Source organism: Podarcis vaucheri (assembly GCF_965113315.1).
Source record: "Podarcis vaucheri genome assembly, chromosome: 6".
NCBI lineage: Eukaryota > Metazoa > Chordata > Lepidosauria > Squamata > Lacertidae > Podarcis > Podarcis vaucheri.
In genome coordinates this window covers 83846264-83916727 of record NC_138764.1, presented here as the reverse complement: position 1 = coordinate 83916727, position 70464 = coordinate 83846264, and the positions used below count along the sequence as shown (strand labels likewise).

The window sequence follows — 70464 nt, the reverse complement described above, 5'->3', positions numbered from 1 at the left end:
GAAAAATTTTGCTTCCTATTGCCAATGTCATTTCAGAAATCTGTTTACTGGAAATGAGAACAAACTCACAGCTCAGGGAGACAGCTAGTGGATTTGTTGCCGGGGCTTGTGACCTAAACTTTCCTAAACCTGATTTATCAAGAGTAGCGGAGGAGAGGGGATTGTGAGCTGGTATTCTGCCCCCCCCCCGCACCCCCGCTTACTCCTGCTCTATCATCATCTGCCAGAGCACTCGGTTAATGGGCAGATTCGCCTTGCTCTGGCCACTGAATGAGGTGATGCTGAACCTTGCAAGTTTGTGACAGTTTAGCACAGTGAAAGTCAGAGGATGAGGGAAATTATGAAGCAAAGGCTAGATACTTATCTCCTTTTCTTTGATGAGATTTCTACTTCAGGCCAGCAGTTTAAACAGTAATGCTTCTTTGCAAGATTGTCTCGATATTTAATTAAAGGCTAAAAGTTGCATTTAAGCTGACTGAAGATACTTTGTTAAAGCTCACATAGGATAAGCCTGTGCAGTCAGAAGTAAGCTCCACTGAGCTCAATGGAGTTCCCAGGAAACTATGGACGGAACTGAAGCTTCTAACAATAATGGATAGCACAGCTACCTCCATGGCAATGAAGGCTTCTCCCACTCTTCAAAATTTACCACTACAGCACTGGCTAACTGCTGTTAATCAGCCTAAATTCTGTGTTGAATTAAACTCACTTGCCTAAACTTCTGCCTACAGTTTCTGGATCCATGCAGCAGATCTCTTCAGGCCAAAGCAGGACTAGATCTGGGTTTAGATCTGGTATTTAGGAGAGACCCGATTGCATACACTCAATCGACCCAGAGGCAAACCCCCACAAATTTCATCTCTGCCCACCTCCCTGGCAAAAACAATTGCAGTTTTGCTTGCTTACTGGGTGCCGCTTCTGACATTCTGAATAAGGGATGGTGACGACATGCTCCAGAGTCTCACTACATGATCGTGTGCAGCACGGCTTGACCCATCTCAAATTCGATGGTCTACAGAGCACTCTGCGCGCAGGCATGTGAATCCGGTGGGGCAGGCCTTTCAAGGAGAGCGCCTCATACAATTCTGAAGAAGCCGCCTCTGGGGATGTTGCCTCAGTTGACGATTTAGGCTCATCTACCTTGTCTATTATAGCAACTTCCTCAACTTCCATGGCAGGCTCATCAATCACGCTGACATTAGGTGCTGGAGGTTCCTCAGAGGGGGTGCACACCCTGTCACATGATCGGGGTAGAAGCATTGTTATGGATTTTCATTGTTTTAGTTTTTTCTTCCATATACAGTCATACCTTGGTTTTTGAACAGCTTAGTTCACAAACAACTTGGAACTGAAAAGCTGCAAACTCAGAAGTAGGTGTTATGGTTTGCAAACTTTGTCTCAGAAGCCGAACAGCCGATGCAGCTTCTGTGGCTTCCGATTGGCTGCAGGATGCTCCTGCTGCCAATCGGAAGCTGCGCATTGGTTTCCGAACATTTTGGAAGTCGAACGGACTTACAGAATGCATTCTGTTTGAAAACCAAGGTATGACTGTAATTTAGGGCTCACCCACATCTGAGCATTATGTAGCTCTTCATCCACTCCCCCTCCCTTTAGAATTAAATGAATAGTTTAATATTTAAACTATTTTAAATTTGTGCATGAGGAGCAATTTTGGCCTTTCCGATTCATACCAGGAGGCATTCCCCTTTGTGTTTGTCCCTGCCTTATAGTTTGTTGATTCTGTCATGCCAGTGAAATACTCACAGGGCCCATGTGCACCTTGTTCTGTTTGGTTTGGTTTTTTAAAAAAATCCCTGCCCAAGAAGAGTGGAAATGCATTCAGATAGGCAATGGTAAATTTGCTTGTGCTGTTTTCTAGTTTTGTACAAACCTGAGGGATGAAAAGAAAAGAAGAGTTTTTCCTTTCAGGGCACACTGGAAATAAAAAATAAATGAAAGCACTTGGGAAGTAGTGGGCAAGGAAGAGGGGAGCTGCAGAAAGTGGCAGTTGATCCAACTAACCAAAAACATCAAAACAAATAATCTGTGACCCTGAGAGGAATTTGGAACCCAATTTTCCCCAACATTGAATTATCCCCATATCCCAATATCAGGTAAATCAAGGGGATGATCATCAAATTTACAGATGACACCAAACTGAGAGGGGTAGCTAAGGCCACAGAAGATTACCTTGACAGATTGGAGAAGGGGGCCAAAACTAACAACATGAATTTCAACAGAGACAAATGTAAGGTTCTGCACTTAGGCAGGAATAACTAGCTGCACAAATATAAGATGGGGAACACCTGGCTTGTTTGTAGTACATGTGAAAATGATCTAGGGGTCTTAGTAGATCACAAGCCTAGCGTGAGTCAACAGTGTGATGCAGCAGCAAAAAAAGCTAATGTTATTCTAGGCTGCATCAACAGAAGTATAGTGTCCAGATCAAGGGAAGTAATGTTGTTGTTGTTTAGTCATTTAGTCATGTCCGACTCTTCGTGACCCCATGGACCAGAGCATGCCAGGCACTCCTGTCTTCCACTGCCTCCCACAGTTTGTTCAAACTCATGCTGGTAGCTTTGACAACACTGTCCAACCATCTCATCCTCTGTCGTCCCCTTCTTGTGAGGGAAGTAATAGTACTGCTCTGTTCTGCCTTGGTCAGACCACACCTTGAATACTTTGTCCAACTGGGGGACCACAATTTAAGATGGATGTTGACAAGCTGGAACGTGTGCAGAGAAGGGCAACCAAGATTATCAAGGTTCTGCAAACCAAGCCTTATGAGAAATGGCTGACGGAGCTGGAAAAGAGGAGACTGAGAGGAGATATCGTAGCCACCTTCCAATATAAAAATGGCTGTCACATGGAAGATGGAGCAACCTTGTTTTCTCCTGCTCCAGAGCCAATGGATTCAAGATAGAAGAAAAGAGATTCCAGCTCAACACCAGGAAAAACTTTCTGACCGTAAGAGCTGTTTGACAGTGGAATGAACTCCTTTTGGAGGTGATGGATTCTCCTTCCTTGGAGATTTTTAAGCAGAGGTTCGATGGCCATCTGTTATGGATGCCTTAGATGATATTCTTGCATTGCAGGGGATTGGACTGGATGACCCTTGGGATCCTGTCAGCAAAGCTCAGATGCTGACAGGAGAAGAAGAAGCAGGCATAGAGAGAGAACAGTTAAAAGCAGAAGGCAGAAAGGAGGGGGAGAGCAGCTGTAATCTGAGCTCTGAACAAAGGGGAGGTGAAAGACAGGGCCAGAGTGACAGGCTGCTGAGTGAGAGCTCCAATAGTGAGTCAGACATTGGAATGCAGAAAGCATTCTCTCCCAAATCTCGTAGGATCTCAAAAGTGCTCTAAAGATCTAAAGTGTTATGTACTGAAGTTCTCACCCTGGGCCAGCAGGGGGATACTGTAGATAGTTTCCACTCAGGTCCACATATGCAAATAGGGGATTGAAAGTGACGTTCAGTGATTGGCTGGTTACAGAAAGTTGCTATTGTAGCGTTGTAGGGGAGCTCTATATAAGCAGGCTGGCTGAACCCTTCAGTTCAGTTCTGTTCTGGCCAGTGAATAAACAAGAGCTGTTTTGAAGAATCGCTGTGTCGTCTGATATGTTCACCCACAACTTAACATAAAGAATCTAAAGAGCTCTAAAGAAGCTCTAAAGATACCGGAAGAGAAGGTGGGGGGCTTTCGTTCTGGGGAAGGGGGAGGAGCTCAGTCCGGGCAACTCCATCTTCTGGGGAGGACGGTGAGTAGAGGAGCTCCATCCTAGTTTGTTGTTTCAGCAATATATCTGAAATAATTAACAGGCAGAGTCATCTCACGTTTGTGGGAGAGACCAAGCCATAACAGATCCCTTCCAGTTCTATGATTCTATGATCATATAGTCACACGCACACTTTCAGAGGGCCCTGTTTGTTATATTCTAGCAAAATAAACACACTTATGCACACAGATCCCTATCTATGGTCACTTACCCAGAGCAGGAAGCACCTGAATCCAGAGCACTCCCAATCGCTAACATCTTCCTGTACTTGTGCGCTAATTCACAAAGCCACTCGATTCTGCGGTTTGGACTCTTGAGCATTTTGAGGAGAACCAGTTTCTTTATTATCTGTGCAGGTACAGAAAATATAGAGAGCACACAACATCTGAAGAAGTTGCCATAGAGTGAGCCCAACCTGCTTCATTATTAGTATTATCTTGAGACTAATGTAGTTAACTGTTTACTTGTGTGAGGTCAACAGGAAAAAGACAGAAATATTTTTAAAAATAAAAATTCATTTTTAAAATTTTGTTTCGATACGATATTATACACACATTCCAGCAGGCTCCAAAATGCCTAAGGTTTTTAGATTTAATTTTATGTTTGCTTTTGGCCTAGTTCCTTAAGGCTGGGTCCACTGTGGAGCTACATGTTGATATAATATGTTGGTTGCCTCAGATCATTTCTGTGTTGGGGTTGGGTGTGTGCTACTTTCTTCTTGGGTTAGCATTCCATCCCTGACAAAAAAAATATTGCACCAGTCTTTAAACTGGTAGACATGGTGGGGCTTTTGACAAGGAAGTTGCACCTCCCCAAATGATGCTAGCTAACTTTAGGCTTTAGACCTTGCAACAGGCAAACAGAATGGCATCTTACCCTCCTTAGGTGGCTCCTTACGTGTACCAAATTGCTTGTCTGAGATGCTCCACTCTCCACATCAATGATCTGAGAAAGACAGAGCAAAGTTATGGGGACAACAAAAGACGTCTTGTCCTCAACGCACTTCATTTGTGGCACTTTGTCTGCTTCATCAAGAGGAATTAAATGCAAGTGGCCATTGAACTATACCCTTAGGATAAAGTCCAATTGATCTAAAATTGGGCCGGGTGGCAGTTTTAAAAATAATGCTATAATGTGGTATCGACTACTGTGGTGGGTGAATAAGCTAGACAGTGTGTAACAGGCCTCTGCTTGCACCCTACTATTGTGGGATTTTATGGGGGGGGGAGAGGGGTACCACAAAAACTGGCCCCATGCCCTCTGCTGTGTACTCACTGCCATCCTTGTGCAATGCCTGAAGTGGGGAACTTGTGGAGGAGACTGCATGAATTGGACTGCTGAGTCAGCTACGTCAAAGCCACTAACAGAGCCTACCCTTTGAATTGCAGTGTTTTTATAACTTGGTTATAAAGAGCAAGAAGCAAATATTACACAGAATGCATGAGTCGCTCAGAAGGAGAAGCCTATTTATATAACTGTTAAATCATGTCTAGAGCCATTATTATTTAGGGATAGAGAGACTTCAAATAAAAATACATGTGAGAAAACAAAGTTGGCCAAAGGGCAAGATCATATACATGGGTCTGCTGAGTGCCTTAGAACTACGCATGAGTCTCCATCATGTGATTCAGATTACAGATCCCCCAAGTGCCCCTATATTCTAAGGACATCCCTGATTTAGAGAAGCCGTCCTGGTTTCTGATTTGATCCCGGAATGTCCCACTTTTCCTTAGGACGTCCCTATTTTCATTGGAGAAATGTTGGAGGGTATGGAGTTATCCAACCCTCAAGCTGTCTGAAGGCAATCCTTTATAGGGTAGGGGTTTTTTAATGTTTAATGTTTTATTATGTTTTTATATATGCTGGAAGCTGCCCAAAGTGGATGGGACAACCCATTAAAATGTGTGGGGTATAAATAGTAACATTATCATTATGGAATGAGACGTCCCTATTTTCATCTGAGAAATGTTGGAGGATATGAGATCATTGGCGGGGTGTGTGTCATGTGAGTTAGCCCCTCTCTGGCATGGAAGGCCTGAAGGGGGAAAGCCTGGTGAATGTGTGGTCTAATTAACAAATAATTAAATAATTAGGCTTGTAGGCTGAAGGTTCCCCACCACTGAGGGTGGCTGGATAGCATGGAAGTAGGCCCAGTGGGGGACATAAACAGCAGGGGTAGGGCTAGTGTTCATGTCCCACTGCCTCTCTCCATGCAATCTGAACTGCATAAAGACTGTGTAAATATTATCACCTTCTCAGCCTCTAGCGTGCTCCCAGCACTGGTGTTTAAAGCCATGTGGTCACAAAGAGTCAGACACGACTAGAACGACTAAACAACACATATGACATTAGTCATACGGCATCTAGCACAGAACATTAGAATTGCTGCAACAGGCCTGTCTAAATTATTAAGTGGTCCACCAAAGACCTTCAGCAGTTTTCAAGCTCTTTATGCAGCAGGGAAGTGTGTGGGAACCACTTCAATAATCTACTTTGCTTTCATTGTGATTGTATGTTTTTAACAGATCTCATTTATCTATCTGTCTGTCTGCCTATCTATTAACGTTTAATCATTCTTTTAATGATAGTTCCCCTGAAGAAGAAGAAGAATCCTACAACTTCTTGAGAAACAGTCCTGTTTAATGTGATTGTTATTCCAGTAACTGTTGTTTTTAATTGCTCTCTGTTCTCTGTGTGTGAGAGAGGAGAATGGCTGCTGAGAGAGCCTTCTCAGGATACTGCTGAGGAAAGTGTTGTGTCAGTGTGATCTGTCTGAAGTGAAACAGACAGAGGGACAACTCTAAATCTGCGCAGGAGCTCTCTGTAAGGAACAAAGAGGATACTGCTGAGGTGAAAGCAAAACCTTTCATAAGAAACTGTAAGCCCTGAGTGAGGTGCAAGTTTCAATGCAGTTTTGTTTATAGGTCTAAGGAAGAAGACTACAATTCAAGTGAGAACGTACCCATGTTTGAATAAGTGTGAGATTGTAAATATATTCATCTCAGTTATATGTTTATGAAAATAAAGCTTTTTGAATATAAATAGTCTGGACATTGTATAGTCTTTACAGAAAGGCTATCACTCACCTAGAAGAGTTATTTAGCTTCCTAGCTGTAAGCTACTCTGTTACTTTGCATATCATCAAAATTTAATTTATATACATAACACTGCAGGCAGGGGGTGTCTTGTTTTTATCGATTAGCATGTAAGCCACTGCAGGAGCCTCCGTGGCTCAAGAGTAGCATACGAATGCTTAAGTAAATGAATAAGTAAATAGGCATCTGGATAGCCACTGTAGGGAACAAGAGGCTGGGATAGATAGGTCTATGGTTTGATCCAGCCAGGCTCTTTTGATGTTCTTAATAAAAGCCACGGCTTTAGAAGCTTTTGAACTCACTGCTGCTTTATCCTCTGTGGGATCTATAGCTGCTTACAAATATGTAGCACTTGGATCAGTATGAAAGGCTGCCTGCCAGGGAAGGATAGATTCTCATAACATTTTTTGTAATGTACCAGAAAATTCCACTACTTTCTGGGTTTTTTTTAAACCCACAGGCCAATTTTCAGCATTTCTCTCGCCCCCACTTCACCCCTCACTTTGAGCCTTGAGTAAATGATGCCAGCGTCTGGTTTCTTAAGAAGATGAGATACCTTTGGACATTGTTTCTTCTTCTCCAAGGCTTTCATATTCACTCAGGTGGTTTTCTAAGAGCTTCAACAACAGGGTTTGTAGCAGACAGGCAAGATATATGAGAAATAGGTGGCTGCTTTCTCTGGCTCTGAGATGCTACTGCCCCTTTCAGGGCTTGGGGAGCCATGAATGATGTGAAAGCTTAAGTGCTGTGACATAATTTATTTGTGATGTCAGAAACCAGGTGTCAGCAATGACTGGGGTGGGGAGAGAGTCACAGTCTTGGAGGCTGGAAGAGGGTTAGAGGAGGAGGATTGTGGGAAACCTATGTCTAAACAAGGGCTTTTCTGAGGGACCACAGAAGGTGTGAAGGCAGCAGCAAAGGAAGCAGAAGTGATCCTGCTTACCTGTGCTTCACATTGCATCAGGGATGTAGTATCCCTCTGCCCTTTGTGTCCACAAATCCTTGTAAAGGATCAACCAGGGTGCAGTTGTGATTGTCAGAAGCTACTACTTCTCCCTGGTTTGAGATAATGGGAAATGCCTGCTGCATCAGACCAAAGGCCCATGGAGTCAAGTAATCTCTTTCCATCACCCATGGTCAAGTCAGGGGCCTCTAGAAAGCCCCCAAGCAGAGTATGAAGGCTACAGCCCCTCCAGCCTTGAATGTCTGCTCTTGCCCCCAAACCGTCTGTGGGACTTTGACAGGTGGTTGGGACAACCAACAGCATAATGATGAACAGGTAGGCTGTCCCACCCACCTGTCCCACTGGAGTAGGAAGAGACTGCTGGACCAAAGTTGGCCTGCTGGACCAAAAAATGTTCCCCACCCCTGTGCTAGACCATGATTTAGTGCTATGACCCTTGGGCTGGCACCCTCTCCCCCTCCTCCAGTGCAGCCATTATCAGAAGCTTCCATTTCCATTTTAGATTAATCACAGTTAACAATGGCTACTGTTCATGATGGCTCTGCTCTGCTTCCATGGACAGAGGCCATGATGGTTCTGAATACAAGTTGCTGGAAACCACAGGAGGTGAGAATGCTTTTCTGCTTGGGTCCTGTTACAGGTTTCCCATGGGTATATCCACTTGGCCACTGTGGATTCTGGACTCGATGTCTGTTGACCTGATCCAGCCAAACTCTTCTCATGTTCTTAATGTCCTCTGCAGCATAGTCTCATCCTCCACTCCTCCCACTCAGAGTCCTTGTCCTCAAGAGCTTCGTGCTCCTGATCTGAGTCAGGGGGCTCAAAGAGACAAATATTTTATTGCTTCTCATTTGATGCAAAACATTTTCTTATTTTGTACATAAGTTGGAAAAATAACGTCCATGGTGGTGGACTTGTTTTTGAGGCAAAGTGAGGCAGCTGCCTCAAGTGACAGATACTGGGGGAGGCAGTGGCATCCAGCCAGCTTTCCCCATTCTTGGATCTCCAGATGCTACTCCCATCATGCCTAGCCAGCATGGCCAATGGTTAGGGACCCAGTATTGAAAAAGCTGCCCTGAGCTAGTCTGCTATTCTCAGGTCCTGTGGCCATTAGTGCCTCATCATCTGTCCAATTGGACATGCCAGTCCAACCCAATTATGTACTTGCAATGGTGGGAGGGTGCTGTGTGGTCCATTTTTAGCCACCCAAATTCTGTTGTGACACAGCAGGGCTGTGGAATTACCTGCTTTGGAATATAAGTGCACCAGACCTTCTCAGCGACTTCAGGGGCATGTTTTCAGCTTCTTTGCTCATGCTCATCGTTGAACATTGTGGTGGCTCCGTCTTTGTACCTAAGCTGGAAAAAAAGCACTCACATTTATTATGGCTACGTTCACCCTATACATTTAAAGCACCTTATACTACTTCAAGCAGTTTGGGCTTTCCCCAGATAATTCTGGGAGCTGTAGTTTGTTACAAGTGCTGACACCTATTCCAGATCTCCAATTCCCAGAGTTTTCTTTGAAGAGGGATTGACTGTTAATTCTGAGAATTGTAGCTCTGGGAGGGGAAGAGGGAGTCTTCTAGTAACCTTGCAATGCAAGGTTAACAAACTGAAGCCTCAGGATTTTTTTGGGGTGGAAACCATGACTGTGGGATCATAATGCTTTAAATATGTGGTATGAATGTGGCCATATGTCCGTGGTGCAGTTCTGTTGCAAAGGTAGAAGTAGCATATGTAGCTCTTATTTGAAGCCCTCTGTTTGAAGGAGTCCTCTGTTTGGAAGACTGTCTGGTCCAAGTTTGGTTTAAAGATGAACAACTATAAGAAGAGAGAGAGTGGCAGGGGCAAGTCGTGAAGTTGCCCATCAACTGTTATCACCTGACTAAGGAGGCACCTGGCCATATTCTATGGCAAGTCAGGCTGTATATCTATTAAAATTATAGTAATTATTTCCAAATTTTGCATCTCTCTCTAATACATTAGCATGCACACATTTTTAATTTTTTAAATTCTTTGTAGCTGTGCAAGTGGCCACCCTAGAGTGGGTGCCTGGGATTGTGGGTGACATGCAGTGTGCATGGCCCTGGTACCCAAATTTGTGGGTACCTGGCCCCTTCATGGGAAATTATGAGCCTCAGGGAGTTGGCCCCTATGCATGGGGCTGATCCTTCTCGTCTCAAATGAAGGCCCAGCAGGGCATCCTCTATGAAGAATGGGATTTGGGTAGATGGGCAATCTCAGTTGCTGAGGTTTTAAGGATTCAGTGAATGGTTGAGTCTTATTTCCGTTTCACTTTGTGAGTCCCTGCTTTTAAGTCCCTCTTAGGGTGCTTCCTCCTTTCAGAAGAGGGGGAAAAGAAAGAAGGAAGCAGGCATGCAAGCAAATGGAATAGAAAATCCCAAAGAAACAAATGAGGGCACATATTGTTCTCAAGATCAGAGCAGTAAAAGGAGCAGCCACTCTACATCTATTTGTGGTTCCTACAGATGTGAAGCAAAATCACTAGTGTGTCATCTAGCCATATTCCCAATTAGGCATTATACCCCTGTTAAAAGGACAATTTGAAGAGAAGGGAAGAGTGGATCTCGGCATATTAGAATGGAAACGGATGAGCTCAAACAGGCAGTGCTTTGTTATGTAAATTGATTATGATTGAAAGTGGTATTTAGTAGACCACTGAGGCTCTCCGCTAAAACCGCAGAATGCTTCTTTATCTGTCATCAGCAGGGGGCAGTATTGCTCGGTTCTAAGTCTAGACCAAAATCACCATGGAAACTACAATGCTTGACTGGCAGATAAGGTAAAAAGAACTATGCATTTTTTAAAAAGAGCTGTCATCTAAGTAAAAAAAAAGAAAAAGTTCATTCAATCAGCTGTCTGGATTTCAACAGATTGGTTCATTATCAGTTCAAATTCGCACTACAGCTGATGCTTGAAAGACATTTAAGGACGTAAGGCGAGTCCTGCTGGGTAAGGCAAGGGTACCATCTAGTTACATCTGGGATGCGGGTGGCGCTGTGGTCTAAATCACAGAGCCTAGGTCTTGCCGATCAGAAGGTCAGCGGTTCGAATCCCCTCAACAGGGTGAGCTCCCGTTGCTCAGTCCCTGCTCCTGCCAACCTAGCAGTTTGAAAGCATATCAAAGTGCAAGTAGATAAATAGGTACTGCTCTGGTGGGAGGGTAAACGGTGTTTCCGTGTGCTACTCTGGTTCGCCAGAAGCGGCTTAGTCATGCTGGCCACATGACCCGGAAGCTGTACGCCGGCTCCCTCGGCCAATAAAGCGAGATGAGCGCCGCAACCCCAGAGTCGTCCGCAACTGGACCTAATGGTCAGGGGTCCCTTTACCTTTACCTTTACCATCTAGTTCAACATTTTATCAGGCAGATGTTGCCAGGAAGCCCACAAACTAGGCATGAAGTTTAACACTCTTGCCCTGTTGTTTGCCTGTCAGCAACAGGCATTTAGAGTTACTGCCCACTCCCCAAATGGGAGATTCCGTAACTGGAGGTTTAAAAACATTGATTGCTTTTCCCTCCATAAATTTGTCATAAGCAGCTACCTTATACTGAGTCAAATCAACAGTCCACCTACTTCAGTATCATCCACACTGACTAACAGCATCTCTCCAGAGTTTCAGGCAAGGGATGTTCTCAGGCCTACCTGGAGGTACCAGTAATTTCCATTTAGGTAACTGGATTCTAGTCCTACTGGGGAAGGGGAATCTGGATAATTTTGTAAACTTTGCCATGCCCCCGCCTTTGCTCTCTTTCTCTACTGTCAAAATCACCTAAAACAATAGCTTTGGGGTGTGTGTGTGTGCAGGGAACGTACTCTTCCCAACCTCTTAATAAGTTTATTTGCCTTTTTCTAACACCTTTTCCAACTTAATGGTATCATTTTGAGATGGAATATCCAGAACTATACACAGTATTCCAACTACGCTCACACGATAGCTTTATGTTATAAAGGGCATGCTGGTTGCTTTGTTTTCAATCCACTTCCTAATACTATTAGCATGGAATTTGCCTTTTGGGCTGTTGCTATGCACTGAACCGAGGCTTTCATTGCGTTATCCATGACAACCATATGAGGTTATCTGGATCCTCACACCCACTTGAGACTCCATCAGTGTACAGCATGTGTGGTTGAGACGGAACGAGGATAACATTGTGATGACATAGGCAACCTTGTATGTGTTTATACTCTGCCACTGGAGTGGTATGATGCTGAAGCATGACATCACATCATGCTTTACATAAACACCCTCCCTATGTTCTTATGGGACGCGGGTGGCGCTGTGGGTTAAACCACAGAGCCTAGGACTTGCTGATCAGAAGGTCGGCGGTTCAAATCCCCGCAATGGGGTGAGCTCCCATTGCTCGGTCCCTGCTCCTGCCAACCTAGCAGTTCGAAAGCACGGCAAAGTGCAAGTGGATAAATAGGTACCGCTCCAGCAGGAAGGTAAAAGGCGTTTCTGTGCGCTGCTCTGGTTCACCAGAAGCGGCTTAGTCATGCTGGCCACATGACCCGGAAGCTGTACGTCGGCTCCCTTGGCCAATAAAGCGAGATGAGCGCTGCAACTCAAGAGTCGGCCACGACTGGACCTAATGGTCAGGGGTCCCTTTACCTTTATCTATGTTCTTATACTATAGCACACAGGAAAAATAAGCCATGTCCTGAGCCCATGGAAAGTCAGGAAGGTGTACCAACACCAGGGCAGGCATCCTGTCTCAGGCATTGTTCCCTGATTTCCCCCCAGTGCTACCAATGACTGAATGGCAGCCTTGAAGCTTCACTGCTCCTGCCTTTTTGCAGCATTTTTCTGATATTGCATTGCACCGACGCAAACTTCTTTTTGCATAGGCAGTGACCCCGTGGGTTTCTCTAACCACAAGGCTGCTGATGATTATGAGGCCCCATCCAGCTTCCAGAACATCTTCAATCTGAGCTGTCTTTGTTACGTATTCTCCTAGTGCTATCTTTGCCATCTTTCAGGTTGCCAAGTGAAGTTTGGGCTTTTAATGACATTTCAAATCCTTTTTTGTGATTTTAGCTGTTGGTTTTTGCTCCTTTGTTATGGACTGCTTCTACTGTTTTATTGTTGTTGCTCTTGTGTCAGTTGCCTGAATTTTATTGCTTTTATTGACTGTTGTAAAAACCGCCTTGAAGGTATTTCGTTGGATGCTGTGCACAAATCCTATAAACACACACTGATACACACACAAAGGTATGCTGACTGGGGCTTAAAGGCACAATGGCTGGTTGAGTCTTTTTTTATGAAAAGCATTTGTGGGGTAGGGTGATTTTAAGCAGAAGAGTAGGAGAAAGGCTGTGGCTCAGTGCTATCTAGGGAAGGCTGAATGCATCAGTTTTAGTTTTTGTCTGTTTCTCATTCTTCCAGTCTTAAGTTCAACTCTTCACATTTTCACATCAGTTTGTGATCTTTTTAAAAAAAAATCTTGAAAATTAATCAGCATTTTTTCTGCAGATTTCTCTTACTATATACATTTTATATGCAGTTTTGCCTAACATCAACATTGCTGCAAGATAATTTTGCAAGTTTTGTCCCCATCCTTCTCCCCGAAAGGACATTGCAAGATAATAAGGTAATGCATGTTATCTGTATGTTATTTTCACTGCTATATGCCTTTATTTGCATTGTATTCACCCTTTAATATATACATTTTTATACGCATTGCTTGGCCAGAGAACTGCACTGCAAAATTTGGAGGTGTGTGAATTTTGAAGGATGGCTGTGTTTCAGTTCGCATGTTGTTTCAGAAAAGTATGAATTTGTATGAATTTAAATATAGACTGCATCAAATTTCTTCCCACCCCCAGACGTAGTAGTAAAGGTAAAGGTAAAGGTAAAGGGACCCCTGACCATTAGGTCCAGTCATGACCAACTCTGGGGTTGCGGCGCTCATCTCGCTTTATTGGCCGAGGGAGCCGGCGTACAGCTTCCGGGTTATGTGGCCAGCATGACTAACCCGCTTCTGGCGAACCAGAGCAGTGCACAGAAACGCCGTTTACCTTCCCGCCAGAGCGGTACCTATTTATCTACTTGCACTCTGATGTGCTTTCGAACTGCTGGGTTGGCAGGAGCAGGGACTGAGCAACGGGAGCTCACCCCGTCGCAGGGATTCAAACCACCGACCTTCTGATCAGCAAGTCCTAGGCTCTGTGGTTTAACCCACAGCGCCACCCGCGTCCCTAAGACATAGTAGTAGAGCTCAGGAATTGCATGCAAAAGGCCCCAGTTTCAATTCCTGGCATCTCTAGGCTTTGCCAGGCAGTTTCTCCTTACAGAAAGTGACCATCGGGGTGTCAGGACTGGGACATGGTCTGAGCTGAGAGCAGTGAGGCAAAGCAATAGCTAGGACCTGTGAGTATGTTAGAACCAAAGGATGAAATCTGGAGAAGGGATGTAGCTGGGTGGTAGAGCATCCACCTTACATGCCGACGGTCACAGGTTCAATCCCTGGTGTCTCCAGGTAGCGGTGGGGAAAGCTCCTGCCTGAAACCCTGTAGAGATGCTGTTAGTGAGTTAGAGTGGACAATACTGAGCTCCAACAATCTGATTTTGTAAATCAGGAGGCAGAGTTGGAGAGCAAGGCAGAATCGGGGACGAAATGACACCAGAACTTGGGATGTCCTTGTTGCCCATGCAAGGGCTCAACTGGAACAGGAAGACTTCTTCTACTCCATCCTGCCCAGGAGGGTCCAGTAGCCCAATGGAGCAGACAGAGTCAATCCAGGAGACTTCACAGAGAAAATGCCACCTGAAGTCCAGCAGTTGACCACCACCTGGGGTGGGCGTCCACAGATCTCAGCAGTTACGAACATGGGTGCTCATCTGAATATAACATGTAGCTCGCCCCTGAGCCAAAGGGGTCAATCAGGCCATCCTGCTCTCTGCCCCCTTTCCTGCCTTCTTGCTTTTTCAAGATCAGCACACATAGCCTGAGGCAGCCAGGGTGGCTCCATAAGCTGCCCTTCCCCCAAATAATACTTAGTACACTGCCTGAATAAAAAAAGACGCAAATAAAAGACTTACAAAATTGTTTACGTCAGCACTGAACTTTCTCTTACAAAGGACAGCTTTGGTTAAAACCTGGCTTTAATTCCACCTTTTAAACCTGTAGTGAATCAATTCGTGGCTGGTGATTACTGCTTTTATGCCTTAACTCTTTCCTTGCCGTTGTTAAGAGGCAGATTCTTGGCATGCTCAAAAGCGGTCCCTGCCTACTCAGCTGTGTTTGTTGTGCATCTCGGTTCAGAAAGACCTGAATAGGCCCAAACTGGCTCAGTCTGGAGATTCTCCTCCCACCAATACACAACCCCTGCCTGCTCCTCTCCGTATTCTATCCAGCTTGAGAGCACTCATGAGTTTTTGGTATCTTCCAGTGGTGGCTGGTGCCCCCTGGGACTGGTAGGGCAGAAGGCAGGGAAGCCCACAGTAGCTGGCTCCCCCTACAAGCTCTGAGACTTAGGGAGAAGGAGGCTGATAAAGAGTGCTATCCGCTGGGCTTGTTGTAAGTAAGAAGGCAGACAGACAATGGTGACTGGCTGAGGGCAGACTGAAATTGGTGAGGTAATGCCCATTTGCCCTAAGGGCATCTTCACTTTGATCACTACACTGCAGCCATCTTCTTCCAAACATCCCCATTTATATCTGCAAGTAGAGACCTGGGTCCCTACTTTCTGAAGTCAAAGATGTACAGGCAGAAGCCAGGAGGGCCTAGGACCCACGTACCTATGGGACCACCTCTCCTGGTATGCCCCGCGGAGGACCTTAAGGACCACAAATGACAACATTTTGGAGGTCCCAAGTCACAAGGTGGTTAGATTGGTCTCAGCTAGGGCCAGGGCCTTTTCAGTATTGGCCCCAACTTGGTGGAAGGTTCTGTCACAAGAGACTAGGGCCCTGAGGGACTTGACATCTTTCCGCAGGGCCTGCAAGACAGAGCTGTTCCACCTGGCCTTTGGTTTGGACTCAGTATGACCCTTATGTTTCCCTGCCCTTATGGTTTTGATCTATGGGCTATTATTTAAAATGAGTCTGCATTTTAAATTGTACTTTTAACCTGTATTTTAAATTGGTCCCCCCCCATTATGTTTTATTGTAAATTTACTGGTGTTAGCCGCCCTGAGCCTGGCTCTGGCCAGGGAGGGCGGGGTATAAATAAAATCTTCTTCTTCTTCTTCTTCTTCTTCTTCTTCTTCTTCTTCTTCTTCTTCTTCTTCTTTTCCCCAATGCATTTTGCAGCCTGAGGCAAAGGACAAGATGGTGCCCCAAACATTCCATGTACAGAAGCTGACTGGGCTGGAAGCTGACTCTTGCTTCAGCACGGGTGATGGGACAGTGTCCAGCACTTAGGAGCAGCAGGCTAGCATAAGGGGCGCAGTGCCAGCTGTCCTCCAACAGAGGGGGCTCAAGTGGAATGGCAGGGGGCTGCCACGGCTGCATTCCCACCGGAGTTGCTACTGCCTGAGGCAGCCACCTCACTCTGCCTAATGATAGGGCCAGCCCTGGCAGCTTCATAGGAGCAAGCAATGAATCCAGTCCAAAATTAGGGAGGCAGCCTAAAGGAACAGAGTTGTACATAAGCAGGCAAGCAAGGAGGCACAGGAAACTCACAGGCAAGCAGATAGAAAAGAAATCTTAACCAGAGCTGGCAAAAGAGGCTGATATTATCAGGTACTCTCCAAGGTCCACACACCTCAGCAGGGAACACCCAGAAGACGACACCAGAACCAAGAAGCACAGCAGTACTTCTTGCCAGCATGTATTGAAGGAACAATCAGGGGGATTTTAAATGCTTCTTAATACTAGTTGGGGCACAATACTAGTCCTGCTGTCTTTTTTATAACCCACAACCCACTCCCAGAGTCCCCAGGCCATGCTGCTGCTCCTTCTGCCATTGCTGCCTGCTTTCTCCCTTCTGGCCTAAGGCCAAACAGAACTACACACAGCCAGTGATTTCAAACTGGAACGTGTCCAGAGGAGGGCAACCAAAATGGTCAAAGGCCTGGAAACGATGCCTTATGAGGAACGGCTAAGGGAGCTGGGCATGTTTAGCCTGGAGAAGAGGAGGTTAAGGGGTGATATGATAGCCATGTTCAAATATATAAAAGGATGTCACATAGAGGAGGGAGAAAGGTTGTTTTCTGCTGCTCCAGAGAAGCGGACACGGAGCAATGGATCCAAACTACAAGAAAGAAGATTCCACCTAAACATTAGGAAGAACTTCCTGACAGTAAGAGCTGTTCGACAGTGGAATTTGCTGCCAAGGAGTGTGGTGGAATCTCCTACTTTGGAGGTCTTTAAGCAGAGGCTTGACAACCATATGTCAGGAGTGCTCTGATGGTGTTTCCTGCTTGGCAGGGGGTTGGACTCAATGGCCCTTGTGGTCTCTTCCAACTCTATGATTCTATGATTCTACCCAGGACACAACATGTTGTTGCTCTTACTGAAGGAGAGACCTACAGAAGACCTGGAGGTTGTATAGCAGGACACAGAGTGACATAGGCCTTCAATTGTCACATGACTCTCTGACTTAGGAAGGTCCTTGGTTTGCAGTTTCCTAGTTGGCTTGTTTTGCCTGCAGCTCCCATCTTCTGATTAGCTATTCTGGCGGCATAAAGACTAGGGAGCCAACGCCTGGATCTTAGTCTAAATTCTGTAGTGTGACAGTGATGTTTCTATGTATGCCAACTAATATGGCAGAGAGAAGGGAGAAGGTGATCAGTGTGGAGTCAGAACACTGGCCAGCAGAAGAGTGCTATGAGCCACTCCAAGATGCTGGCAGCTGAAGCCTTGACTGTGAACCCCAGTAGGGCAGCCAGGCGATTTTAGACTTTATGGTTTACATAAAGTCCCTCTTTCGATGGGAATGTGTGTATAAAATGTGGTTATGCAGTCATGTTGCATTTTGGGAGGGAGTCCTGCTCATTCTACGCCCCTCTGCTCCAGAGCTTTCTTAGCTACTCATTCTTAAGTTGGTGGTGACACAGGTACTGGACAATAGGTACTGTGTATGAAAAGCATGCCAAATTCTTTCATTCTCAGATAGCACTAAGATGAATAGGGAATGTTTTTATTGGGGGGGGGTTAACATAGAAACAGTAATCTGAATGGACAATGACAATAAAAATGGATGTTGGTTTCTCAGTCGTTTTTAGTTTAATTTTCCATTAATTGATGCAGATTCAGGGGAGAAGGAGAGATTCCTTCCAAGACATGGTGGGGGATCTGAGCACCCCACTTTCTGTTCCCTCCCTCACTTCCCAATTCTCTTAGGCAGTATAGCTTTGCTTTGAGGGCACAGAAGGCTGTGGAGGAACATCAGCAAGGGTTTCTTGGCAACTGTAAATGCTCATCCTTCCACCCGCTTTGCCAATGAAAAGCCATAAATCCACATAGAAAACAGAAGTGGACATAATGGTCATGGGGCAGGGAGGCAGTGGGCAGCTTCATTACTCAGCAAAGAGTTCTGTATTGGGAAACTGCCACATAAGCCCCGGATCTGCTCCTTCTGAATTTCCATATTAATTTGCAGCGTTCATTCCCACTGCCTTGCAAGTTTCATCGTGCTAATGTGCCTCTTCTGAGCCCAAGCAATTTCTTTTTTAGATAAAAATTTTTATTGGGTTTTCACATTTTATATAGACACAGACAAAAACACAAAAGACACAAAAGCAAACAAACAGAAAAATAAAACAACAAACATATATAGTTTCCGAAAAAAAAAATTATTTTCTAACCCTGGTCATTGACTTCCCCCCACCCCCTCCCTTGCATCCCTATTCCCAAATTTATATCAGCAAATTGGCATTTCCTTATCCATCTTAATATTAATCCTTAATATAAAAAAAAAAAAAAATTAAATTTTTTCTAAGTTGGACCTCAGTTCCCTTCCATCGATTTCCCATTTTGTCTTAAATAATAATCTTGTTAACTAAATCCCATGGTCTTAAGTGTTGTTAAAACTAGATTCTTCCCTCCCTCCCTTCCCCGGTTTGTGTCCCTTCCGAAAACATGTCCAAAATAACAGTTCTTAGCCCGGGTTCCTCACGTCCGAGGCTCTCAAGTCTCTTTCAGTCCCTCTCCGCCGGCCTAGTTGGCAATCCTTAATGTCGGTCTTCACATCTCGAAAGAGTTCTTTCACAATCAGTCCAAATTCTCTTCCCATATTTGCAAGCAGCTGCTGAGGAATTTCCACAAGGCATGAATTTTGAACATAATCAAAGTCAGAGTCTATGTGGAGGCCCCAATTATATTTCTTTATTTTAAATTCCTTGATTTCATAGATTCCCAGGGCCTCCACTTTCATCTTCTGGATCTTTCGTAGATTTATAGTAGGTTCAGTCCAATAGTCTCCTTGTTTATATTCCACAGATGTCAGCTTCTGGACAATATCTTCCCATTTCAGTTCTTCTCTTACTTGTTTTGTCTTCTCCTCCTCTTTGGTTATCATTTCCGGCTCAGCTGTGGATTCTTTCTCAGCCAGGTTCTCATTACATTCAACAGAACTACTTGTTTCAGAATTCAAGGTCATCAATTGTTCACTCATAGCCGTAGTCTGTTCCTGTAAGATTCCAACCAAATAAAGCATCCTTTCGATTTCTCCCAGTATCTTTCCATCCACAGCCATTGTAATGCCACAGAGTTCCCCCTAGAGGGAATCTGGTTACTTAGTGTTCTTTTCTCCAACAGTCCTCTGTCTTATTATTGATTCTTTGTTTCCAACAATTTTAGTTCAATTGTAACTCCTTTTAATCCAGAGGGGTCTTAAGTAGCAATTTTTTTACTATTAACAGTCCGTTTGACAGTTTTGACAGCTGTCAAACTCTGCTCTTCTTATCCAAGCTCCAAAATAGGACACTCCCGGGCCCGGGAGGGGGGGTTGTTTACAACAGAAATATACCCCTTCCAACACTCCTCTCTCCTCCTCAGAAATTCCTTTTCCAAATCTTGGAAGTTACTGTCTTTTTAAGCTCACCCTTTACAGGGTAGGCACTCCAGCTTAGTTCTTTTATCGTTGCTCTGGATCGTCTGCAAGGGGGGGGTGCGGACTTCCTTTTAACACATCCCCCGATCGTCTCAAATTCAATAGGTGAAATTCTTAAAATCCAAATTCAATTAACTCACGGGTTCTTTTTCTCAGCCGAATTTCAAGGAAGGAAGTCAGCGCTCTCCGGTCATGGCTCGCGGCTTCGCTCAGCAGAGGTAGCGATGGACTCTCGGTGCCACGCCACCCCCCGTATCCCCTCCGCAGCCTTTAAAAAGGCTCTTTGCGAATCAGGGGGGGCGCTTAAGGCACCCACCGAGTCTTCAGTCCGCAGGCTTCCGCGCCTGCGGTTCTAAGGGTCCCCGTGTCGCCGGCACGGCAAAGACCCGTCCCCCGCTGAGCCGATTCCCTCCGGAGCTCGGAGGGAATCCGCCATTCCCAGATCGCGCCAACCCCGGAAGTCTCTGAGCCCAAGCAATTTCGACCATTCCCAGGCTGCTGCTGGTATACTTTTATGATTTTATGGTTTCCATTATTACACTGCACATTTCCTTCAAAGGGTGGCACATGTTCTTTTCTCTCCTCCCCCCCCCCACCCCATTATATCGTCAAAACTCCCCTGGCAGTTTACGCTAAGAAACAGCGACAGTTTACAGTGACTGGCCCAAGGCTTTATAGCCAACAAGGAGTTTGTCAGCCCGGGTCTGACATTCTAACCCAGGCTTCTTCAACCTCACCCTTCCAGATGTTTTTGGCCTACAACTCCCATGATCCCTACCTAGCAGGACCAGTGGTCAGGGATGATGGGAATTGTAGTCTCAAAACATCTGGAGGGCCGAGGTTGAGGAAGCCTGTTCTAACCACTACAATGCAGCAGCTCTTAATAGCTTTGATCATTAAAGTACTAAACAGCCTAGTACTGGGATTTCCAAAGGAAAACCTTCCTTCATATCAGCCTGATTGTGCATTCAGATCATCAGCTGAGGCTCTGTTTGAACTGCTCCATCCTTTGGGGATTGGGTGGGCTGTAAGTGGTTATCAGGGGCAGGGCTTGTCTCAGTGGGGGTACCCTGACCATAGAACATCCCCCTTCCAGACATGCTCACTTGATTGCTGCAATTGTATGCTGCATATTTAATTTTGAGCTATTTGATTGATGGTAGTAATGCTGGTGCTGAAGGTGTGACTTTTTACTTTTGGGTTTTTATTTGGTTTTTAGATGCAATATACTGTAATTTATTTGTTCTTCTATTGTCTTGGAGGTCACAAACAGAATGGAGGGGCATACATTTCTTAAACAAATGAATAAATGAAACTGTACGAATCTTCTCCCGCCCCTTCCTAAAAAGTAATCTCATCAAAGAGGAGTAGAAACATTTTCACTGTGTTTCATATAGCTCTGGGCTTGATTGCACTAAATTGCTGTGCTGTGTTTTGTTTTATTTTGAAGATTATTTCCCTGCTTTACAATCAAATTGTCTGCATGGTGGCTTACAACAGTCTGCAATAATACAACAAACAAACAAATAAAACCCAGACATCTACCCATAAACCTCTGGCGGAGGGATGGAGTTCAGAGTGTTCTTCCCTTTGATTCTGTGGTTCCCCCAGAACAAATCGGTTTCAAATCCCATCTGAGCTATCGTTCACTAAGCAGTGCTAGGAAAGCTGCTCTTTCTCAGCCTCTCATATGCAATGTGGAAATTATGATTCTGGCCTATGTTGAAGGGTTGTGGTGGTGGTATTTATATGTGCGAAAGCTGCCCCCAGGCCATTAGACCCTTGGAAAAAAAATATAGTTCTCTTTTTCTCTCCTAGAAAAGACTGTGCAAGAGTTTAAAGCATAACACATTGATTTAGTTAGTATACAAAAACATATTTACGTGTGTGTGTGTGTGTGTGTGTGTGTGTGTATATATATATATATATATATATATATATATATATATATATATGTAAAGCCATATCACTCATGAAATCACCCAAGATATCCCTCAAGTAATTAAGGAACAAAAGAAGAAAAGGCACACTAATCTAGGAACTTCCTCTCTGCCCAGAACGTTGGAGGCTATACACCACACCCCTCAACAGTATTTATAGGAACTCAAACACCAGACTCTGCTCTGTTCCAGTAACAAGAAGCCGAAAGCACCAGCCTGAAGATGACGAGTGAGACCTCGTCGAAACGTCGCACAGACACCCCGACTCTTACACGGGAAGACACCCGAAGACACCAAAACCTGCATTCCTGTACCCGTGAAAATCTACGAAAGCATATATATATATATATATATATATATATATATATGCAGGTTTTGGTGTCTTCGGGTGTCTTCCCGTGTAAGAGTCGGGGTGTCTGTGCGACGTTTCGACGAGGTCTCACTCGTCATCTTCAGGCTGGTGCTTTCGGCTTCTTGTTACTGGAACAGAGCAGAGTCTGGTGTTTGAGTTCCTATAAATACTGTTGAGGGGTGTGGTGTATAGCCTCCAACGTTCTGGGCAGAGAGGAAGTTCCTAGATTAGTGTGCCTTTTCTTCTTTTGTTCCTTAATTACTTGAGGGATATCTTGGGTGATTTCATGAGTGATATTCTGAATACCACTGGGTGGGTCATTAAGTGTAGATTAGTTGCTAAAGCTTTCGTGTCTTGACCTCTTGAGCTTGTGAAGAGTTTTTTCTGAGAAGATGGCTGTGCTGCATTTAGTTGTGCTCTGGCTTGGCTTCGTGTATAGGGGCGAGCTGTGGTTTTGTGCCTTGTGCCAGCCAGATCTGTGTAGGGATTGCAGGGGGGTGCAGCATCCGGAGGTGCCACTATAGTTTGGCTACTGGATGGAGTCTGTAATATGTCTGTGGAGAGGGTCTGGGTTTGGGTCTGGTGTGGTTGATTGGTGACGGCGTTCTGTGTGCCTCTGGTTCTGGTGTCGGTTTTTGTGGGGAGGGCTAATTTCCAGATGTCTGGCAGGCGGGACGTGTCGTCACGCTTGTTCATGTTGTGAGGGTGTTTCTCTATCTCGATGGCTTCCATGATTATTCTCTTGTGGTGATGTTCCATGTTAAAGAGCAATTTGGAATCTGCAAAATTAATTTCGTGTCCTGTTTCTTTCATGTGTTGGAAAAGAGAGGAAGTTTTTTCTTCTTTTTTGACGGCATTCTTGTGTTCTGCGATACGTGCATTTATTCGTCTGTTTGTTTGTCCAATGTACGTGGCTGGGCAGACTTTGCAGGGTATTTCATAGACCCCTTGGTTTTCCAGCTGGATTTTGTCTTTTGGGTTTCTGAGGATATTGGCTATTTTTTGGTTGGTGCAGAAGGCTGTTTTGATATTGTGTTTATGGAGGATTTTGCTGATTTTGTCTGTAGTGCCCTTGATATAAGGAAGGAGGGCCATGCCATTGTTTTCTTCTGTGTCTTGGTTTTTGGGGGGTGTTTCTTTTTGGATTAGCTTCGTAACCCTGTTTTTCTGGTATCCATTGGCGATTAACACATTTGAGAGATTCTGTAACTCAGTTGTCAAGTGGTCTTTGTCAGCCAGGCGTTTGGTTCTGGAGATGAGAGTCTTGGCTACGGAGTTTATTTGTGCAGGGTGGTGGTGTGATTGTGCATGTAAGTAGCGGTTGGTGTGTGTTTTTTTCCGGTAGATAGTGTGTCCTAGGGAGCCATCAGGTTTTTTTGTAGATTAGGACGTCAAGAAAGGGGAGTTGGTTGTTGTCTTCTATTTCCATAGTGAATTGTATTTTGGGGTGTAGGCTGTTGAGATGTGTGAGGAAGCTATCTAGTTTTTCTTTCCCGTGTGGCCAAATTACAAAGGTGTCGTCAACATATCTGAGCCAAAGTTTGGGTTTGTGTTCTGACTTGTCTAAAGCATTGGTTTCAAAGTGTTCCATGTACAAATTTGCGATGACCGGTGAGTAACAAGAAGCCGAAAGCACCAGCCTGAAGATGACGAGTGAGACCTCGTCGAAACGTCGCACAGACACCCCGACTCTTACACGGGAAGACACCCGAAGACACCAAAACCTGCATTCCTGTACCCGTGAAAATCTACGAAAGCAAATATATATATATATATATATATATATATATATATATATATATATATATATGGCTTTACAGGCTTATTCTGAGGCACATGGCAGCATAAAACAAACTTGCAATCTGAAGTAGTACAGTCCATTCTACCACTTCATTTTATTTATTTTATTTATTTTGGGATGCGGAAAGGAAGCTTTGGGTTTCCTGCTTATAAGCCACTAATCAGCATGTGATAAAGAAGGTTTCTCCTTTGCAACAAAAGCTGCTATATGTAGGGAAAAGTATGTAGGCAGTATTGCTGCAAATTGCCCTAGAGATCTGAAAACACAAGAAATGCATTCTGATACGGGTTTATAATGTTTTGTATTACATAAGTGTGTTATTTTAAGAAGATCGTTGCACACTACCCCAGTCTCTGAGTGGTGCGAAATTCCAGGCATTTACCCAGGGATCATGTTTCCTTTGGAATGAAGTACAGAAGAGACTGTGGTGTCTTTGTGAGACATAGTTTATTTAGACATCTATTTATTTGCCCGAGCCTACGATGAAGGGGTTTATGGCATTAACACCCCAAGACGGTCTTGCTTCTGCCATAGCCCTAGCCTTGGATTCAAGCAGAAATCAGGCATGGCTTTGTCTCCCAGTTGTCCAGCCTGCAGCCTTGCTTCTTTCTAGCTTCTAGCTCACCTAACTCAACTCTCCACCCTTGCCTTTGTCTTTCTAACTACCAGACAGTTGAGGGAAGGGGGGGTGTCCACCCATTTGTACTCTGGCACAGAGCCACTTCCTTTGTTACCTTAATGACCCGTACTTGGGCCATTACCTCACCAGGAAGCTAGGCTGGCTATTCCAGGAATCAAATCTTTGCTTAGATTTTAACACTTGCTGGATCCAGGAACTAGAAGTGTCTTGGCAAACAGCCTACCACCTCCCCCAATTTTGTGTTATTTCACACATTAAAGCAGCCGTTTTGTGTTACGCCACAAGCTCATGGCAGCCATTTTGTGACCTGTTGGCATCCATGTCAATTTCTAAATTTGCCCGCTGGCCTGTAAAGGCTTGCAACCCCTGATCTAGAGATTATCGGTAGTGGCTATTGTTATAACCCACACCAACACCCAGTGCTGCTGGGAGAATGGCAGTGCCTGTCTTCATCTTACCATTTCTGGAAAAACAAGAATGGAAAGAGGTTAACTTGACTGTGATCAGCTGGGAATGCGAAGCAGCAAGTCTCTAGGATGCAGGCATGGCTACGATACAGTGCACCTGCCTGAAAGTCCTGCACTGCCTGCCCAACAAAGCAGGAGCAAATCATAGTGGGAAGTGGATTCCTTACATCCAATTTTTTAGATATCCTTACAAATCTAAAAAAATGTAGTTAGCCAGATTTTTTTTTTTTTTTTTTTTTTTTTTGCAACAGGCGAAGCCTCCAGAGGGGTGCCATTGAGGCTCCCAGTCTCTCTGTGTGCATACACAAATCCTCATGAGGGGAGTGCCAAATAGGGTCTTTAACCCAGGTGAAATAAAGCCTAGTTTTGCCCCTGCAAAGAAGGTAGGGGTTCCCCTACCTCCATATTAGGCTGCTGAAATGGATAAAGCTTAACAGAAAACCAGGAATAGATTTAGGTGTAAAAAGATTGTTCTGGTATTAAAACAAATGCATGGGCTCTGTATATGTGTGTGTGTGTGCATGCATGTGCATACTCAGAGAAAACCTTAAATTTAACTGCATACCGCCCCCTGCCCCCCATTTTTAATTGAGGGACCTTGCTTGTGGTCTATTGAAAAACTAACACAATTTCTAGGAAGCATGAATTGTGTCCACCCCTATACTATACCACGCTGGTTTTCCATGACTTTGGGGGGATGGAGTTCAGGATTGGGCCCCAAGGCACAGATCCCAAACAGGGATAAGTACATAAGAAGAGCTCTGCCATGTCAACGGCCCACCAAGCCTAGAATCCTGTTTCTCTCAGTGGCCAATCAAATGCCTCTTGATAGCCCACCAGCGGCTCACAGAGGCAGTAGCCCTCTCAGGCTGTTGTCCCTCACCCCAGCGACTGGCATTCAGCGGCTTAATGCTCTGAAAAAAGGGAGCCCATATAATAGTCATAAACACTAATACCAATTGAAAGGCTTACAGTCCATTAATGTGTCTGATCTGCTTTGAAAGTGATCAAAGCTGGTGGCCATAAGCACATCTTGTGGCGCAGAATCCTGTAAATTAGGCATGGTGGGAAGAACTTCTTCAAACCAGTCAATAATACGACTGAGGTGGTTTGTAACAAATGTAGCTCAGGAATAGGATTTCTAGAGCAGGTAGGCAAGACACAAAATAGGCGATTATGTAAAAATGGACTCCCAAGGCTATTAGCTGCTTAGAACCTTCACGCATCTATCATCACATGCCCCATGTGTTTTAAGAAGCACTCAGCATTCTTTACCGATATCATCCTCAGGCAAGCGGACAGACCTTGATTTTCCACTTACAATGTGGCGCCTGCCCTACATGCTCGAATTCCCTCTGCAATGGGGTGTGAAGGTAGAAAGTGAATACCTCCCCTCTCCCCCGCGGTCACCCAATAAATGTGAGACAGCCTAAATCATAACTCATGTGTGCTGCTAGGTCATTGAAACACTGTGCAAAACAGCCCCGTGATGCAAATTTGCATAACGTGCATATCCCAATTTATATGTACAGGTGCAAATTTAGGCCGACTTTCAGAGGGAAAGCTGTCCTGTTAAGCAAAAGGTTTGTGTGTGTGTCTTAAAATGTAATTTGAACAAGGGGCATAGCAAGGTATTGTGGCAGAGATGGGGAACATGTCATTTTCTCATCAGCCCCAGCCAGTATGGCCAACTATCAGGGATATTGGGAGTTGTAGCCCAGCAAAATCCTGAGGGCCACATGTTCCCTGTCCATAAACTGTGGTATACCTAGGAATAGTGTGAAGCAATGCTGTTCACTCATAGGCGCAGGGTGAAGGCTCACACTGGAAGCTGCATTGCACTGAGTCAGACCGCTGGGCCATCTCGCTTAGTACTGTCTACACTGGCTGGCAGCAGCTCTCCAGGATTCCAGTCGTGGATCTTTCTCAGTTCCTCCTTTAGATGCAGGAGATGGAACCTGAAGCCTTCTGCATGCAAAGCAAATACTCTACCCCTGAGCGACCGCCCTTGCAAAGAACATCACGCTGGCAGAACCACAACTTCGGTTTGCCGGGGCGGGCATTGTCGTCAGGCACTGACAGTTAATAGACACCTCCACTAAGATCCCAATTCTCTAATGGCTGCTGCTTCTCCCCCACCGGCTCCTGCCTCCAGCTCGCCTCGTTTGCGTGAATCGTGGTTTCCCTTTCGCTGCTGCCTTTCTGCTGCCGCGGAGCCGAGCCTTTTCAAGTCGCAGGGAGTGGGTGCTCTGATGTTCTTACTTAGGGGATTTCTGCGGCAGACTCAACCGCCAGCAGTGAAACCAAAACACCCACCTCCTCCTCCTCCTCCTCCCCGCCTCTTCCCCCCTCGCTTCTGATCTTGCCAATGGTACAGGCAGCGTATGGAGGTGGGGGAAAGCCCCTTTGAGAGCTGCGCCTCCTCCCCCCCCCTCGCTGATAAACCACTTGGTACGCTCTGCCTGAAGTCCCAGCCAGCCCTTCCCAAGCCAGAGCTGGAAGGGAGACAGGCAGGCAGGCAGCGTGAGTTCCTCTGGCGGCCCGAGCAGCCCCCGAGTTGGACCACTCCTTGGGAAGATGAGAAGACTGCTGGGAGCTGCGGAAGGACCTCGCCTCTGACCTGCTGCGAGGGGCGGTTCAGGGGGATTCCCGGGACAGAGGCTGATTCACTGCTTGGGCTGTCATCCTCTCCGAAGGCGATGTCAGGACCTGAAGCTCACAGCCACGGCAGGAGGCTGCCCTGTAAGTCTGGGATTTGCTGAGGGAGAGGGGCAGGAGCTGGTGGATGCATGGGGAGAAAGGTGGGAGGGAAGGCGAAGCAACGCCGTTCTTGCCTTCCCATCCCAAACTTTTATCAGGCGTTTCTGTGAAATGGGCTGAAGCTTTTCCGCGCTGCCGTTGCCTGAGCTGAGAGGCAAGGCATAGGCGCTTGTCAGGCGCAGCGAGGGAGGCGTCGGGCATCATTCTACCCATCTGCGAATTGTTCCAGGCTATAGACATGCAAGGCTGAACAGCAGCAGCCCAGTTAGAAGCGCTTCTCTCCAGGTACACTGAAAGCAAAACAAGGGGGTTTGAACCCCGAGAAGAGTAGCTCGCTGGACAAACCTATACCCCCCACGGCTTTGCTGTTGGAAACGCCGGCTCATCAGCTTGGAGATAGATGTCAATTCTGCAGGGCTGCTCTGGGCACTGCTCAGAGGATTGACACCTCTTTGTAATGATCAACAGCTGGGAGCCATCCTAGCTATTGTCTTGTAATTGTAATCACCCATTAGTATTGTATATCATGCAAACAGCAGCCCACGGCATTCCTTTCACAAGTTGAGCTGACAAGCATGCCTGCGGTTGTTGTCTCTCTCATTTCACACATGCATAGACAATCTTGTGGCTTTCACCTTATGAGCAGACCACTTGTCAACCTTGGCCTTCTGTCCCTTCCTCGTTAGCATTCTGAAAATACACCTTGGCAGAGCCTCCCCTGCAAGCCTTAAAGGAGCCTCGGTGTGTGCGCTTGAGCTGTATTTATGGATAAAATGGATGTGTTTGGTCTTTTCTTGGCAATCTTTCTCTCTCTCTCTCTCTCTCTCTCTCATGTTCCCACTAGATGAACAGGTTTTGTTCCAGGAAGGGAGAAACTGTAGCTCTGATAGGTGGGGGGGGGGCATAGGTTTATGTTTGGGTCTGCAAGCCACAAACTGTAGACCCCACTCGCCACTAGGGCTTACTGTTACCACCATGGGAAACGGGACGTGGAACTAGATGGGTTCTTGATCTGACCCATCAGGGTCTTCTTATTTGTCCTCTTCACTTCATTTGGTTTTGTTTTAAATACTCTTACTCATCCTTGGGGGGGGGGGTTTAGGAAGCCCAAACTATATGCTCCTAAGCATGCTGATTTGCAGGGTTCCTGTGGTGGTGGTGGGGGGGGGGCTTGCTTCCAAGTGAATGCTTGCATTATAACCAAATCCCGCACCCCCAATAGCCCTCTTAAAAACGGCACCTAAGGAGGCCAAAGGTAAGGGCTTAGGGCATGCACCCTGCTGTAATATGACTGAGCATTCCTCTAGAGGTCATAATCCCTCTGGGCCCCACATGCCCATCAGCATTTTTCTTTAGTGAACACGAGAGCTCCGCTAGATCTGAGCAGGGGCATACCTAGTCCAGTTTCTGCTGCCCACAGTGGGATTTTCCAATGGGAAATCCACAGGCAGGCCGTGAGCACAACAGTGGCATTGCACTGTTGCTTGTCAGCACTGGCATTCTGTATTCATGTTCCCTCTGATTTCCAGCCTGTATCCATCATGACACAATGACTGTTATCCTCCATGCATGTTAAGCTGTAAAGGACGTGCCACAGCCACCCCCAACATGGCGCTTTCTCTATGTGTCTCGGACTACAACTCCCATCAGCCCTAGGTGGCCCAGGCTGGAGGTGATGGGACGTGCTATCCAAAGCATCCAGAGGGCACTACATTGGGGAAAGCTGCTCCAACAGCTGTTGCCAGGGTACCGATTCCATTGCTTACTACAATAGCAAGATGTTTGCCACCCCCGCAAAGAGATGCCAAGTGGGCTACATCCTTCCTCAATTGCCCTGCTTGACACTTTCCCTTGTGAAATACGTCACCCGCCATCCCCGCAGCCCACTCGCCAGTTCTGACACAGTCGCATGACTCCCACACACACCTCGCGCTGCGCGCTGCCAGCTTCCTTTGCCACGCAGTGCCCATCTTCACGTCATTTCATGCACAGGCAAGCTCAGCACTCTGCCGCCTCCCCGTGTATCCCTGCACATAGAGTACATTCTGCTGCCCCATCAGATTTTTTTAAAAAATAGGAGAAGAGACTGCAGATTAAATGCAATGACGTATTTAACATCGCACTGAGTGACAGTGCTGCTGGAATTATTCTTTGGTGTATGTGTGCGCTTGTGTATATGCACAGCCGTCGGTTGTCAGCAGGGCTGATGTCTTTCTGAGATGGGTTATTGGGCACCTCTTCCGGTCCAGGCTGAAGGCCTATTCCTTGAAGGATAGGCTACAAAGAGCCGTAACACTGACGCTGAGGGATCTACTGCTTATGTCGTTCCTGGAGAAACATAGCTGAGCAAGAGAGGTTGCGGACTTCCTAAACAGTCTTCTGCTTCATGGGGATGAGGAGAAGGGGAACTTGGGAACAGCATAAAGATAAGAGTATTTGAAGATGAGTTGGCTTGAAACCAGAGGCCCAGCCAGAATCCATCAAAGACTCTTGTACAAACGCTCCACCCAGCCTTCCTCTGGGATATGATACTGCAGCAAAAGCATAAAATAATCCAAACCACTGTGGGAAGAATTGTAGGAGGGAGGAGGGAGGGAAGGCAATTGAGGCAGCAGCTTTTGGCACAGATAGACAGAGGGCTGAGAGGAAGAGAATGGGGGCGAGGAGGTGGCAACCCATGACTTTTCTCTCTGTCACAAATTCATAATAAAAAGCTAGACCAACCAATCCCCAAATCCCTCGAGTCTCAAAGCTAAAAATATCCCCACAGATCCCTCTCCAGCAGAGAATACATCATAAGACCCTGCTATTTACAGGGCCAGGAGTTGCTTTATATAGAACGACGAGTAGGATAAAACCATGAGAGCATTAGAGGGGATGACGGGAGGACAAGAGGCTCTCCAAGCACCAAGGACAACAAACTGTGACAGCTTCTGCGTAATTCCTTATCCAGACTGAATGAAGTCATCACCACCACCATCATTTGCACCTAAGTTCAACCTAATTGCTGTTTACCTTCCCTGAACAGTTTGTAAAGGATACTTTGGGGCTTGGCTACTGAGCAAAAGAAGGTTTCAAATGAGTTCCCCTGTGGGAGAGATTTCCTGAATCTTGTGGTTCTCTTGAAAGGTCTTACACAGGCCACAGGAACAGCCTTAATGTGGATTAAACCAGTAGCCCAAATACTGTCTTTAGGGAAAGAATGGTGCCTGAACTTAAACTTGGATGGAAGCCACACCCTTTGGTGAGAAAAACCTTGACGTTTAATCCCAAGCACAAGTGGTTATGTGCAACGAGGGCAAGGCATTCTGCATATGCTCAGAGGAACTGCCCTCTCCAGCTGCTCTACAAATGCAGAACCAAACAGACCCCAGTGATGCATAAACTCATGAACCGTTGGTGAAAATAACTACTGCAGTTGAGCAGGTTGAATAAACCTGGCTGGAGCAATATAGGATGCTCCTCTAGATGACACATGATCTCTGAACTACATAGTTTCTGGAATATATTGTAGTATATTTTTGTGGAATATTCTGTGTGTGTTTATGGCTGTGTGTGTTCTGTAATCATAATTTATGAGTGTCAAATCTGGTTTGGAATGCAGAATTAACCAAATTCAAAGCAGCCCAGTTTCCTTTTTATTTTTAAAACAAGCTTCTATCTACTTAGGTTTCAAATATAAACTTGAAAGTGCTTGTGCAATGCCTTGGGGGTTCTCAAAAGCCTGAAGTGGATGTGAGCAAGATGCTGGTACAGCTCTTTGCAATTGTCTTTTGACCAGCAAAAGAAGAATAAATCATGCAAAATAAATGTGCACAATTTATATATTACATGCACTTCTTGGTCCAGCTGCTGCTGAAACCAGTTGTTTGGCAGAACTACACAGAATATCCCTTTCATGTTCCTGGAAGACAGAGATTTATTTATTTTTAAAGACTTCTTTATTGAAAGTTAGAAAACATGGTTGTTGTTGTTTTGTTGTTTAGTCGTTTAGTCGTGTCTGACTCTTTGTGACCCCATGGACCAGAGCACGCCAGGCACTTCTGTCTTCCACTGCCTCCCGCAGTCTGGTCAAACTCATGCTGGTAGCTTCAAGAACACCATCCAACCATCTCGTCCTTTGTCGTCTCCATCTTTCCCAACCTCAGGGTCTTTTCCAGGGAGTCTTCTCTTCTCATGAGGTGGCCAAAGTATTGGAGCCTCAGCTTCACGATCTGTCCTTCCAGTGAGCACTCAGGGCTGATTTCCTTCAGAATGGATAGGTTTGACCTTCTTGCAGTCCATGGGACTCTCAAGAGTCTCCTCCAGCACCATAATTCAAAAGCATCAATTCTTCGGCAATCAGCCTTCTTTATGGTCCAGCTCTCACTTCCATACATCGCTACTGGGAAAACCGTAGCTTTAACTATATGGACCTCTGTTGGCAAGGTGATGTCTCTGCTTTTTAAGATGCTGTCTAGGTACCATGCACTAAACATGCTAAGTAAAAGAGAGTAAAATAAGAAGAGAAACAGCACCTGTGTAGAAGGCAAAACAAAGGGAGAGGGGGGAGAGGAAACCAAAATTGTATACTTTACAAAGTTTTTATTGTAATTCACCAGATCTTAACCTTCTACAGTATTTGTAAGAATGGATTCCAAATATCATTGAATTTGCCCATGGCAAGTCTGCGATAATATGCAAGTTGTTCATATGTTGTGAGTGTGTTTAAGTCTTCAATACAAACGTAGAAAGGAGCTGCATTTTTATTTTTCCAGTTCATCAATATGAGTCTTTTTGCTGTGGTGAGAGTCCACTCATATTGTCCCTTTGTAAGGTTCCATGTGCTGGATATATAATTCAAAAGGATATTTTACACTGTAAATGTAAGATTATTCCGTACAGTTCTGTTGATAGTTTCAGTTACCTTCTGCCAAAAATCTTTCCATATAGGACAATGAAAAAAAATGTTTTAGAGAAGACAGAGATCTTAAACTCTGAGCATTAGTGTTGTGGAAGCGCTAAGCATGTATGCTGAAAAACCCAGATTTCACTTCAGCCATGAACTCAGATGGTGGGCTCTTTAAGCAAGTCACTGCTGCTGATCTTCACTTTCCTTCTGCGATATGAGAATAACAGTGCTAATCTATTTGCATAGTTGTTGTAAAGATTAATTTATGCAAGGTCCTTTAAATACCTGAAATGCAGCAATGTATGGTTACTAGATCCACTATTGCAGTCTCATGAGGTGCAACCTGGCAAGAATATTTCTGATATTTCTGATGCTGTTAATTTACATTGGTGCCAGTGGCTTCCTCCCTGCAAAGAAAATCTCAGCTGCAGATGATAATTTTTTTATCAGAACTGCTGCAAGGGATAGAAGGGTTACATTTCTACCATGCCTTCTGCCATCCCTATAATTACCAGCTCTCAGCTAATGCTATTTGCATTTTCAAAATCCTGCTTGGTAAATTGACATCTTTGGAATGCGTGTCCGCTGTCAGGAGGAGGGAATATTTTTCAAAGGTGTGTTGTAAATGTGTTAAAACCAGATCATATGTGAGCATACAGCTCTCCAGGGGCCTGGAGGAAGAAGGAAGTAGGAAGAAAAATTGTCCAGGTAGTCCTTATTTGCAAAATGAGATGGGTAGGGCTCAAACATAATTTAGAAGCTGTTGCCTTTAATCTGCAAATATTTACCCTTTTCAGTCCTAGATATGCAAAGGCTGGCTGGTAGGCATTTTGTACATGCTCAGACGCTGTGGGCAGGTGCTGTATAGAAAACATTCCGGCAAATTGTATGGCAGCTATGAGTGCTGTTTTTGAACCAGAGTCCGGGGTTTGAACCCTGGTTCAGATTTAACCCTGCATGAAGGGAAAAGGTCCCCTACACTAGTTCCTTTTGGTTTTTGAACCTTCCTATCTGAACATTTTCCATTTGTCTTCCATGCTTGAACCATGAGATCTAGAAGCTTGAGGAAGCAAAATTCTGCACCATGTGTGTTGACTGTGAACTTTTATGAGCATCATAAAAAAAAAAGAAGGGCAAAGGGTTGCGATGGTAACCGTAATGGAGTCTGCGAAAACAGTCTCTTTCTCATACATGCAAGCATTTTGTTTTACATTGTGGCCGGGTGGGCAGCCCATGAACCATGGGTTAGAAATCCAAATGTGGTTTGCATTTCCCATCCCAACCCCAGAATCTGTGGCCTTTGTTGGACCCAAAGAGTTACACCGCTGTTCTTCCAATCTTGCAAATGTGGTTGTGGCTGTTCCTTAGGCCCCAGCTCTATTCTGAGTTATTTACCCTTTTAAGCAGTTGGGAGCTTTTCGTGGACATTAAAGAGCCTGGAAATGAAGAAAAGTCTCTCCCCCATCTTCTGTTGGATTTATGCCTACATTAACAATCCTCCCCCTCCATCCCATTCTTTCATTTGCATTGCCTGATGCATAGAGGGCGTTTTGTATTCAGGATCCAGCAGGACAAGGGATAATGACAAATGCCACCACTCCCAGCAGAAATGCAACCAGACAATCCTGCCAGCTCTCTTGGCCAGAATAGGGCATTGCCTGCATTCTCCAGAACTCTTGGGTCCACCCCATCCTCTGTTCCCAATACTTCCATGTAGATTCTATCCACTGTCTGGCAGTATCTCCTACATCCATTGCTTTCTGAGACAACTTAGAGAAGGTTTCTCATATAGTGGGACGCGGGTGGTGCTGTGGGTTAAACCACAGAGCCTAGGACTTGCCGATCAGAAGGTTGGCGGTTCGATTCCCCATGATGGGGTGAGCTCCCCTTGCTTGGTCCCTGCTCCTGCCAACCCAGCAGTTCGAAAGCATGTTAAAGTGCAAGTAGATAAATAGGTACCCTCTGGTGGGAAGATAAATGGTGTTTCCGTGCGCTGCTCTGGTTCACCAGAAGCGGCTTAGTCATGCTGGCCACATGACCTAGAAGCTGTACGCTGGCTCCCTCGGCCAATAAAGCGAGATGAGTGCCGCAACCCCAGAGTTGGCCACGACTGGACCTAATGGTCAGGGGTCCCTTTACCGTTAACCATCTAGTGCCTCCTTCTTCAGAAGGAGTCGGCCACTAAATATCAGGTATTGGGGGAAACAGTGTGGGAGGGCTGTTGATTTCATGCCTGCTGCCTGTAGGCTTTCAGTTGATGTCTGGTTGCCCTCTGTAGGTAACAGGATTCTGGACTAGATCTGAACATTTCATCTGATCCAGCAGGGCAGTTAGAGCCATAGAGTTGGAAGGTACCTCAGGGCTCACCTAGTCAGACCCCCAGCAATGCAGGAATCTCAGCTAAAGCATCCAAGACAAATGACCGTCCAACCTCTGCTTAAAAATCTCCAATGAAGGAGAGCCCATAGCCTACTGAGGGAGACCGTTCCACAGTCGAATAGCTTTTACTGTCAGAATGTTCTTCCTGAGGTTTAGTCGGAATCTCTTTTCTTGTAACTTGAAGCCATTCGTTTGAGTCCGATCCTCCAGAGCAGGAGAAAAGAAGCTTGCTCCATCTTCCATGTGACAGCCCTTTAGATATTGCAAGGTGCCTATGATATCTCCTCTCAGTCTCCTCTTTTCCAGGCTAAACATACCCATCTCCTCATAAGGCTTGGTTTTCAGACCTTTGATCATCTGCACACGTTCCAGATTGTCTATATCCTTCTTAAATTGTGGTGCTCAGAACTGGGCTTGCTGTACTCTTATCTGCATGTAGCAGTTTTAAAAGCGCAGAGCACTTTCTAAGACCAAGTAGAATTGCTGTGTCTCTTTTGAGGTATTTAAAGTGCCTTACATTATCCGAGTTATTCTGACAGCCTATAACAGCTCATGGCTTGACTGAGATTTGAACCAGAGCGACTCCTGATTCATGTTCTTAACCCCCTGTGGTACGCCAGCTTCCTTTGCAATCTCTTATCTTTCACATCCTCATGTCATTCCTGGTAGGTCACTCTTATTTCCACTTTACAGGTGGGAAGCCAGGAGATAAGCAACTTGCACAGCATGCCCAAGCAAATCCATGTCTAAAGTGGGACTTGAGTCCTCAAGTTCAGCTCTAGCTCTCCTTCCAGTGGAGTTCCCAGGCTGAAATGCTGTCTTGCGGGCCACAGTTATTAACTCAAAATAGCCAGGGATTCCATATACCAGGGTATTTCAAAATGGGAAGCACACCATGTAGGGCTAAGAGGAAACCATTTCAGACATCTCAGTAGTAATAGGCAGGCAAACATTCAGGGCATCAGCAGGAGTGGACTTTGGTAATCTTTTGTAATATGATGCTCCGTGCAAGGCCAAAATTTGGTGCCCCAAAATGGATCTTCTCAATTTTGCACCCCCTTGGCTTGGTGCCCTGTGCTGGGAAACCACCCTAAATCCAGTGCTGACTTGGGAGGTGGGCAAGTATGTGGGTCAGCGCCCCATTAGGATTACTGAGATGGATATTTGTGGTCATATGCCCCATAACTGCCATAGAGGTCAGTTCCCAAACACTGGAGTTGGGAGGAGGCACAGAAGGGAGACCAGTGCAGTGCAGTGAATTGTAAGAGTTAGAAGCAACCTCAGATATAATATTATTTCAACCACCTGCTGATGCAGGAAATCTGCTAACTTCATCCTTTATTGTGGGACCGGCCCTACCATTAGGCAGAGCGAGGAGGCTGCCTCCGGTAGTGTAAGCTGTATGTGTGTGGATATGTGGCGAGGTTTCATTGCCTGCCTTGGGCCTTCCAAGCTAATCCACTGCCCAAGATACTATGGACAGCACTGTCCTGTTACCATGTTTGGAAGTAAGTTCTGTCTGCCAATCCACTCAAGCTTCTCTCTACGGAATGGGAGGGGACACCAACTTGCTCTTTGCCTCAGGGAGCAAACTGTCTTGGGCTGGTCCAACCCCCGATAGAAGGCCTTCCAGCCTCTTCTTAAGTGGTTACTGTGTTGAATTAGGATCAGGAAGAACTGGACCAGTAAATCCCCAACATTCATGGAGCTCACAGGTGACCCTGGGCTAGGCACCATCCCCACTTCACCCCACAAAGCTGCTGTGAAGATGAAAACGCAATGAATACTATGTACACCATCCCGAGATCCCAAAATCAGGAGTGAGGAAGCTCCAGTCCGGGGCTGAAATGCGGCCTTCTAGACCTCTTTGTGGCTCTTTGGAACTCTCCTCAGGCCACACCCTTGACTGGCGCTGCTTTGTACCCCAAGCATTTTTGCCTGGCTGGAATTTGTCCCTGAAGTCTGATAGTACTTCTTGCTTGCCCAGATGAAGAATAAGGGAGCACTTGAGTGGATGTGGAAACTAGCCTACTGCACAAAATATAAAATTTCCTTTGGTTGCTCCACTCATTCTCATCTCTGGCTCCATCCACCACTGGCAGGTGGCCCTCAAAAGCTTGCCCAGGAGGGAATGTGGCCCTTGCTCTGAAAAAGTTTCCCAACTCCTGCCTGAGAGAAAGAGTGCACTAATAATGCAATCTTGTAAATTATAATATGATCTGTGTGGCACCGAGGAGGAAGACATGGCAGGAGGGTTCCTTCCTTTGATTTATTAAAAGAGTTGCCGTTTTATAGCCCATCTTCCTATGACTCAGGCATCCAAGCTGGCTTTCTCCTCTTGTTCCCTTGAGAACATGTGAAGCCACTGATGGCGCGGCCAACCCACCTGCTTCCAACTTCTTCCCGTTTGCCAAAAATCTTCCCTGCGTGTACACTGAATAGAGGAATTAGGAGGGAAAACCTCAGGTCTCTTTTTTCCTTCCCTTCGGTCCCTGCACTTGCATTCAGGCCCCGTCTTCGTTGTGTAATGAATGAACCATGAGAGCCGGAAGGATTAAGCAGGCGGTGGGGAGCCCCTGTTGCCCATTTGATGGTCTCGGTGGCAGCCGGGTTGGGAGGTCGGCGTTTTCGGGGACAGGGATGGCGGGGGGAGTGGGGCTGCATTCTCCCAGCTGTGAATGCGCTCAGGCCCCCATTGGCTGGTTGCCATGGGAAAGAGACCCCAGCAGCAGGGGCAGGTATTTCTCTTTCCCCTCCCCTCCTTAAAGACAGCTTGTAGCACACAGGAGCAGCATTGTGTGTGGATGCCTAACAGTCTTGGCGAACATGCCATCCCAGTGAGGCAATCTTAGCAGCGGGTGTGAGATGGTGAGACCATCAGTCACAGGGGAAAAGGGAGAATGGTACGTTCTCTTCTTTTCTGCTCCTGTCTTAGCCTGCTTGCACACCATCTATTTAAAGCACATTCCCTCCTGCCCAGCAAGAATCCTGGGAACTGTAGTTTCCCTGTTGCAGAGCTATATTTCCCAGCCTCTTTAGCCAATGACGGTTCCCGGTATTCTTTGGTGGGGTATACTTTAAATGTGCAGTGTGTACGCAGCCTTAGCAAATAAGAAGGAAAAGTGTGCATACAGACCTCTTTCCTCCCATCCATAAATGGACAGAATAGTAAACATCGCCAGATAAAAGGAGGAAGGGAAGTGGTGAACAAGACACTGTCTCTGACCCTCCCTGTAGTCATGGGGCGGTCAGGACCCATCACCAGCTGCTCATCTCGCCCGCTGGCTATCTGTGCGAGTTACATAATGGCATTTCAGTGTTAGTGGCCGGCTGCCCAGATGGCTAATGAAATCTCATCAGGGGATTTATCAGCAGGTTTGTTAATTTACCCCGGGGAATCAATCCTGACACGTCTCTCTGATGCTAACATAAGACGTTCTGTGCGAGCTCTGGCATGTATTGACACAGTACCCATCAGTCCCGTCTCTCTTTGTCTGGACGCCTGACCCTTTTTGTGGCCTGGCTTCCTGGCGCATTTCCTTGGTGTGTGTGTGTGTGTGTGTGCTAGGAACAAGGAAGAGGAGGAGCAGACACGGAGCAATGGGCCCGAATGCAATGTGAGCTGATACAGGATTGCACAATTGTGAAATAAGAACGGAGATTTAATTTCAGTTGCAGTAAGCCCACAACTTATGTGCATTAAATTGTGTGTGCATTACCAAAATATATCAAAAAATTAAAAGGGATGGAAAGGGAGTGGGGGTTCCAGGAAAAATGACTTTGGCAATCTCACCTGCCATTGAACCCAGAGGGCTTTGACGATACACAATTTTCTCTTTAGATGCGATCCCTGGAATGTTAACCCCTGTGTAATTTGTGGGTTTACTGTACTAGGGTGGATAGAGAAAAGTTTTTCTTCCTCTCTCATAACACTAGAAATTGAATGTTGGAAGATTCAGGACAGATAAAAAGGAAATACTTATTCAAAGTTATTCTATGGAACTCACTTCCATAGAAGGCAGTGATGGACACCAATGGCTTTAAAAGAGGATTTGACAAATTCATGGCAGGCAAGGCTATTAGTGACTACTAGCTACAATGAATAGGTTTTGCCTCCACTGTCGGAGGGAATTGCTGGGAATGACATGTGGGCAGAGTGATCTTGTTCTCATGTCCATCTTGTGCACTTCCCATAGGCATCTGGCTGGCCACTGTGAGATCAGGATACTGAGCTAAATGGGCCATTGGCCTGATTAGCAGAGTTGTCTTATGTTTTCTGTTGCCCTGTTGAAGCAGAAAACTTGAATGTTGGCTGTATCAGAGTTCGGAGAATGGTGTGGTTGTTTTTGCTAATATTCTCAGCCAGAATTCAAGCCAACTGAACATGGTTCTTTGTCTGGAGTAAGACCGCGGATGCAAATGGTGCTACTTAAAGCAACGTGACCACATAGGGATGGCCACCAACTTGGATGTCTTTGAAAGAGGATTGGACACATTCCTGGAGGATAGGGCTGTCAGTGGCTGCCAACCACGATGGCTATGCTGCACCTCCATGGCCAGAGAAAGGATGCTTCTGAATACCGGTTGCTGAGAATTGCAGGTAGGGAGAATGCTCCTGCTTATTGGCTGTCTACAGGCAATGGTTGGTCACTAGGAGAAAAGGATGCTGGACTAAATGGACCTTTGGCGTGATCCAGCAGGGCTCATCATACACACACAAAGGTTCCTGGACACCCAGAAGGACACACACACATAGCCTGCATAGGAGGGCTTAGAGAGGCCTTGGGCAAGATGCTTTCAGTGGAGCCGTTACTGTTGCTACTGATCATTACTGGTTCTCCTGCTGGTCCTAATCTGCACTGCCTTCCAAAGGGGAGAGGACAAGGCGAATGGAGATTAGGAAGCTGCCTTATACCGAGCCAGACCATTGGCCAATCTAGCTCATATATGTTGCAATATTCAGCCTGTCTTGGTGCCGAATTTGGGTTACCATGGCTTGGAAGTTTTGATTTTTGTAGAGCAGAAGTCCAGTATTTGTCTCTTATTAGGTTGGTTCGATCTGGGAACTTCGCAGGAGTTGCATTCTTGTGGGAAATGAATGTCGTCGTCGTCCCCCCCCCCCCGCTCTGTTGGAATGAAGTTTTGTAGCTTTGCATTAGAGAACACACAACAGGTGTCCTGACCGAGTCGATGGCTTTGTGTGAAATCCAACAACTTTGCCTCCAGCCTTTAGCCTTGGGAGGGCCTGTTATGAGAGCAGTCTCTCCCCACAAGCCCTTTTCATCACTCATTTGCTCTTGTTTTAATTGCTGGCTGCTTTCTGTGGGAAAACTCAGCTAAGCAGCTGACTGGTCTGGCCTGTTAGTAAAGGATTCCAGTTGTGATACAGCTGGGGCTTTGCTGGAATAAAAGGAAATGGCCCACCATGGTGGAAGAGGTATGTAGAAGGACCTCCTAGGCATGCTTACTTGGATATAAGAACATCCAAAACTTCTTTATTCCAGGTCAGACTGGAATTTTATCCCATTAATGTCAAGGGTGCTCCCCAGCCAAAGAAATGCACACAGGAGCTAGTTTACTCTTTATTGTCAAAGCTGACACAGTCATTTCTACTGCTCTGAATACCCATGCGAACCAGCCTAGCATCTGGGCAGCTATTCCCAGGTCTGCACTATACAGAGCATTTGCAGCAACAGGAGGCCATGCCTATGCATCTTCCCCCGACGGGCTGTGCATGCAGGCGGAGACTATGCCTGCGTGTGAGCTGCCTCTGCTCTTTCCACTTCAGTTCTCTCCTGCTTCTGGGAGAGTGTTGCAGGAAAGGGTGGGGAAGCACCCAGCCCTTCACTTGCCTTTCCTGCCTCTTCCTGCTGTGCTCCACCCTCCAGCTCTGAAGCTCCCCCTGCCTCTGCCTCTTTCCCCCTGGCTGGTACAGGTCCCCACAAACCACCCACCCCCTCTCCTGAGTCAGGCTCCTGCTACCCTTCCCCCAGTGCACACTTGTCAGTGTCCTGCCAGTCCTTGGAAATGAAGCACAGTATTGTCTCTTCTCATTGGCAGAAGATTTTCCAGGGTCTTGGCCAAAGGGCTTTCCAATCATCTGCTCCCTTTAGCTCAGGCATGGCCAAACTCCCCCCCCCCAGCTGTTTTGGGACTACAACTCCCATCATCCCTAGCTAACAGGACCAGTGGTCAGGGATGATGGGAATTGTAGTCCCAAAACAGCTGGAGGGCCAAGTTTGGCCATTCCTGCTTTAGCTGAAGATGGCAGGGATTGAACTTGGGACCTTGTCCCTGAAAAGCAGGTGCTCTACCACTGAACTATAGCCCTTTCACATGCGTAAGTTCCATCCATGACTACTTCTTCATTGGGAGTATGCTGGACTCACTGCACAATACATACTTCTGCATCCTTACTACTATTAGTCACTGTGTAAACTGCCAGGGGTGGCGATGGTGGTGGCTGGCAGACTAGTTTCCATGGGGGTATATATCTTCCCTTCCTCCCGAGTTCCCCCATTCTTGCGTTATGTAATATTTGGAATAAAACGACATGTTTACCCTTCCGGATCAGCTAGTTAGGAAAATAAGGAAGCGGACATCTATTGATTTGTGCTTCTAGCTCAGTATTGTCCACCCTGGCAGGCCGTGGCTCTTCATGGTTTCAGACCAAGCACACTCCCAGCCCTACCAAGAGAAGCTGGGGGTTGGAACTGGGATGTTTTGCATGCTCAGCAGATGCTTTGCTACTGAGCTGTGGTCTCTGCTTCCTGTGCTTCAGCACACATTCCAGTGTTGACTGGTGACTTAGGAAAGCCACTGTCAGCAGCCAGAGTCAGGTGCAGATCAGCAATACATAACCCCACTGTGTCTGTGAAGTCAACTCTTTATTCAAAGGAACCAAAACAACACAGGCCTAGGGATCCCATAAACATTTGCTTGTAGGTTTTGTCCCAATGAGGCAGTTGCAAGGACTGAAGGTCCCTGCCTTCCCACAGTTGCCCAAGTCCCAGGGGTCCCCCCCCAAGCAGTCATAGACTGCATCTGAGTGCAACCAATCTTTCCTTTTCCCTTTTCATTTCTCACTGTGTTCTAGGTGACCAGAGGGTAGGGGAGCTAGTTGCAGCAGGAGGGGGAGACCCCCTGGATTCTTCAGCAACCTGCCTCATGGCTCCTCTCCTCTCCAGCCTCCTCTCCTGCCCCTGAGTCTGGACTGCTCTCTGCCACAGCCTCTTCCTGCTTACTAAACCCCGTTACCTGTTCAGCTTCCAACACCACCTGCCAGTCTGCTCCCTCTTCTACTTATGACCACTCATCTTCATCCCACCACCACTCCCATGGCTTTGACTCTTCTTTGGGGGTTCCCCAGCTGGTTCCTTCCACTGCTCATCTGCATTCAAGCAGTCCATGACTGCCATGCTTGTTAGCTGATGGGCAGGTGTTAAGAAGGCTGCATGAGCCTTGCTTAGCCCAGCAGCTGTATCCCCCTTTCCTGGTAGCTGCTGCAGCATCTCTTGAGTTTTCTCTTGAAACTTGGCACTGAATACCTTAGTCCCAGTAGAGAGACACAGCCTTGTCTGGTTCCTCCTACTTCTTTTTTTCCACAGCCAACACAAAGTTCAACAGTTGCTGCTGTTTGGCTGAAATTTCCCCTGAAGCAACAGACAAGGCTGCTGAGCCTGAGACACAGACAATTAAAATGTTCACTGTTTGTTTGGTTTCCTTGGTTATGGCACTGCCCAACTCAGTAATCACATTTTCCTTATACCAGACAGACTGGTCCCTGCCTCGATGGCTACTGAGTCAAGAAGCTTGGAGGCATCTGAGATTCGCTGTGGAAAATCTCAAAGGCAAAGTCCGATGGCTACCCAGTTTTGTTGTTTCTCCTCTGTTGCTTTGATCATTGACCTCTGGATTTCTCCCCAAAATGGGAGATTGGCCCAACCCATGGCCTGTTCAAAACAGGCTGCGATTGATTGTTGAGCTTCTTGACTGGTACTTTCACCTCTTATGTGGTTTTCATCATGGAAAGAATTAAGAGACTCATTTTTTTGTTGTTAAGAAAAAAAACTGAGCAGGAACTGAGTTATCTGTGTTCAAGAGGAAATCTTTTTATGGGTTTGGGGAAGTATGCTGATGGACTGAAGAAAAGTGTGAGCATGAAACAAAAGAAGCAATAAGCAGACTTGGCAACTTTTCTACTTCAAGTGGGTACCCAAGAGCTCACCACTTTCCTTCCCTTTAAAATTATAGGGATGGAGGGGAAATTCATTTGGAAACCTACTTAATTCACATTTCTTGAACCAATTGTGAACTGAAATAAAGCTATCCTTCAAAATTCTCCAAATTTTGCAATGCAGTTCTCCAGGCAAGAAAACACGTAACAAAAAAGCCCTGTATTTGACAGAGTTTTTATTGTTGTGAAATGATGCAGAAATGAGGTGAATTGAATTTAAGATTGGAAAAATGAGAAACCAGAATTGACAGACTCATTCTTCCCTAATCCTAATGCCAATTTTAAAAAATATTCTGGCCAGGTCCCTAACTCATATTATTGGCAATTTAGTTGCCCAGTACTAGATCAAAGTGAAACACTTTGGAACCCAGCTCTGCCCTTGTGTAAGTCCACTTATATTACAAGGGAGCTGACTCTTTGCTTTGATCTAGCAATTTCATAAACCAGGCAGAACCTGGTTTGCTTTTTAGAACATATCTAAAAATACTGTCTGAACAAATGCAGATGCTAAATTTGAAAATATTAAAATGTCTACCACTGTTTTCTGCTTTCATCATGGGTCAAGGCAGTGGAAACTGGAGGTGTTGCTCCCATCTAGTATTGTGAGGGAAAGATTTGAACCTCTCCCCTTGATAATTTCAAAAATTGGTTACATATGGAACAGGGCTACCAGATAATGAACTGTGAAGATGGCGTAGATAGCAGAGGAGGGTGAACCTCTGCGTGCCCAAGCTTCCTTCAGTCTACTGAGTCACAGGATGGCTGGGTCTGAATCAACCTTCCCCCAACCTGAGTCCCTCCATATCATTTTGGACTACAGCTCTCATTATCCCTGACCACTGACCATTCTGGCTGGGGCTGATGGGAGTTGTGGTAAAAAGTATCTGGGCACCTGGGTGGGGAAGACTGGTTTCGAGCATAGATTCTCAAAATGTGGACTGTGGTCCTTTGGTGGTCCATAGCTCCATCCAAGTGGTCCACAGAAAGGAACACTTTAGAATATCTGTACTTGGCCCTGCTCTTTATTTATTCTTTTCCAATTGTGGAGATCGAGGACTCTTCTTTTGTCAAGGCTGGCTCACTTAACAAGGCATGTGATTTTCATAACAGAGACTTGGTACAATCTCCTAATTTTTCCCCAAAACAATTTGCTAGTTAAAGAAACCCTTCTCAGTGACTGGGTCTAGGGCTCATATTTTTCACAGTACTATATTGGTTTTGACAATGATGCCTGTGCTTAAGTGGGGGGGAAGTGTGGTTAAAATATGAGCTCTTTATGTGGTTTGACTGGTAGAACAACTGCCTTATTATGTGGCCTGTCAAGGTCCCCAGCAATTTCCCAATGATCCATGGAAGAAAGAAAGAATTCAGAACCAATGGTTTAGAATATACTTAAGCCTAATGACTGCTCTCCATGCTGCTTACAGTCAGGCTTGTTCAGAGCAGAGATTATCATTCTAGAACAGGGGTAGCCAACCAGGGGTCCTCCTGATGTTGTGCTCTGAAACTCCCATCATATAACACGGCTCCTGAAAGACCTACATTGGCTCCCAGTACATTTCCGAGCACAATTCAAAGTGTTGGTCCTGTCCTTTAAAGCCCTAAACGGCCTTGGCCCAGTATACCTAAAGGAGCGTCTCCACCCCCATCGTTCTGCCCGGACACTGAGGTCCAGCGCCGAGGGCCTTCTAGCGGTTCCCTCACTGTGAGAAGCAAAGCTACAGGGAACCAGGCAGAGAGCCTTCTCGGTAGTGGTGACTACCCTGTGGAACGCCCTCCCATCAGATGTCAAAGAGATAAACAACTACCTGACAATTAGAAGACATCTGAAGGCAGCCCTGTTTAGGGAAGTTTTTAATGTGTGACATTTTAATGTATTTTTAATCTTTGTTGGAAGCCACCCAGATGAGCGGGGTATAAATAATATATTATTATTATTATTATTATTATTATTATTATTATTATTATTAACCTTGATCCCTGACCATGCTGGCTGAGGCTGATGGGAGTTTCCACACACAACATCATGAGGACACCAGGTTTGATACCCCCAGCCTAGGAAACCTACAAAAAGCCTGAAATGCAAAAGGCTGTTGTCTAGAGAGGTTACAGTATGCATGGCCTCTGACAATTCTTCATAGGTGGGAGAAATGTGAAAACACACACCCAAGAAAGGGATACAAATTGTTTGTCAACTTGGAAAGAAAGGTGGCTGACAAGGGTAGATAAGAGCCCAATGCCTCTCTGTTTCCAATCACCTTTCTCCCAACTACCCTGCTATAGCTTTGCAGCAAGTAGTGTAACTGGTTTGGTTAGACAGAAGCAGGAGGTCCCTCCTACCCCCAGAGTTAGAGGTAGTTTGAAAAACAGAATGCTGCCTGTGAACCGCATGGTCATTCTATTTTCACCTTTGGTAAACACGTTTTGCAGGTTTTCTTTAAGAAACCTACCCAGACCCTTAGATCTTCCTCTGAGGTCCTGCCCTGAGTCCCTCTTCTGAAGAAGTCTGGGGTGATGGCAAGGGAAATGGCCTTTTCAGTTGTGCCCCCCCCCCATTTGTGGAATGCTCTCCCCAGTGAGGTCTGTCTGGGGCTCTCACTAACAACTTCTTGGTGTCAGATTAAAACCCATGATGTTGGTTGTTAGTTGTGCTTGATGAGTTGTTGCTGATGAAATGTTTGCTGAGGTTTATTGGGGACTGTCACTGGATCTTTTTATGAACTGCTACATCTTTTTATTATAATGTTTTCATTTTATGCTTGCTTGCTTGTTTATTTTGTATACCTCCTAACCAGCAGGTCTCATGGCGGTTCACACTTTAAAAAAATGCGTAAGACCCCCGGAGACATTTTTTTTTGCATAGCAAGTGATTAATAAGTCACTCATAAGTTCAAATCATCGGTAATAATAATAAAATACTTCTTGAAGAGCAGTGACATTGTGGCAAAGAAACGCGTGCAGACTGAACCTTCTCTCAAAGCAGTTTAAACTCTCATTAAAATTCTGCTGCCCACTTAACCTGCATTTGGCTCTGGGAAGTGTTTCCCTTCAGATAAGAAATGAGAGGAAGCTGCTTCTGATTTCTTTTCCTCTCTCTGGTTCCTTTGTAGCCGACATGGACAATGGGCAGCGAGGGCTGGATGCAGAGCAGATGCAGCAACAGCAGCTCAAGCTACGGGAGAGGCAGAGATTTTTTGAGGAGGTTTTCCAACATGACGTAGATTTCTTCTTCCCAGTATCACATCTGCAGATAGAGCACAGGAGACGTAAGTACCGTTGGGAAGGGCGTCATAGGCGGTGTGTTAAGACTATGGAACACAGTTGCCCCACTCGCATGTAAAAAATTAACAGGTGATGGCCATGACATCTGATGGCTTCTGTCTCTTTGCTAGCTCCCTTAGGCAGCATTTCCTCCATGGAGGTGAATGTGGACATGCTGGAACAGATGGACATGATGGACCTTTCTGACCAAGACACTGTGGATGTGTTTCTCAGCTGCGGGACCGAGGACAATAACAACGTAGCCGCTCTTTTGCCAGGTATGTTCAGTTCCCATTAACTGACCCACATCAACTTCTAGCCACATTCAACTCTTTCTGTGGCCTGTTGAAATATAACTCCTTCTTTTTTAAAAATATATATATTTTATTGGTTTTACATATATTTTCCAAATAAAACATAACATAACACCTCTCATCTTATACCACATTTTGGCTATAAGCCTAGGACTTCCATCAACCACGTCTAGTGATTTTCGACCTTCATCTCTTAGTCTTGCATTTCCTTCTCTTAACTATTACTTTTAATAAACCATACTTTAGAATACATTCTCCTAATTTTTTTCTGTAATATTTCATATAGTTCTCCTTACAAAACTTCTTGTAATCCTACAAGCGTAGTCAGCTGATTACAATTGTTTTTCAAATAACTCGCATATTTACTCCAGTCCTTCAAGAATTTCTGGTCTTACTGGTTTTGAATTCTTCCTGTCATCTTATCCAATTCTGCATAGACCATTGATTTCATCTGCCATTCCTCTTTTGTACATTTCTGTACCAATAATACTCTTGCTGCCGTTGTCGTATATAAAAACAGTTAATATCCATGCCTACAATCCCAAGTAAGAATGCTTCTGGTTTTTTTTTATAAACGTATATTTCAACATCTTTTTCATCTCATTATAAATCATTTTCCAGAAACCTTTCACCTTTTTACATTCCCACCACAGATGATAGAATGTACCTTCTTTTTCCTTACATTTCCAACATTTGTTACTTATTTTATACATTTTAGCTAATTTTACTGGTGCAATATACCATCTGTACATCATTTTCATCACATTTTCTTTCAAGGCATTGCATGCAGTAAATTTTAGAAATATAACTCCTTTTTAAAGGGGAATGGCTGGAATGCCCACCCAAGGGATTTGGAGTGTGAATTGGACCAATCACTGTTCATCACTGACATCAATGGAGGAAGCTACAATGAGGAAAGAACATATAGAGTGGCTGGGGAAAACCAGCCAGATGGGCAGAGTAGAAATAAATTATTATTATTATTATTATTATTATTATTATTATTATTATTATTATTATTATTATTATTAGGATAGGATTTGTGTGTGTGTGTCACTGTGTTTGTAAGGCTACTTAGGGTGTTCTTCTGATTTCTGGTAGGTAATTGCAGACCAACTAAATTGCAGAGCTACTAAAGGAGATCTGAAGAGCTGAGATTAATAATGAGCCTAGTGAGCCCTTGGACCATGACTCCCCTTGCTAGTAGAGAGAATTGATCTAGCCTATCTGAGATACTGGCACAGGCTAAATGCCTTCGAGGATCATACCCTTACTAAGCTCTGCTGGTTAGAGCAACTAAGGACAGGGGGCTGGCTCAAAAGTGCCAAGATAAACTTAGGGTTTATAATCTTCAAATGGAGAACTACTTAGCACACGTGACCTTAGAAATTGGATTTTTGATCAGGATGCCAACCAAGAAAGAGCATCCATCATTGCCGCCCATTACTCTGCTTGTTACACCCAAATTAAGACCAATCATTCAAGGCCCCATTACCTTGAGACTCTGACCTTCACACAACTACTACGCAGGGCTTTTGTAGAACTAAGATTCCAACAGATGCCCTCAGCATATTGAGAGGGGAGATATCAGGGGATCCCCCATATTGATCGCAAATGTATATATAGATGCAATCAGGTAGAGGACATCACACACGACCTGCTGATTTGCCCCCTGTATACAACGCCCAGAGGAAATTTTATATTGCCAATTTTTAATTGGCTTCCAGGTCGATCCGCACAGGAAGTGATAGTTGAACTGCTAGCAGATAAACATCTATATATTACATACCAGGTAGCCAAATTTGTGTTGGCAGCCAAAAGCTCCATTCCAACTATGTGAATGCACTCCAATATTAAAATTTAATGCTGTAAATTTCTTTCTATGTTACACACTGCTACGGGCTATGTTTGTATGATTTTAGAGGAAAGTTTTCCTTTTATTTTCTGTCATCCATTGTAAAGGCCTTTGGCTACATACAATAAAAATGGACTTGACTTGACTCAGGATCTTCTCGGGTCAAGTGGGGCCAAGGTTACTTCCTACAACAGCATCATTAACAGGCACGTGCTAAGGTTGCACCTGTGCAAGTTGCTCCACCTGCATTTCTTACCAAGGCAAGGTGGAGCAGACTATCCCTCTGCAGCCTACTGTTTGCATTTTTGTGTGCAAAGGGTGATACAGGAATTACTTGAGAATAAGCACCCCAACCTACCATCCTGGGACAGGGAGAGTGGGATTCTCAGTTGACCAACTGCAGGTACTTACGAGTAGCTCTGCCATTGGGTCGGTCTGCCAGCTTGCTGTTTGGGAAGGAGAAGCAATAGTTTGGAGGAGAAGCAAGAGAAATAGAGGAGAGACATTGAGCTAAGCAGAAGCCTGGTCTACTGCTTACTAGAAGTACTGCCTAGTGCCGCCTTTAACTTGTACGCCTTTGGCAGATCATGCCAAATTCTTATTGTTCTTCATAAGCACGAGGGCTAGAGGTTCAAAACTAGCTAAACTCTGTCTGATTTTGGAATATGGTTAGGTGTGATGGGGATCACACACACAAATGCCATGCTTTTAGGATTTATGGAACTCATTCAGGTACCAGCAGTACTCTGTTGCACTGATCTGCACCCACACATACACTAGTGAAAAATAAAAATGAAATTTATGCACGTTCTACTTACCGGTACCCGTTTGGTATGTCATGCTTGCATCGGTTTGGTTTCTTTTTCTGTGCAATGTGCACATTAAATGTGACAGTAAACAATGGAAAGTCTCTTTTATTATGTGTTTAAACGATGGTGGTGCTGGACCAGGTCAAATCAACATATTCCATTTCTGAGCATGTGCTCTTCAAAGTGAAATTGTGCTGCCTCTTAGTGGGATTTATAATTTAGGAGGTGAAACCATTGCCACTGCCAAAACAGATTATCAAACAGTCAGCGGAGAAGACCCAAACCTTTATGGGCTGTGTGCCAAAAAATTGATTGGCTTTTTCTCCGTAGCAGAGAAATCCAGATGCTTGAAATTAATCCGTGTGTTGGTGTGTTAGTTAAAAAGCCATCACAATATCAACGCAAACTCTGCTGCTAGTACACAGAAACAAATTTAGCCTTTCAGCCTACCTGCTGATTCCACCCCACCTGGATCTGTCCCTGCTCCCTATTACTAACTATTCTTCTGTTTTCAAACCCTTCAAATCCCAAGTCAGTGAAAAGTACATTTCCACGCCTTCTCTGGGCCCTACATGCTCATTTGAATCTTTCCAAACAAGAATAGATGAGGGAGCAAGCACCAAATGTGACAGATCTAATGCTGGCTGATGGATAGATCTGACATTTTATTCAAATGTCACAGAGGTTCCCATGGATTGGGGGCTAAACAAGTAGCTTGCTTTGCCATTTACAGTGTTTTGGCTGTATGCTTTTCTGAGCCTGAGCGATGTGGACTTTGATGCAAAGATTCCTAAGACTGAAGAGGAGCTGTACAGGTGAAATGCTCTCTGGTTAAAAGGAGCAGTGGGGAATGAAACTGGGACTAACCTCTGTCCACTACAGGGGTAGTCAACCTTTTTATACCTACTGCCCACTAATGCATCTTTCTTGATAGTAAAATTTCCTTACCGCCCACCAGTGCTCGATGGAAGGAGGATTCAGCTTGTGCCTTAGAACCCCTACCGCCCACCTAGAATCCTGAAATGCCCACTAGTGGGTGGTAGGGACCAGATTGACAACCCCTAGTCTACTAGTAGAAAGGCTGAAAGAAGAAGCCCCAGAAGAAATCTGTGACATAGGATGGCGATTTATGTCTCACCATGCAACAATAGAAACGTGCCACCAAAAAAGAAACAAGGGCACAGTCTTGCATAAAATTTGCATGAAATAACTTACTGTATATGTTTGGTTGCAAATTTAGAAATGAGTAATATAATCTGAATAAACATACAGTCCATCTTACTATAGTGGAGAACACTGCGCCTAGGGGAACTCTGCGTCTGCTCAGTCTTCTGCCCATGTATTAACAGCTGGTAGGTGAGACTCAGGGCTTTTCCATACCTCGACTTGCCCCCGGAGGCATGGAGGACCTTTAGTGCTGAATCAGAACAAATGTCAATTGCCGTTTGCTCTGATTTAGCGCAAAAGAGCTGGTTTTCCGGAGGAGAGTGGCAAGACCAAGGCAAAACAGCTAAGACCAATGGCTAGAAAGCATAGGGAAAGTGGGGAACTGCTTGGACCCATGCTCTCCAGGCACAGGGGAAGTGGAAGTATGGACAAGCCCTTGTACTCTTCGTTCTTAAAGTTTAAATCAAACTTGAACCAGGCAGTCTCTCAAACAGAGCAAGGGTGTCTAATTAATCACCTTCCAGAGGTTGCTGGACTACAACTCCCACCAGCCCCATCAGTATGGCCATTAGTCAGGGATGATGGGGCATGTAGTTGTAGTTGAAACGCTCCAGTTTAGCCACTCCTCAAAAAGGGGATCGATGCAAGGAGGAAGGAGAGGGGATCGTTCCATCTGCCAAGCTGCAATGCTTGTGCATGCAGGATGGCTGGAGGAGCACAACTTTAAATTCCACCCAATGGATCTACTGAGTAGAGCTTACCATAGGCTGGGATTCAGCTAATGCAGGGCAACCTAAGGCCCATGGGCAGGATGCAACCCAATCGCCTTCTCAATCCGGCCCATGAATCAGCGTGTTTTTACATGAGTAGAATGTGTGCTTTTATTTAAAATGCATCTCTGTGTTATTTGTGGGGTATAGGAATTTTTCTATGTTCATTCCCCCCCAAAATATATATATATAGTCCAGCCCACCATATGGTCTGAGGGATGGTGGACCAGCCCACAGCTGAAAAAGGTTGCTGACCCCTGAGCTAATGAGCACCGTCCAAGGGAGAGAGAACCCTGCAGAAGAACTTCCGTTTGTGCAATGGGCTTCCAGGAGGTTTGCCTGCCCCACGCCTGACGTTCTATGATGTTAGGTGATACGGTTTGGGACAAACTATGCCACGGGTCAAATGTGGAGGTCTGGCAGGCTTAAACGACCCACAGGCTAGATGTTTCCTACCACTGATCTATCCCATCACCCTGTGACCTCAGCTAATCTTACTGCATAGTGCAATATGAATGCAGCACCATAACTTTTCAATAAATGTTCAGGGGTGGGGACAGGACAAAGAAAGACTGGCCATGCACACCACTTTGTGAAGGTTAATGCCTTTTCTGGAAAAGCAGTACCACCTCCAGAAGGCTGCTTGTTCCCACTGAACGAACTAATTAAAAGAATTTGGGAAACGAATTGCCAAACCAACCTACCAACCAAAGCCCAGCACACCATTTAATCAGTTTTTATTATTCTGCAAGCATGGGCCAGTTGTCCCTAAATGGACAACATCACTGACCCGTCTCCCAAAGTATTTGAATTTATGTTGATTGCATTTTTTAAAATACAGCGCTCTGCATCCCCGCTCTGTTCACTCTCAGGCTGGAAGGCTCTTTGCCTGTGCAGGAGGCCAAAGAGAAGGTGACAAGACCCGGCTATCATGCAGTGATTCAGCCAGAGTGGGATTCAAGTACTTTACCGGCACAGCCTCCTGCATTCCAGTTAAACGGCCTCACTGATGATGTCTCCAAGCCACGTTATTCACAAGCCATGCACAAAAGCTCCCGTTGCCAAACATGGAGAAGGAATGCGAGGCACGTGGCTTGTACAATGACACGGCCAGGGATTCACGGAGGAGATCTGGCCAGGCCAGGCTCTTGACGGAAGGGGTTTACGGGGTCAACCTCCTCCCGCTGTTATGGAGTCACATGCTGCGCGGCATGTTCAGCGGTGTCTTTGGCTAATGATTTATTAGCAGGGCAGATAATACCATCCGCGCAACATAACTTTCGCGCAGAAGCACGGAGGGCTGTTTCTGAACAGGATCGGGAGTTATTGAACCATACGGCAGCCTGGGCTGCCAAGTTCTGTGCAGAGGCAGCAAAAGGGAAGATGTAAATTAAGCAAAATCCCATATGTTGTATTGCATAACTCATTCTAATTTCCGAAAACGCAAGTTGTCAAATAGTTGTCTTGTTGTCTTGGCAACGAGCGGTGGAATAGAAGGAAGAAGGGGGCCTGTAAACTTTATGAGCATTAGCAGGCATGGAGCATAAGAACCACAAAGGGAGCACAGGCCCAGCTTTCAGCAGCTGCTGTGAGCTGATGGCCCCAACAAGGCCCTCCCACTGCTGATAGCTGTGCCAGATAGCTGTGTCTGCGAGTCCCCATTTTACGATGTTCTGGTAAGTTTTTAGAAAACTACCCTGCAGTCTCTAATATTCCCTTCTGGGGCAAGGTGACAGAGAGTGTGGTGGCTGGCCAGCTGCAGGTATGCCTGGAAACATTTTATCTGGATCCATTCTTGGTTTCAGGCCTGGTTTTGGCACCTAAACAGTCAGATTGATGGCCTCTGTCAGAAAAGTGATGGGGAACGCAACCCTGCTGCTTTCCCTTGACCTCTCAGCAGCTTTTGGAAGAAGGAGCTACTCCCACCCAGAGCCATCTTTCCCATTGGCCTTAGTGGTTTGTTGCGCCACGGCGCTAGCCTCTCAGGGGCGCCCTAGTGAGTTTGGGAGCTGTGTGGCTTTGCCGGCAGCCTCCCCTTTCCCTGCACGCCCGCCAGCTGCGCCCTGCCAACTATGTGGCTGGCGGGCATGCAGCTTCTTTCCCAAGCCTCTGCAGGAGGAGAGCGATCCCTGCAGAGGCTTAGGATGGAATCTGCGCACAGCTTCCCTCCCAAGCCTCTGCATCTGCTAAAGATGGCCCTGCTCTTGGTCGTTACCCTCCTCCTGTTTCCTGGCGAAATGCGGCGTGCAGCCTTCCCAGGCTGCCTTCTTGGGCACCCTGATGCCAGAGAGCATGTCCACCAGCACGTTTTCCTGCTTGATCGCTGCCACCAGGCCAGCGATCGGGGCGGTGGGGGAGGCAGAGGACATTTTCCACTGCCCCCTCCCTTGTTTTGGAGTTGCCATGGGGGGGAGCCAGAGGTATCTTTGTACCACAGCACCAGATATGCTTAAGACGGGTGCTCCCACCCCACCCCAGAGGGTGTTTTGTCCCGTGTTTTCTAAAGCTTGGAGCGAACTGATGGAGCAAAAGGGAGCTACTAAGCATTTCATGTTGGATCCCTGGGTGCCCTGCAATCTCAAATTTTACCCAAATACCTCTCTTGTTTTGCAAGCCTTTCTCCAGAGTCATAAGGGAGAAGGGATAAGTTTCCTTTCTTCTTAAAGTGAGATTGCTGTAGAGCTAGGTTTTGCACTCTACAAGGTTGTGCTTGTGTGACAATTTCAATGGCATGCAAAAGGTAGCCACATTTCTCTCTGTCCCTGCAGCTGCTCCAGAACAATTATGTAGTGCCCATTTTGAACTTCAGCCAATTCCACACCTGAAATCTCCTCATTGCAAACAGCGGAGTCAAACTGGTGGGCAGCAGTCAGCTGTATTAATTTACAGGCTCCAGCAATGGGAAATATGGCTGCTCAAGGCACTGGGCAATTTTTAAAAGTAACAAAACTAAACAAAATAGAAAGGCATTCTCTGGGCACCTTCTCAGATTGCATTTTACAGTTTACAGTCTCAAAAAAACTGTGTGTGTGCAACAACCAGAAAATGCCCAGAGATGCTAATCTTTAGAATACCTTAAATTAGGTCAGGCATGGTGAGATGCACAGAGAGTCTTAACTTGTGTCTGACTCCTCTGACACTACAAAGGCTTATCCAGACAGCAAGAAGCCAGCATGTCCCGCCCCATTTTAGGCTTTGCAGAATGGCTGCAAGAAATAATCGTTCAAGATCCTTGTGTTTGGGTAGCCTGTCTGTGAGATGAAGGGGTGAGTCTTGTGTGTATATGAAACTGGATGCATTTTAATGCGCTGTTATGGAATTTGCCCCCACAAGAAGCAGTGATGGCCACCAACTTGGATGGCTTTAAAAGAGGATTAGACAAATTCATGGAGGATAAGGCTCTCAGTGTCTGCTAGCCATGATGACACAGTTGGAGGTAGTACTGCTTCCCAATACCAGTTGCTGGAAACTGCAGGAGGGGAAAGGGCTCTTAGGCTCAGGTCCTGCTTGCAGGTTTCCCAGAAACATCTGGTTGGCCACTGCAAGCATAGGATGCTGGGCTAATGGGTTGTTTGCCTGATCCAGCCGGCTCTTCCTATGCTCTTATGCATGTGAGGCATTACCCTAGGGCAGGCATAGGCAAACTTGGCCCTCCAGATGTTTTGGGACTACAACTCCCATCATCCCTGACCACTGGTCCTGTTAGCAAGGGGTGGTGGGAGTTGTAGTCCCAAAGCATCTGGAGGGCCGAGTTTGCCTATCTATGCCTGCCCTAGGACACCTAGAATATCAGCGTAGGTGTTGATATGTTGATGTGTTTACAATACCCAGGGCCTTGCAGAGCCAGGCAGAACCCGGGCCAGGTAGATAATGTCCCCCCCCTTTTTTTACCTGGCGCCCGTTCCGCGCTCCTCTGTGGAGCCGATCACAGGCCCCGCCCCGGATGCCAGGGAAGCTTTACTCTCATGCTGCCAGCCATGGCCCCAGGGAATCCGCCCACCACCACCACCGCCTTTGCGCCTCTGTGTTTGCCCCAGTGCATCCCCTGCGATTGTGAATATGCTGACCGAGGCCCCCTTGGAATCGGAGGCCCTCCTCTGTCTGGGCCTGACAATACCCTTGCAGCAACTTGCATGCAGTAAATTTAGGAATGGAGCAGGGGGGATAGACATGTGGCATCATACTGCCCTTGGTGCTGCAGACATTATAAAAAACTTGAAACACTTGCATTTTCTATTATAATGTGGCATGCATGTATCTGCTAACTGGTTGCAATAACCATCGGTGGGAAACAGCAGCAAAGCTTAGGTTTTCTTCTATAGGGAGAGCCAGCATAGCTTAAGAGACCAGAAATGTTACAGGAACAGCTTCACATCGGTATAGAGGGCAGCAAAATGTTGCCCAGCCTCATCAAGCGCTTGTTCTCTTTTTGTCTTCCTCCTTGGCCAGATTCCAACCGTTACGAGGAGGAAATTTCTCTGCAAGTGCCCAACTCGACCGAGATCAAATCCCGGATCTCATCCACATCCTCTGCCTCTACAGACCTGAACAGCCTAGACACCAGTGAGGAAGGGGCCGAGACCCCCGTGGTGCAGTCTGATGAAGAAGAGCTGCAGCAAGATGGCCCCGAGGAGCAGGAGAGCAGCAGCTAGCGGTGTGTGCGTGTGCGTTTGTGTGTATGTTGCCAATCCACCGCATTGACTCTGCCAGCTGACATGACGAAGAAGGAATGTGGCTGTCTGGCTCAGTGACTAAACCTCACAGCGGTTCCCTATCTCATTTCTTGTACTCGGGGAGAATTAGAAATAAGCCTTCTCCCTGCAGGATGGTCAATGCATTGAGAAGCATAGGGAGAAAGGGGTGAGGGAAAGGGACTGTAGTTTTTTGTTTTTTTTCAACTAACTCTCCAGCCTTTTACAGCTAACGCTCTTGGTTCACTCACCCTGACTACGCAAGTTAGCCATGACCTCGGCTGCAATTATTTCAGGCAAGGCATTTGTGCAGGCTTAGAGTCTCTCCGATTCCAGCACACCACCACATACACACAACAAATGTCTTAGTTGTTAACATAAAAAAAAAATTGTATTCCTTTCAAGCAAGCAGATGGTCATGTATGATCTATTTGAGACCCCTACATTACAGGGGTTGGGCCGGACGACTCTTGAGATCCCTTCTAACTCTGCAATTCTATGAGTCTACAACTGGGAGGATGTGCATTATTGGGGGGAAAGGGCCAGTAAGGCACTGTGGTTCAAGAAGGGATGCCTGAACAGGATTAGATTCCTGGGGGAGGCACTGATAAGCAGTGGAGCATGGTTGTTTATTTTTCCTCCCCTACAAATATAATTTTGTATTCTTACACTGCAAATATGCAGTGTATATTGGGAAGGTAAGAAGCAGAGGAATGACTAATGAAAAGAAAAATGGGCTTCAAAAAGGGGGTGTAGCAGTAATAACATCTATTTAGTGTGGGCCCACATAACTTCTGACACACAGAGCAGAATGCAACCTACCCCAGCCATGTCTGCCCCCCCCCCGATGTTTCCAAGTGATTACAAAACAGGTTCTCACGCTTCTGGTATGCTGTAATTGGTGGTTGGTCAGCTTGATGGGTGATAAAGTTGTGTAGACCTTCCCTAGGTAGAAAAGTTGCCTTGGGCTGCTGCTGTGTGGCTAGTTTTTCAATGACGCAATAGAATTCACTTGGTGCAGTAGCTAAGAATACAGGATGCATGAGATTAGTCTCAGTCCTTGGTTCAAACCTTTCCTCTGACATGAACTTGCACAGTGGCCCTGTCCTCCTCCTTCAATAGGGGGAATAGCAGCAATGACCCACCTTACAGGAACATTGAAAGAGTTTCTGAAACAATGTACATGAAGAGCTTTGAACACTAAATGCTAAGTATTCTTATTATTCATCATGTTTCTCAACTGTCAGGCTCAACACTAATTCATGGGGAATGTTCAAGAGGCACACCTGAAAACGAACTGATAGCAAAATGGTGGTTTAGGGAGGAGCTACAGCTTTTCAGTAGAGTACAGGCATTGTATGCAGGAAGTCCTTTTCCAGTTAAAATGATCTCGGCTAGCAGAACGGGGAAGATTTCTGCCTATGGCTTTTCCATGCAACTGCCACTAAAAGCAGACTGCATGTTCAGGTGTGTTTGTCCCCCACCAATTTGGGGTTCATGGTGCCATCGTTAGACACTGCTTAAGTCACACTTACTCATAACTAGATCTCTTTCTTACCCCCTTCTAACATTAACAGTGAGCAGTCTGATTGTAAAACAGAAGCCAAAATGAACCAGGATGCAAACATGCATAGGAGATGGGATGATGAATCAAAAGAAACATCTCATGGTGCAGAATAAATAGTGGAGCTCTGAATATCCATGACATTTTAGGTCAGAGATGGGGAACCTGTGCAGCCACTTCCAGATGTTGTTGGGACTCCCAAGTCCCATGGTCAGGGATGATGGGAGTCGTATCCCAACAACATCTGGAGGACCACACACTCCCCACCCAAGCTTTAGATTACTTGCCTAATGTATTTTATCTGTGGATAACCTCACTGTGTAAAATTGCTACTATCACAGATGGCGCACTACATATTATCAATGAATTGGTTAGATTAACTGATTAAACATCATGATTGACTAAAAAAGAAAGGTGCTCCCAATTAAATCTTCACTGCATCAGGTGGTTTGAAAGCAGATGAATGGCATCTGGGTTGCAGGCTGGCAACACTACTTGATCACAAGCTATCGGTTGTGTGTGCAAGACACAAATATTTGCACAACCTAACTTCTAGCATCCCCTTGGTATATGCAGTAAGAGCTGCAAAAAAGTGAGCAATAAAGTGTGCAATAAACTGAGAGGTTGGACCCAACTGACAGAATGGGGGGGGGGCACAGGAAAACCACATGGACAATACCATGTGACTCATCCTCAAGTCAGTTTTGAGGACAAGTAATTATAATGCCAGTTTACAGGTGGGTAATTGAGGCTGAGAAGCAGTGACATTTTAAAAGCCACCTGTTCTCAGCTGAGGTTCTAAGCTCAAGCCTAGTACTGTTTTCCGTATAGTGCAGCTAAACTGTATACAAGTCTAAAATTGTCTTACTACTCTGGCCAACTTGATTGGGTATACAGAAAACAAACCATATAAATATATGGCCATCCAAATGTTGTTGGACATCCATCCCCCACCAGATTCCCCATGCATAGCTTGTATCATGATCACAACCGGATTTTGTTGGGTTGCTATACAGTGGGAAGCTAATTGCAACTTTCCAGCCTCAGCGGAAATACACGTGTATGCAATGGTCCACACCTGAAAGCAATGCAATTTTCATGCCTTCCCCTACACTGTAAATTAGCATGTCAAATTAATGTTGGGAGCAGCACTCAAGTCTTCAGTCTGCTTTAAACCAGACAGGTGCTGGCCCTGTTGTAAACTCAACAAGAAAACCACTCTGATTGTGAAACTGGAAGAATCCCAAGAAGAAATAAAAGGAGCCTGGTGTATAAATAACCTTGGGCCGGCCCAGTTCCTGGGGAGCTCCCTTTAGCTGCCTGGCATCGGCATTGACTCAACACATCAGCCAGCCCTCTTGGGTCCTGGCAATAACATCTAGCATTTCAGCTTCCATCCAGGTGCAAGTGAGTCATAGTTTCTCCATTTGCAAACAACTCCAGCAACTGCTTTCCAGCGAGAGGTCTAAATAGAAGGCGAAGGACTGAGAGGAGGAAGTGACTCAGGAAACTAACAGCACAAGTGGGTGGGGAGAGAGACCAGTGATAGAGATCTAGCAGCCACAAGGACAACCCACCCTAAGCAATAAAAGAAACCAATGGAAAAATACAACTGGAAAGAGGGTGAACTGCGAACACAGAAAACAACTCTTAGCAACTGTGTGTGTGTGGGGGGGACTCCTGACAGGAACATGTTTGAGCACCAAGTGCACTGCTTTTCACAGAAAAACAAAGTCTTATAGCAACTTAAAGAATAACAAATTTATTTATTTATTATTGTGGCACAAGCTTCTGTGAGTTCATGTCTGTCCATGTCATCAGATGCATAAAGTGTCATCCTCAGTCAGGTTTGGCCCAATACCTTTTGCTGCCTCAGGTGAACCAGAAAATGTTTAATGACCGGGTAGCAGAGAAGCGCTCTCTCCTCTGAACACAAACGGAAATATGCATTCCCCCCCCCAACTCGGAGTGGAAATTTTCAACTGGACGGGAATTTTCATTGCTGTTGATCCAACTAGGGTTATCATCCCCTTTTCTGGACATGCTCCTGTGCCTTTAACAATAAGTGACAACAGAATATTCCAGGGATTGGGAATCTGTGGCCTTCCAGAAGTTGTTCCAACTACCAATCCCATCATCCCCTGACTACTGGCTGGGCTGACTAGGAGCTATAATCTATCAGGAATTGGAGGGGCACAATTCTGAAATTTAAAACCAGTGGGACTTCTCTGGCTATTTCAAGTGAAGCTTGCACTTAAGTATGTGATTAGGAGTTAGATAAAAGGAAGGAAATTCAACCCTGCATTCCTGGGCTCTAGAAGAAAATGACAGGAATCTGAAAAAGGTTGTGCCTGCCCTCTAGTGGGGAAATTTTCCTATCAAGTTGCGGGGAATTAAGCAACTTGGTTAAGGCAAGAGGCCTTAGGTAAAGGTAAAGGTACCCCTGCCCGAACGGGCCAGTCTTGACAGACTCTGGGGTTTGTGCGCCCATCTCACATCTATTGGCCGGGGGCCAGCGCTGTCCGAAGACACTTCTGGGTCACGTGGCCAGCGTGACAACGCTGCTCTGGCGAGCCAGAGCCGCACACGGAACGCCGTTTACCTTCCCGCTGGTAAGCGGTACCTATTTATCTACTTGCCCCCGGGGGTGCTTTCGAACTGCTAGGTTGGCAGGCGCTGGGACCGAGCAGCGGGAGCGCACCCCGCCGCGGGGATTCGAACCGCCGACCTTTCGATCGGCAAGCCCTAGGCGTTGAGGCTTTAGCCCACAGCGCCACCCGCGTCCCAGCGCCACCCGCGTCCCAGCCTTATAAGACTGGCTCAAAACAGTTGACTGCCTGAGGCAACCAACAAGATGGTACCCCCCCCCCCACCATCCCATGTGAAGAAGCTGACAAGATTGACAGTCAAATCTTACTTCAGTGCTGGTGACTGGACGTCTGCCCAGTATCTAGGGGCTGTGGGATAGCTTAGAACAGGCATGTCCAGCCGGTCGATCGTGATCTACTGCTTCGATTGCAAGGTGTTGTTGGTTGATCCCGACCACCAGCCCCCCCAAAAAAAACCTCTGTCCTCCTCCCCCAAAAGATCAACAACTCTGGGCAATAACAATGAGTAGATCACTGCCAGTTTTATTTTACTGGGAGTAGACCGCAGTCTCCAGAGAGTTGGACATGCCTGGCTTAGAAGGTATAGGGCAGGTCATGTGGCAAAGACTCTTCTGTTTTCTAAAACCTCAGCACTTCTCTCACACCCCCAAATCTGCCACTTGAGAGCCACCTCATTTCCCCCTAATGGTAGGGCCAGCCCCACTATCAGGGATGCAATAGCAGATTTCCTGCCTAAGCAGGAGGCTGGAATAATTAGTTTGGGAAGTTACCTCTAACTAGGTATATGTTTCGTTGCACTGTGTTGGCTTCTCTTCTGTGCCCACTCCCAACTCGTATCAGATGCCTGGCCCACAGAAGTTGGGGTCTTATGACCCCGAATGCCCATTTCAACAGCCCCAGAGACAGCTGGAGATGAACATGGTGGTTTAAATCCCATTTCAGACTTGGACTCACTTATCTACTGGAAATAACAATGGCATAAGGATTGGCAAGATAAAATATTGCATAGGAAGCTGGTATGGTTTAGGATGTTAAAGCAATGAATTAGGGGTCATTGGGTCCCTAGTTCAAATCTCTGTTCGTTCATGAGCTGCTATACTAAAGGTTGTCAGAACCACTCACATAGAGGGCACATTTGCTGAAAATGATAAGCCAACCAACCATATTGTGCACAAACTACATACTAGAGCACACTGATTGCTGTCACTTTGCTTCTACCTTTGCATGAACAAGTAAATGCACCACAAAGGGGAACATGGATTTTTTTCCTTCTGAGAAGCCAGGATTGCTAGCTTATTTGGGTTATTGTCACATGTGAGTAACAAGACTACATAAACTCTACTTAATATTAGGAAGTGTTTACACTTCAAAAATGCAACGTGTTTAATGAGAAGGACATAAGAAGAGCCCTGAGAAATCACATCAACCATTTATCTCGTTCAGCATCCACCAGTGGCCAATCCGATGTCTATGAAAAGAGCCCTCCCAAGAAACTGACACCAATTCCAAACGAAGAGGCTCCATTTAGCCATAACAGCTTAGTAATAAAAAGCACTCGGTGCAGGGAGGTTACAGTAATGGCATCTTTCAGAAAGAAATGGTTGCAGGGAACCCTGCCAGAAAACTACTTAAGCCATGGCCTAGCTTTGACATAATTAAGGCTGCAGTTCTCAATAGTTTTGCCAGAGAGACAATGGAACAAATTTGCTTGCTCCGGAACAGGGATGGGGAACCTATGGCCCTCCAGATGTCTTTTGGACTACAATTCCAGTCATCCCTTACCACTGGCCACACGGGCTGGTGCTGGTGGAAGTTGCAGAAAAAATAAATAAATAAGGGCTAATAAATAAGCACTTCAAGCTTGCATGCACAAAGGAAATAGTTCTTCTGGCCTATTCCCTTGTCCCGAGAAACAACGTCCTATACCTCTGTCATCCCCAACACATGCCTGTAAACTAAAGTAAAGGGGTGGCTAACCTGTGATCCCCTGTGTTACTGACTATAACTCCCATTTGTCACGACTACTGGTCAGGCTGGCTGGGGCTGGTGAGAGTTGTAGTCCGACAACCTCTGGAATGCTACAGCTTAGCCACCGTTAGTCTTGGTGTATTATTCTTACCTTGGCTCCAAGAGGTCCTGGGTTCAAATTCCCAGACCAGGAGAACTGGGGCCAGTGTTTGAGGGAGGGGCTCTAGCTCAGAGGCAGAAGACGATGCTTTCCATGCAAAAGGTCCCAGCTGCAATTCCTAGTATCTCCAGGTATGAGCTGGGAACAAACCTTGGGAGTGCCAATATCCAGGTAGAGAAGAATCAAAAGTCTGGCTCAACATAACGCAACTCTCTCTGTGTGTTGTTTTTTTTAAAAGAAATGATGCTATATGTTAGAAAGCATAATACTTTTATATTATATTATATTAGGCGTGTAAAAGGATATTAAACGAAACGGGGATCAAGCTACAAAGAGCATGTCGGCTCCCCCTCCTCCTGCTGCTACTTCTATTACCTCCTGCCTCTGTCTGGGCACGTGGGGCGCCCAATCGCAGCCACAGCAGCAAACTTGCCCCTGCAGGCTCCTTTTGGCATCCCCTGCCTCCGACCCGGAAGCACATTCCCGAACAACAACAAGGCCACGGGCAGTGCCGCTCTAGCCTCGTCTCTGCCCCTTCCTGAAAAGCCTCCATTGGCTCACAGGGTGAATGGAGGCGGGGTTCCATGGTACCTCCTTTCTCCGCTCCCCATTGGCTAACACGCGCCCGGGGCAGTGGGCGGAGCTGCTCCGCTTGGCCGGGAGCGCAGCGGAGGAATGGAGCCACCCGGAACGCTGCTGCTGCTGCTGCTGCTGCTCTTCTTGGCGACGAGCGGGGCGAAACAGCCGCGGGACTCCCTGCGGGAAGAGCTGCTGCTCAGCCCGCTCCCATCGGGGGACGTGGCCGCCACCTTCCAGTTCCGGACGCGCTGGGATTCCGACTTGCAGCGGGAGGGCGGTAAGGGGCGGGGCCTGTCGCGACAGAGGGTTTTTTTGGGGGGGGAGCGAAGCATTATCTGGAAAGGGGGTCCCTTTGAACCCCGGAGACCGGGCTTCTCCGGCGCCAGTTGTGTGGGTGGTTGGACTACAATTCCCATCAGCCCCAGCAAGCATGTCTAGTAGCAAGAGGTGATGGGAGTTGTAGTTCCACAAGGTTCCCCCTCACACACCTGATGCCTTTCCCCTTTGGAAAAGAAAGAAAGAATGAATGAATCCATCCGTTGTGGGTGCTTTATAGTCGAGGTTATTTCATTGCAGGGGGGGGGTGGACTGTTGGGTTCCTTTCTAACTCTACCATTCTGGGATTCTGGTGCATGAATGCAAGAGCACTCTCCCCTCCCATGTTTTCCAGAAACAGGTATCTGGAAGCACTGCTGGCACCGACTGCGGGGGTAGAGAGGATCATGTCTAGTAGCCATTGGGGAGCGGTGGGGACTCTGAGCTGCCGGGGTTACAAGCCAGTCTCACTGGGAAAGGCCTGAGGTAGCAAATGGAAAAATGAGTGCAGCAAAGGGTCAAGGAACCCTGGTCAATAATAGACTGAGGGATAGGCTACTTACTGGGTGACTTGCATGGGTGCCAGCAGGACTGCAGCAGCATTCCTCTTCAATGGAGCAGGAGAAGGGAAAGTGAATTGGGGAGTGGGGCAGGTGGAGAGGTTGATGTGAAGATATGCTGCTATAATGCTCCTATTTTTTCCCCTGCTCCCTACAGTGTCTCATTATCGGCTATTCCCCAAAGCCCTTGGCCAGCTCATTTCCAAGTACTCGGTGCGCGAATTGCATCTCTCCCTCACTCAGGGCTTCTGGCGGACACGGAGCTGGGGACAGCCTTACTTGCAAGCTCCGGCTGGGGCTGAGCTCTGGGTTTGGTTTCAGGAGTCTGTCTCTGAGTAAGTAAGCCTGAGCTTTTACTTGGTTGAAGGGCTCTCAGGTAAATCATAAGAAGGCTGTTGCACTCTACTTTTCTCGCCTTCCCACCTCCTCATGGCATAAGTGCATAAACAAGATAAATTTCAACGGTCCATTCCATGAAGGCAATCATATGGTTTAAATAAGCAGACTTTGTTCCTTCACCTTCAAATGTCAATGTCTCTTGGGTCTTTCCTTTGCATTGAACAATTTTGCCAAAGGCTGCCAAGGCCCACTGGGACATCCCAACACCTAAATCAGTGGTAGCCTCTAGAAGGGCCATAGTTCTTCTCCCTTGCTGTTTCATCATAATAGGCATTAGGTGGTGGTCCCTGGACCCTGGGGTGCCAGTTGTAGCCCTCTAAGCTTCTCTGTCTGGCTTTCAGGACTCTCGGTGCCAAACAGCCAATTTTCAGGCCATATCCCTCACAGTCCTTGCTTCACAGCCTCTTTGAGTGCTTTTTGCCAGACTGGAATGTGCTCTTGGAGTCTGATAATACATCTTGCTTGCTTGGATGAAGGAAATGGTGGTATGTGTAGAAAGTTTCCCACAATGCAAAGGTAAAATGTGTGTTTGTTTCTCTGCCCACTTTTGCCTCTGTCCTCACCCACAAGTGTGCGACCCCCAGAAGGGAATGCAGTTCTTGTCCTGGAAAAGGTTCTCATTCTTGGAATAGGCCATCAGGTGCTAGATGGTGCTTGTAGCTGTGGGCTGTGAACATGGCTTATTTCCATATACTAGTGCTGCCGTGTTAATGCAGTACTGAAGCAAAGCCCAAGCTTTTCATTATTTTATTTTTGAATTTTATATGAAGCATCTCCTGCCACTAGAATGGCACCTGAAGTGATGTACAACTGCAAACACAGTCTGCGACTTGAAAACACATTTGTTTTCCAAATGGCATCTTGCAAGTTTCAGGCAAATCATTCACAGTACAGTGGTGCCTCGCAAGACGAAAAGAATTCATTCCGCGAGTCTTTTCGTCTTGCGAAGCATGGTCCGTCGCAACTGTGCCTCTTCAAGCAGCTTTTTTTTAAAAGCGCAAGACGTTTTCGTCTTGCGAAGCAAGCCCATAGGGAAATTCGTCTAGCGAAGCAACGCAAAACCGAAAAACCCTTTCGTCTAGCGAGTTTTTCGTCTTGCGAGGCATTCGTCTTGCGGGGCACCACTGTAAATGTTTGTTAAATATGTTTATTTTTCATCTTCAGCGTTGACAAAGCTTGGAAAGATCTCAGCAACATCCTCTCAGGAATATTCTGTGCCTCTCTGAACTTCATTGATTCCACCAACACTGTTGTTCCAACAGCATCCTTCAAACCTCTGGGATTGGCAAATGGTAAGAGATTGGGCTATTCTGGCCTGGAAGGGCTTGTTTTGCAAGAAGAGGCACCACTGAATTGCAGCTTGTTCTAAATACTTAAATGACAAAGAGTTGTGTCCAGTGTAGCACTTACGTTGTCCCATCGGTGCAATGCTATTTCCCTCCCTCTACTCCCTCTACCCCCTGTGCACCCCCCTAAATATTTTCTCTGGGTTCCCCAAGGATTCCTCTGGCACAGATTTGGTGAGTGCAGGGTGCATGCAGAGGAAGGAGAGAGAAAAGTCACATTCTACAAGTGGGAATCCTTGTGTTGTTGGTATGTATTAGTTGGTGAAATTAAAGGGAGACCGGAACTTCTTAGAAACACCCAAGTATCTTGTGGCAGCTTAAAAATTAACAAATGTATTCTGGCATAAGATTTTCAGAAAGTTTTGGGGGTGCTGAAAGGCTCGACATTTTTGGAACATCTGCCCATCTCCTTGTTCGTTATCCTGATTAGGGTTGCTGGTTTTGTAATTAATCTGTGTTTCTTGAGAGCATTGTAAGGATTGTTGACTGGGTAATAAGAATTAATTGGCATTGGAATTAGGCTAATGCCATAGGTTTTGACTTAGTTTTTAAATGTGTTTATTGATTCACTTTGACTGTTTTGTTTATGTTACTTTGAACCATTAGGATAGTGCAGACAATAATTCATTAAATAAGTGCTTTGTGTGATTGATTCTACTATTAAAAGCTAGGTATTACAAAGAACTGTAGAGTTGGAAGGGACCATGAGGGTCACCTAGTCCAACCCCTTGCAAAGCGGGAATCTCTTGCCTGACATGTGGCTCAAACTCACAACCCTGAGATTAAGAGTCTTACACTCTACAGTAGTTCCAAGTATTCCACGCTTGTGACCTCAGTAATCCTTAAAGGAATTCAATCTAGTAGTACCCTTTATGTCAGATGCCTGCTTTTCTTAAGGCTAGCTAGTGAATTCATGGCGGAGGCAAGATCTGAAGGCGGGTGATTTCTAGAAGCTGACTTCCACCATCATATTGAGAGCATTTTATTTTATTTTAAATTTTATATACCACCAATGGGCACCCAATCATTTCCTGGAATTCACCATGCTGGCTGGGGCTGATGGAAATTTCAGCAACATCAAGAGGGGGAGGGCCACATGTTCTAATCTAACCCTTCCTCTCCCTCCTTCAGTTACAGACCACCATTTCCTACGATATGCCGTCCTTCCCCGTGAAGTTGTCTGCACTGAGAACCTCACACCCTGGAAGAAGCTGCTGCCGTGCAGCTCAAAGGTGAGGCGCATTCCTGTGATCATGCAGGTGGAGCCTTGAACCAACACGTGTCATTGCTCTGGATTCCCTCATCCTAGCCCCCCCCCCCCCGCAAGCTTTCACATCTGAAGCTTTGGGGCCTTGTTCACAATTGGAGCAAGTACTCTGGAGGAGAGGGACGCGGGTGGCGCTGTGGGTAAAAGCCTCAGCACCTAGGGCTTGCCGATCGAAAGGTCGGCGGTTCGAATCCCCGCGGCGGGGTGCGCTCCCGCTGCTCGGTCCCAGCGCCTGCCAACCTAGCAGTTTGAAAGCACCCCCGGGTGCAAGTAGATAAATAGGTACCGCTTACCAGCGGGAAGGTAAACGGCGTTTCCGTGTGCTGCGCTGGCTCGCCAGATGCAGCTTTGTCACGCTGGCCACGTGACCCGGAAGTGTCTCCGGACAGCGCTGGCCCCCGGCCTATAGATGTGAGATGGGCGCACAAACCCCAGAGTCTGTCAAGACTGGCCCGTTCGGGCAGGGGTACCTTTACCTTTACCTTACTCTGGAGGAGAGCGAACTACGTGCGCACTGTTGCATGGTGCTTGGGCTTGTTTCTAGCTATACTACAGAGCAAAAGATAAGCCTATTTTCTTTTTTTCTTCCTAGGCTGGCCTGGCTGTTCTGCTGAAGGCTGAGCGCTTGTTCCACAGCAGTTACCACTCCCAAGCTGTGCACATCCGCCCCATTTGCAGGGTGAGTCCTTGAAGGATTTGGTGCTGTGTCTTAAACTGGTTGAAAGAGTTGGAGACAGGATCCCCACGCCCCTATGATCTGCCAAAACCTATGATCACATTTCATAAGCCTTACCATCTTACTCCCATCTTCCCTAGCTAACAGGCCCAGTGGTCAGGGCTGATGGGAATTGTAGTCCCAAAACATCTGGAGGGCCGAGTTTGGGGGTGCCTGCCTTAGAGCTGCCCTTGCTCCTGCCATTTCTGATGCTTTGTCCTTCTCTCTCAGGATGCCTCGTGCTTGAGCATGTCCTGGGAGCTCAGACAGACCCTCATGGTTGTCTTTGATTCCTTTGCCAGCGGCCATGGAAAGAAAGGTAACTGCAGCCCATCACCACTCTGCTATGGTTACAGCGGTTTACTCACTTCTTAATAATGACCTTTGTGCCATTCTCCCACCAGATTGGTCCCTCTTCAAGATCTTCTCCCGTACTCTTACTGAAGCGTGCCCACTGGCGTCTCAAAGCAAAGTCTACGTTGACATTTCCAGTAAAGGCCAGGTAACCTATCCTTTCCCCAGTAACCTTGCAATAGGAGTAGGACATCAGGACCTTTAGGAGATGCCCACCTTACTCAGAGCTCTCTCTGGGTGAACGAAGCTTGACGAAAACCCCAGATGTAACTGAGCGGAATACAGTCATACCTCGGGTTACAGCTGCTTCAGGTTGCGTTTTTTTCGGGTTGCGGGCCGCCGAAACCCAGAAGTACCGGAATGGGTTCCTTCTGGGTTTTGGCGGTCATGCATGCTCAGAAGTACTAAATCACGTTTTGAGCATGCGCAGAAGCACCAGATTTCAACCCGTGCATGCGCAGGCGCGTCGCTGCAGGTTGCAGTCGTGCATCCCACAGGGATCACTTTCGCAACCCGAGCATCCACTGTATATATAATCGAGAGAGGATTTAACCAGATGCTTACAGTTCTTTATTTTATTTTTTTGTAAATTTTTTATTAAGTTTTAACAATGCACAGTATAAAAGAAAAAATACAGAGACAAGAACAAAAGAGATATAAAAATACAAAATACATACTACAAAATACAACAATACAAACATTAAGCACAAAAATACAAAAATGCATACATTAAAAAACTAATAATAAAAAAGAAAAAACACATATAGGAAAAACACAAAAATTCCCTCTTTCTTAGTTTTATATCTTAAATTCACATATTTTCCTGACTTCCTCACATCCCCCGTTCTTGTATCCCTTTTAAAAGTTGGTTCAGCAAATTCATAGCCCTTAATTTATCTGTTGTTGGTTTAATCTTAAATTTTATCTTGTTGCTAGAACCCCCACAGTTCATTTCAATGTCATCAACATTCAGAAATTTTACAGTTCTTTAGGTGCTTTGTGTCTCCAGTAATATTAGAGTCTTGAGCGTAGAGGGCTACTCAAATAATCTCCATGTGTATATCCAATGCATGGATAATGGAATGGGACCCCCACCCCACTGGCTATACCCTCAAACACCAGTGTTTAGCAGTGATTGGGAGGAGAAACTACATGCCTGCATCCATAAGCATGTAGGTTATTCACCTAATTAGGAACCCTCTGCAATTGTGAATACAGCTTTATATAGGCTTTCTTTTCAGTTGTTGTGCTGGGTACACAGATTGCTTCTTTCTGGGTGATATCCAGTGTTAGTTATACTCAAGAGTAGAGCCATTGAAATAAATGAACCTAAGCCCTTCGCCAACCTGGGCTCCTTTTGCAGGGAGGGGTGGGATATCGCCCTCTGCATTTCAAAGTATGTTATCATGTGCTCTGCAGAGATGTTTTTATCCTGTAAAACAGGCCAGAAAGCTTTTAAATAAATATGAGAATTGGGGCCAGTTGAAGGTAGTCTCCCCCACGTACCCTGCCCACGTGCTGAATATATACAAAAATATAATATAGATGGGCTGGTTATCTTTTTGATGGCTAATAATGATTTTACTTTATTTTGTTTTTGTTTCCAGGAGAAAGAGTTACTTGAAGTTTCCCCAGCTCCCTTGTCTGTACATGAAGCATCCGTCCAAGGAGACCGGAGAACATACGCAGTCTATGATCTCCTGAACCCAGGACTTTTTAATGGCTCTCGCAGCCTCAATGTGCAACTAAAATGGAAGCGCCCTCAGGATGGCTGTGAGTTATCAATGGCTTTCCTGTCTCTAGTGTGTTGTCCTCTCTTAGATCACTAGAAAATGGACACTCTTTGAATGCGAGAGACTCGTGCTGTGCATCATTTAAGTTTATTCATTTATAAACCGGGACACATCTAGTGGTAGTCACAGCAGAAAAATAGTACATCTACTTTTCTGCTGGGACTGCTACCAGACTTGTCTTAGTTCAGAACTCACATTATCTCAGGGATAATATTCTTGCATTTGGTGGTGCTCCTGTAGTTTGACTCCTAACCTGGTTTCATTTCCTTCCTGCAGTGGATCTGGCAGTACCTGTGCTCCATGCCCAGCGCTATGTGAGTGGCTATGGCCTTGAGACAGGAGAAATCAGCACCCTAATCTATAACACACACCCATACAGAGCTTTCCCTGTGCTTCTGCTGGAGACTGTGCCCTGGTATCTGCGACTCTACATCCACACGCTGACCATTATCACCAAGGGCAAGGAAAACAAACCAAGTAAGAAGGAGCCTCCTAGTAATACTTCATTTCCCAACCTGATGCCCTCCGGATGTTTGAGACGGCAACTTCCACTAGCCCCAGACAATATTGCAGTGAAGAGCTTCTGCGTGTCAGTGCAGGCAGCTTTCTGTGTTCCAATACAGTGGTACCCCGCAAGACGAATGCCTC

At 46.0% G+C, this 70464-nt stretch overlaps 3 protein-coding genes and 1 long non-coding RNA gene across 7 annotated transcripts in view; 3 read left to right on the top strand and 1 right to left on the bottom strand.

The window, feature by feature from the left end:
• Positions 1 to 7597, bottom strand: part of TP53TG5 (TP53 target 5) — an 8489-nt gene extending 892 nt beyond the window's left edge. For both annotated transcript variants that reach the window (XM_082226548.1, XM_082226549.1), the window contains exons 1-4: positions 7426 to 7597; positions 4651 to 4719; positions 3986 to 4122; positions 907 to 1234 (exon numbers count right to left, since the gene is read on the bottom strand). In XM_082226548.1, coding sequence (XP_082082674.1) covers positions 907 to 1234; positions 3986 to 4122; positions 4651 to 4719; positions 7426 to 7461 — 570 coding nt within the window. In that variant the 5' untranslated portion in view covers positions 7462 to 7597. The remainder of the gene's footprint in view (positions 1 to 906; positions 1235 to 3985; positions 4123 to 4650; positions 4720 to 7425) is intronic.
• Positions 7598 to 7669: 72 nt separating this feature from the next.
• On the top strand, positions 7670 to 14876 carry LOC309534374. Of its 3 annotated transcripts, none has more exons than XR_014220640.1 (4): positions 7670 to 7769; positions 10563 to 10638; positions 14133 to 14225; positions 14435 to 14876. It is a non-coding gene; the product is annotated as an uncharacterized lncRNA (long non-coding RNA). The 3 variants fall into 3 exon arrangements; XR_014220641.1 differs by having other exon boundaries at positions 7698 to 7769; positions 10566 to 10638; XR_014220642.1 differs by lacking the exon at positions 7670 to 7769 and having other exon boundaries at positions 10143 to 10638.
• A 12640-nt stretch (positions 14877 to 27516) lies between these two features.
• DBNDD2 (dysbindin domain containing 2) lies at positions 27517 to 56904 on the top strand. Its single transcript, XM_082226462.1, has 4 exons — positions 27517 to 27796; positions 46431 to 46586; positions 46713 to 46859; positions 55946 to 56904. Exons 1-4 carry the CDS (start codon positions 27754 to 27756, stop codon positions 56146 to 56148), a joined length of 549 nt encoding a protein of 182 aa, XP_082082588.1. The 5' UTR covers positions 27517 to 27753; the 3' UTR covers positions 56149 to 56904.
• Positions 56905 to 63129: 6225 nt separating this feature from the next.
• The window catches only part of PIGT (phosphatidylinositol glycan anchor biosynthesis class T), a 17459-nt gene continuing 10124 nt past the window's right edge, over positions 63130 to 70464 (top strand). Inside the window, exons 1-9 of the mRNA XM_082226109.1 lie at positions 63130 to 63344; positions 64100 to 64277; positions 65506 to 65633; positions 66819 to 66919; positions 67547 to 67633; positions 67901 to 67988; positions 68074 to 68171; positions 69631 to 69796; positions 70093 to 70293. Coding sequence (XP_082082235.1) covers positions 63164 to 63344; positions 64100 to 64277; positions 65506 to 65633; positions 66819 to 66919; positions 67547 to 67633; positions 67901 to 67988; positions 68074 to 68171; positions 69631 to 69796; positions 70093 to 70293 — 1228 coding nt within the window. The 5' untranslated portion in view covers positions 63130 to 63163. The remainder of the gene's footprint in view (positions 63345 to 64099; positions 64278 to 65505; positions 65634 to 66818; positions 66920 to 67546; positions 67634 to 67900; positions 67989 to 68073; positions 68172 to 69630; positions 69797 to 70092; positions 70294 to 70464) is intronic.

Coding starts and splice junctions, on each gene's coding strand:
- DBNDD2 (XM_082226462.1), top strand. CDS start 27,754: ATGTCAGGACCTGAAGCTCACAGCCACGGCAGGAGGCTGCCCT. Junction 27,797..46,430: donor CCACGGCAGGAGGCTGCCCT/GTAAGTCTGGGA, acceptor GTTCCTTTGTAG/CCGACATGGACAATGGGCAG. Junction 46,587..46,712: donor GCAGATAGAGCACAGGAGAC/GTAAGTACCGTT, acceptor TCTCTTTGCTAG/CTCCCTTAGGCAGCATTTCC.